Source organism: Phyllostomus hastatus, unplaced genomic scaffold (genome assembly GCF_019186645.2).
Source record: "Phyllostomus hastatus isolate PE091 unplaced genomic scaffold, TTU_PhHast_1.1 phas_contig_40, whole genome shotgun sequence".
In the NCBI taxonomy this organism is placed as follows: Eukaryota; Metazoa; Chordata; class Mammalia; order Chiroptera; family Phyllostomidae; genus Phyllostomus; species Phyllostomus hastatus.
Genome location: NW_025333872.1, coordinates 7,760,602 through 7,829,124, shown reverse-complemented (window position 1 = coordinate 7,829,124; position 68,523 = coordinate 7,760,602). Strand labels below are relative to the sequence as shown.

Here is a 68,523-nt window from a genome sequence, read left to right as displayed (position 1 = left end):
TGTTTCTGTTCTAGTTGTTTGCTTAGTTTGTTTTGGGGTTTTTTTTTTTTAGGTTCATTTATTGATAGTTGTGGGTTTGTTGTTATTTTACCGTTCATAAGTTTGATCATCTTCTTTTTCTTAGATAAGTCCCTTTAACATTTCATATAATAAGGGCTTGGTGATGATAAACTCCTTTAACTTGACCTTATCTGGGAAGTACTTCATCTGCCCTCTCACTCTAAATGATAGCTCTGCTGGATAGAGTGACCTTGGATGTAGGTCTTTCATAACTTTGAATACTTCTTTCTAGCCCCTTCTTGCCTGCAAGGTTTCTTTTGAGAAATCCCCCGATAGTCTAATGGGAACTCCTTTGTAGGTAACTATCTCCTTTTCTCTTGCTGTTTTTAAAATCCTCTCCTTATCTTTCATCTTAGGTAATATGATTATGAGGTGTGTGCCTCCTTGAGTCCAACTTCTTTGGGACTCTCTGGGCTTCCCGGGCTTCCTGAAAGTCTCTTTCTTTTGCCAGATCAGAGAAGTTTTCCTTCAATATTTTTTCAAGTAAGTTTTCCATTTTTCGCTCTTCCTCTTCTCCTTCTGGCACCCCCTATGATTCAGACGTTGGAACGTTTAAAGTTATCCCAGAGGTTCCTAAGCCTCTCCTCCTTTTTTCAAATTCTTATTTCTTTATTCTGTTCTGGATGAATATTTCTTTCTTCCTTGTGCTCCAAATCATCGATTTGAGTTCAGGTTTCCTTCCCTTCACTGTTGGTTCCCTGTACATTTTTCTTTATTTCTCTGTGTTTCACAGCCTTCACTTCTTCCTCTATCTTGCAACTACTCTCAACCATTTCTGTGAGCATCCTGATTACCAGTATTTCCAACTCTGCCTCTAATAGGTTGGCTATCTCTTCATTGCTTAGTTCTATTTTTGGAGCTTTGATCTGGTGTTTCATTTGGGCCACATTTCTTTGTCTGGGCAAGCCTGTTACATTTTAAGGGGCGGAGCCGTAGGTATTTGCCAAGGCAGGGGAACCCACCACGCTGTATGTGGGGGAGGGGTCAGAGAGGGAACAGTGCCAGTTGCTCAGCTCTCTGCCTGCTCAGCTCTCCGCCTGCTTTCAGTTACTTCCTCTGCTACCCACAAGCAAATTGTGTACTTCTGGTGGATTCCCAGGTGTGTGGGTTTGTGTACGTTCTCTCCAATGAACTCTCCTGTGAGGCTGGGAGTTTCTCCTGCTGCCGCAATTCCCACAGGTTTTTACAGTGAGAGATTTTGCGGCTTTATTTCCCTGTGCTGGAATCCTGTGTTGTGCCATCTGTCTCGCTCCCCAATTGTTCTTCCCAGATTATCTGCACGCAAATGTGGGACTGCCTGGTCCTCCAGCTGCCGCCTTGCCGTGCATCCCCTCTGCCCTGGCTGCCCGTCTCCGTCCCTCCTACGGGTCTGCATGAATGTTTCTTCTTAAACTCCTCTGTTGTTGGACTTCCATACAGTTTGATTTCCTGGCAGTTCTGGTTATTTTTTGTTTTTAAATTTGTTGTCCTTCTTTTGGTTGTGTGAGGAGGCAAGGTGTATCAACCTATGCCTCCATCTTAGCTGGAAGTCCTACTCGTTAAGTATTTTGACTAGTTAATACACCAACACTTCGGCAGATCCCGGCCTGTTGTGTGTGCATGTGTGTGTCTAGTCAGGGGCTCTGGTTCTAGCTTCATCCTTACTAGTGCCCATCCCTTTCGAGAATCTTTTCTCACCCCATAAACTGCCCTTTTGATGCCCTTTACCGTCCATTTCTTGATTTTTTTCCACAGGATCAGGAATTCCAGAAGCCCTAGCTTGCCAGAGCCATCTTTCTGCAGGGTGGTCAAGGATATCAGAGAGGGGAGTGAGGGGGCATCCTAGGGGCAGGGAAGCAGAGGGACTTATGGAGGGGGTGCTGTATGGGAACTATGGTAACGGCCAGAAGAACTGGAACCATTGGCTACCCCAGAGCCTACTCCCCATCAGGAAGGAGGACATGACTGGCCAGAGAGGGGCCACGTGGGGGCCGGGTGGAGGGCAGGGGCCAGGGGCAGGAGGGTGCTGGACAGGACTGCCCACTGGACAGGAAGATACATCCATGATGTTGATCATGCTGCGGCACACATCCACGCCGAAGCCCTTGGTCCTGAAGTTTCTGACTGTGAGGGGAAGGGGCAGGAAGAGAAGGAGTGAGCAGGGGGGTTTGGGGGACACAGACAGTGGTAAGTTGGGGCCATGCTCTGGGGGAAGGGCTGTGGGTGGGGGGTGTGGAAGACTCACGTTTGGAGACCACCTTGTTGAGCAGCCTTTGTAGCTCATACACGCCTATCTCCTTGTCCTAGGAAGATGGGCTGTAAGCCATCGCGCTGGCCCCTTCGGCCCCCAGCCCCCTCCTTCCAGCCCCAGCCCTCGGCTCTCACCTCTCCTCCTGCCACTATTTCAAATAAATGTTTGAAGTACTGGTCTATGTCAACCTCAGAGATGATCTCCTGGAGGGAAAGTTATGGGAAAGAGACGCAGTCCAGAAAGTCCCTTCACACCCCCCGGAGGCTTCTTCAGTCCTCCGACTCCAGAGCCCCCCTCACCTCTTGGAGTAGCTCTGCACAGTTGGCTTCATCCAGTTCCCTGGGCAAGAGTAAATGAAGCTCAGGGGTTACCAGGGGTCAGGGAGACAGGACTTCAGTGAGGGGCAGGGAGTCGGGCCATATGTCTGGAGCAATATGGAACAAGCTCATGGTATCTGGGTTCTAATTTGGCTTCTGCTACTCACTGGGACTTCCCCTTCTCATGCCTCTGTCTCCCTGACTGTAAAACAGGGACAAGGTTGGGGGGGGGTGGCGCGGGTACCAGAGGACTGCTCCCTGAGCCTGACACCTTACAGCCCCTGAGCAGGTGGTCTTGGAGCATCCAGCAGCGCCCCTCACCAGGACTCGCTGTGCTTCTCTGTGAAGACCCGAAGCAGGAAGTCGGCATCCTTGTGCGGCTCAAAGGTGGAGGGAATGACGATATATTCCCCTGGAGGCAGCTGCAGGTGGCTGCTCACCTCCCGTGTGTTGGTGAAGATCTCTGAGAAGCCATGGTCCTGATACTTCATGAAGAATTCCTTCTTCAAGTGGATATCCTGGATGTTCTGCAACTATATGCGCCCTGGAGGTGGGTACAGGGCTGACCTGCGAGGGCTGGGGCAGGGGCCTCCGAGGTGGAGCCTGGCTGGGCAGGGGTGCGGAGAGGCATCTCCACCACTGACTGGTGCTGGACACCACCCAGCTGGCAGGCACCCTGGTGTGAGCTCGCCTTTCCCTGACTTCCACCCAGGGCCCCTTGCCGAATTCCACCCTTTGCCCATCCACATGCATCCTGGCCAGGATCAAACCCCATGTCTTCTGTACCTCCTTTGGGACCTAGAAAGGGAAGAGAGAGGAGGGTCAGATCCCCAGAATGGTGAAGGGGCTCAGGTTTGTGGAATCCATGTGAGAGGCGTGCATAGTGTGTGTTGGGTAGGTGTGCGTAGCGGGCGTGTGTTGGCAGGGTGTGTTAATGGCACTGGGACACTGGTAATGGGGCAGGGGCATGGGCTCTGACAAAAGTCCTAGTGTTAATAATCCCTCAGCTCTGGCCAGCAAAGTACAGTTTACACAGTGTTTGGCCAGGGGGAGATTTTCACCACTACAGGTTAAGGACAGGACACAGAGTCCCCAGGAGGTGAGGTGACTTGCCCAGTTCCCACCACTAAACATGGAAAGAGCTGGGATGAAATCTAGAGAGCTTTGTCCTGACTGTGAGCATTTCCAGGGAACACTCCTATCTTCCGGGAGCTAATACTCGATTGTAAAGCCGATAAAGGATTGTGACACTGAGCGAGCGTTGAGCACCAATAAACTTGGGGAAAAGGTGAGCTAAACCAAGATAGATAGGGTGCTTTCCTTCAGGGATGACCAGAATCTTTAACATGCTGATGGCACTGTAGACTAGGGGGCGGGGGGCGGGGAACAGCCTTTCCTGGAAATAATGCATCTGACCTTGGAAATGTCTTGCCTTGGGGTGTGTCTGTGAATCTGGTAGACTCACAGCCTAGGAGGAGGGCCTGGCTTGTGTCTGTTTTTTTTTTTTTCCTCACTATTGAACCACTGAAGGCTGAACTGGGGCCTGGCGTGAGTTAGGTGTTCCATATACATTAGCTGTTATATCTAAGAGAATGAAAAAGTGGCCACCTAAAGGGTCTTGCAAAGCTCAGTTTGGGAAATACTCATCGGGGATTATTTCTCTTGGTCACCAGAGCCAATGCTCCCAGTGGGGCATCTGGGGGAGGCTTGGTGGGGGGCTTGTGCAGAGTTCTTAACGTGTCTGGGAATCAGGACGCAGGCTCTCCTGCTGACACTTGGTGTGTGAGTTTGGGCCAGTGACCTCACCTCTCTGGCTCTCAATTTCCTTCCTCTTCATAAAGGGCGTTACTATTCCTAAGGCCTGTGGTGGGATGCCTGGCACAAAGGAAGTGCCACCCAAGTGTTTTCAACGAAAAAATCTGTTAAAAGGAAACTGCTGGCCCTGCCTTGAAAGCACAAGGCACCAGGCCAAAAGAGCTAGGGCCGTGGAGTCTGTCGAAGAGGGTTCCACAGCTGGGTAGGCAGCGGCCCTGGGGAGAAGGCACGGAGAGGGAGCAAGAGTGGCTGGGGGACTGGCTGGGGCGCCCACCCTGTAGATGACAAAGCCAATGGTCTGCAGCTGGGTTCCTTGGGGCCGTGCCTGCCGCCAGTTCTTCTGCATCAGGGCTATCATGCAGGTGCAGACGACTTCGTCATCTTCTAGGTCATCATCCTTCTCGGGGAGAGAGATCTTGAACTGGGGGTTGGTCCAGAATGTGTCTGTGGAGGAAGCAGGTCAGGATGGCTCTGCCCTTCCCAGCCACGTGCCTGCCCCCTCAATAGGGCCAGCAGGATCTGACAGGGTCTGGGCTCCTGACCTGCTCGTGGACCCTCCTGACCCTGTGACCCGGGTCCCCAGGCAGGGTTGTATGGCAAGCTGGTGGCCCCTCCCTGAGTCCCTGCACCCACCGGGGTGGTTCCTGCAGCCCCCTGCAGTGCTGCCCCGCCGCCAGCTGCCCTCGTAGAAGGTGGTGTGCCAGCAGCTCCCCACATTCCCAGAGAGTGCATCAGGCATCAGGCTGCAGATCTCCAGGCATGTGAAATTCCTCAGGAAATCATGGTAGGACATCCTGTGGTGGAAGGCGTGGGTGCTACAGCCCATCAGTGGCACACCCATACCCACAAGGCCCCCTTTCCCAGGAACCGCCCCATCCACCACATGGTGGGGAGGGTGGGAGGAGATGCAGGGACAGGGCTTGGGGGGAGAAGGGAGCCCACCAAGCTGCACTGACCAGAACTCCCCATCCTCCATTTTGTTCAGCAGCTGCTTCTGGAGGTCTGGGGACACTTCTTCCCACTCTCCGGAGCTGGAGCAGAGACGGGCAGTGAGAGGGGGTAGGGAGCAGGAGGTACCTCCTTTTCCCCCGGGACATGCCCTTACCACTGAATGCTGCCTACTGGGGGTCCTGATTATATACAGAAACTAGGGGGGTGGGGTGTGCCTCGGTGTGCCTGTGGGTCCCTCTGCAGCATAGCCTTGCTCACAGGCCTGCTGTGTGCTCTGCCCCTTGCCTGAGAGCACCGATCAAGGGCACCTACTTGTCACTCCAGGCTCCGTTCCACTCAACTCGGCCCCAGGGATTCCGGACCCGAATCAGGGTTTCTGTCTTGCCTTGGTACCAGATCTGGGTGGGGAGTGGGTAAAGGTCATGGGCAGGGGGAAGTTCTCTTTCTTCGCATGCCCCTCGGGGTAGGGTGCTTGTGAGACTCACATCCTGAAGGTCAGTCACCGAGTAAGCATGTCCCTTCACCAGCATGGTCTGCGTCAAAGTTTCTAGTTCGCTGTCGCTGATGACCTATAGAACAGGGAAGAAAGAGAGGAATTTGGGGTCTGGTCAAAGGGATTGGGGCACTGAAGGCGGGGGCTATTTCTTTAAGATTAAACTTTGTATTTTCAAATAATTGAAGATTCCCATGCTGTTGTAAGACGTCGTACAGAGAGGTCTCATCACTGCAGCCTGTCGCCTGGTCGCGACGTCTCGCGGAACTGTAGCCCAGCATCGAAACCAGGGTGTTGGCGTGGGTGCGATTTGTCAGTTTCACACAGAGTCTTCTGCTTTTACTAGTTCTTGTGTGTGTGTTCTAACTAAATAGCTTTATTGCCTGTGTAGTGTCATGTATCCACCACCAGTCGGGACCCCGATTTCTATCATACTGAACTCCCCCGCACCATTGTCCTTTTGTGAATTCTTCTCACTGCCCTCCTCCCTAGCCTCTGACGACCACTGCTCTGTTCTCCATTTTCTCATTTTGTCGCTTCAAGACTGTCATATTAATAGGATCATATACTACAGAACCCTCTGGGACTGGCTTTCTAATTCAGCATAATTCCCTGGAGACTGGCCCAAGCTGTTGCATGTCACTGGCCCATTTCTTTTTATTGCTGAGTAGTGTTTCGTGGTGTGCACTCCACAGCCTAACTATCCGCCCTTTGAAGGGCATCTAGGTTGTTTCCAGTTTCTGGCTATATGACTACAGCTGCTACAAGCATTTGTGTTCAGGCATTTGTGTGGACATGTCTTTATTTCTCTGGATAAATGCACAAGAATGCAATTGTTGGGTCATACATAACACTCTAGGTCCATTTATTTATCTGAACAAGCGTTCGTTGGTTTGCTACTGTGTGCCAAGTGTCGTCCTAAGGCCCCGGATCGGGCAATGAACGAGACAAATAAGGGCACTGCCGTCACGGAATGTGAAACTGTCTGGAGAAGACAGACTATGAGTAAATACACAGTAAGTAAGAATTTCATATTGAAATTTCAAAGTACAGCATATATGGTGGTAGGAGCAGCTAATTTAGATTGGGAGTCAGGGAAGATTAACCTGAGGAAGGGACATTTGAACTGAAATGTGAATGAGAAGACGCTAGCTCTACAGGTATCTGGGGAAAGAACCTTGTAGGTAAAAGCAACAGCGGGTGCAAAGGTCAGGAGGCAGGACCAAGCGTGGCTTACTTCAATGGAGCAGCCCATGAGAGAAGATCGGTCTACGGCCTTCCTGAGCATTCTCAGCAGGTTCTTAGGGGGACTCTGGAGTTGGAAGCTCTGGGTGACGCCCCCGGTGAAGTCCTCAAAGCCCTCCACCGTGTTGCCCCCTGACAGTGCTTCATAGGACCCGCTCAGCCTGTGGGCACATAGAGGGCACTGTCTGGGCTTGGGAATAGAGATTGAGCTTGGACATCAGAGGGTGCAGTAAGGGAAGGGAAGGATGCCCTGCCACCCCTGCCTTTTTCCTTGATTCCAGCTGCCCCCATAGCAGCCAGCTGGTGGGGCAGGTTTGAAGGCAAACCCAGGTTCTTGACTCGGGGCACTCACTTGGCGTACGCCTTCTCCAGCAGGGCACTCCAGAACTCAGTGCGCTCACCTGAGTGCACGAACACCAGCTTGCCATTCTTTGTGGGTAGCCGGTCATCCACCACGACGTTCACCCACTGCCCATATTGCCAAATCTGTGGGCAGCAGAGTGGGCCTCAATGGACCATGAGGCATCTGGCATCTGTCTAACCCCCCTTCCGTCAAACACAAGCACTCACCCCCGCCCTTGAGTGAGAATGCTGTTATATGAGCGCCCCCTGGTGGCTAAGGCTGACACCCTCAGAATGGCTGAATAGTGAGTGAAAGACAATGAAAGGCATGAACTTCACTACCAGCCTCATCTCCAGGTCTTGCCATGGCTTCCAGGGGTACCCAACCTATATTTTGACCTTGGCTGAACTATAGGATTCCTAAGGTCTTAAAAACTCCCATTTCTAGTCCTGGCTGGTGTGGCTCAGTAGATTGAACGCCGACCTGTGAACCAAGAGATTGCTGTATCAATTCCTGGTTAGGGCACATGCCTGGATTGTGGGCCAGTTAGGGGTGTGTGAGAGGCAACTGATTCACGTTTCTCTCCTTCTCTTTCTTCCTCCCTTCCCCTCTCTCTAAAAGTAAATAAATAAAATCTTAAAAACGAAAACTTGTGATTCTCAGAAATACTTTATAACGTGGGGATTTTATCCACATGTTGCTAAATTTAAAGAACAGATTCCAAGCCCTGACTGGTGTAGCTCAGTGGATTGAGTGCGGGCTGGGAACCAAAGTGTCCCAGGTTTGATTCCCAGCCAGGGTGCATGCCTGGGTTGCAGGCCATAACCCTCAGCAGCCGCACATTGATGTTTCTCTCTCTCTCTATCTTCCTCCCTTCCCTCTCTAAAAATAAATAAATAAATCTTTTTTAAAAAGTCTGCCATTTCTAGTTTAAAAAAAAAAGAACAGATTCCAAAAATTATGTGACAGAGATTCCCAATAGCATGCACACATAAGAGCAGGGACCCCTCAAAAGCAGGAATTATCTTCTGGAGGGCGGGCCCCTTGTAGTACAGGCTTCCCCCACTAGGTGAGTGCTTTAGGAACCCATCTGTATCAGTGTGCCAGCTGGCACTGTTTTGAGAGGCTGTGTTCAGCTTCAGTGAAGTCTTTTGAAGAGTCAAAGTGTTTGCCCATTTCATGATGGGTGACTAATGAATGCACCTGCTCACAGGGTGCTGAGTGTTTGGCAGTTTTTGACCAAAAATGACATGACCCTCATGCCCCACCCTCCCTATTCACCTGATTTCTCCCCAAGCAACATTTTTCTTGTTTGTTTCCCTGGATGAGGGAAAGTCCTCAAAGGGAAATGTTTTGCCGATGTGGAAGAGGTGAAATAAAAAAGTTTTATCCCGAAAACTGTTTTGAGGAGAAAAAAATCTCAATAGGTGTATTCTATCAAATGGAGAGTACTTTGAAGGTGACTGAAGTTTAAACATGTAAAAATAAATGCATGTATAAATAAATATTTATAAATTTTTATAAATAAGTTTCAGTATTTGGGGGTCCCCCCTTGTATATGTATATGTATATGTATATGTATATGTATATGTATATGTATATATCTACAGAGAAAGGGAGAGAAAGGAGAAGGAGGAGGAGGAGGAGACCCATAAGTTGATAACAATTCTTTTTTTGTGGGGGGTAAATGTAAAAAGCTCCCATATAAAAGGGAGCTTACATAATTTCTTTTTTAAAAGAAGATTTTATTTATTTATTTTAGAGAGAGGAAGGAAGGGAGAAAAAGAGGGAGAGAAACATCAATCTGTGGTTGCCTCTCGAGTGCCCCCTACTGGACACCTGACCTGCCTTGCAACCTGCACATGTAGGCTGACTTGGAATTGAACCAGCGACCCTTTGATTTGCAGGCTGACACTTAATCCACTGAGCCACACCAGCTAGGGCAGCTTGCATAATTTTTTTTAGTGAGCAGATATTCCTCTGATAATTAAGCAAAACGCCATCCTAGTAAATGTCACTTTTCAAAAAGAAAATTAAAAAGATAAACCTCAAAGCATGTAGTAATTCTTTCCCCTCTCCCTCCATCCTCCCCACCCCACCACATACACACCCTACAAAGCAACTCTGACTTTCCAGTCACCCTTCACCTGAAAATGAAAGATGCCAGCATAGTTTTTCTTGAAGCTCTGCCCCTTGGGCACCACACGGTACAGCAGTTGGGGGCACGTGGTAAGGGAGCCGATGGCAGCCAGCAGCCAGCAGTCCCCTGGAAAGACAGGCAGAGGCTTTCCCCCGAGCACTTCCACGTGTGTGCGTCCCAAAATCCAAGGCACAGAGGAGCAGGAGCTGGCTGCCCCTCCCCAGTAAGCCCTCCTGCCAAGGAAGCCAGCAGGGAGCAGCAGGGCAGAAAGGACAGGCTCTGGGAGGCACAGTAAGCTTCTCTACCTTTTCTTTTAGGCAAGAGATTTAAAAATTAGAGCGAGGTGCTTTTGTTTGGGGATTTGGGGAGGAGGAATGTTTGGCCTCGGTGTTGCTCCTCATTCTGGGACCTGCTTCCTTTGGAAGAGGGCCAACCACCTTCCGTCCCTTGAAGAAATCCATCACCTTCCCCCATGGACCTCATGTCTTCCCCTGATTACACTGGTGTAGCAATCAGGGTGTCTCTCCCTGATGTCACCCACATAATACTGGAGACTCAGGGGGCTCAGTCTGTACTCCAGGATATCTGGGGCTAGGCACTGGCTACAGGGACGGAATGCCTGGTCTGAGGTCATCCATTGCCATCTCTTTCCTGGGGATCTCAGACCCCATGGGCTGGGGCTGGGGCTGGGGCTCTGGGGCTTGGGGATGGTGGGGGGGTGCCCCATGTGAATACTCTGGACCTGGTTGAGGCTGAGGGCACTGGGAAAGCTTCTGTGATTACCAGTGATCTCCTGGCTGTTGGAGGTACCCCCAGGAGGGAGGCAGAGGGTGGGAAAGGAAGGTTAAGGATGCTCATCCACCACTGTCTAAAGGGCAGCCATTTTCTTCTTGACAACATGGGGCTGCTTCAGCCCAGCGAGCCTCAGCATCAGCTGGGGCCTCTCCTTGGCCTCCACCCTGCCCACACCCAGCTTTCTCTCTGCCACAGATCAGATCAAATTCAGCCCAGAGGCAACCTGCCGTGGCTTTATCCCTGAAGATGCAACAAGGGGTTTGGAGGAAACCGTGGAATAGGACTGGGTTTAGGGAGGAAGATATCTCTTGGGACTGCCCATGGGAGCCTGTGGGAGAGGGGGCGGAGGGGGCCCAGGGCTTCTTTATGTGACGCCCCAGACTGAGGCAGCTCTGGCACTGCAGTGGCTTTAAGATGTGCCCAGTTCTTTGACTCTCCTCCCCTCAGGAGGTGGGGCCTCCTTCTCCTCCCCTTGAGTGTAGGCCAGGCTCCTTTCTTACTTCTGATTGTGGGGGAGGTTACCTTCCTGAGTGTGTGCGGTGTGTGCGCATGTGCGTCTGGGAGCAACTGTCTACCACGTCGTGAGGACACAGGTCTGTGGCCATGTGGGTGCACCATCTTGGAAGCGGACCCCCAGCTCCTGTCCATCTTTCAGATGGCCACAGCCCCGACTGGCATGTTGGCTGCAGCCTCGTGTGAGACCCTGAGCCAGACCCACCAGCTGTGCGGCTTCAGAATCCCTGCTCCACAGCAGCGGTTAGGGGGAACCACATTTGTTGTTGCTTTGAGTTGCTGAGGGTAGGGGTAATTTATTGTGCAGCGGCTGGCAGCTAACATGCTGCCCCAGCTCACTCCCAGACCCAGGCTGCAGCAGGTGGGGTGGAGTCCAGAGCAGGGGAGGAGCAGGAAGACCCACCTGGCACGTTCATTACCATCTTCTCAGAAAGGGAGTGACAGGGAAACAGAAGGCATCGTCTGAACCTAAAGGGTCCTAGTTCTCCAGCCTCAATCTAAGACACTCTGGCATGCCACCCCCTCCGCCCCCCTCCCTAATTCACCCCCGCCGCCAGTGGACACCAGCTTTCCTGCTTCCCACTCACCGAGCACTCCCTGGCAGATGTCCGTGGGGCTGACGCCATTCACAAAGAAGTGAGGAGTGTTGGTGATTTCCTGCAGTGAAGAAACACAGGTGTCAGGGGGCCCAGGACACCCCTCTCCCCATCTCCCTCCTGCCTCTCCTGAGGAATGACACCCACCTCCAAGTTCTAGGGGAAAATATGGATGGGGAGGGGGAGGGGACCGGACCAGCTTGGCACAGTTGTAGGCTGTGGTAGCAAAGATTGGTGAGTAACTTTCCTAGGGATTATCAGAGATTTTGCTTAAGCACGTCCAGAGCGGTTCCCAGCCACAGGGGAGGCAGAGCCTAGTGCCAGGGCCCCATGCGGCCGTGGGGGACCACAGATGATCAAAGTGACGGGGGCACCACTACACTCCTCCCCTTCCCCCAGGAGTCCGAGCGTCCCCTCCCAGTGCCCACACTGGGCCGCTGCCAGCAGACATTCTGCACATGTTTGGAGTTGGGGCCCAGCTCCTTGAAGCCCAGTGAAGTGGGTTCTGCAGGGAATATGGGGTCCTCGAACAGTTCCCTCTTCCTCAGACACAGTGCTCGCAGCTCCTCGAAGCTCTGGTTGCTGTAGTTCTGGGCATTGTTGTGTTGGCCCACACCCTTGGCCTTGAGTCGCCTGTGGCTTATATGAGCCGCCATTCCCTTATTGATGGAATCCACTTAATAATAAAAAGAGAAATAACCCCATTAAAAAATGAACAAAGGGCCCTGGCTGGTGTGGCTCAGTTGATTGAGACCCAGTCTGTGAACCAAATGGTCGAGGGTTCAATTCCCAGTCAGGGCATATGCCTGGGTTGTGGGCCAGGCCCCCAGTAGGGGGTGCATGAGAGGCAACCACACACTGATGTTCCTCCCCTTCTCTCCTTCCCTTCCCCTCTCTCTAGAAATAAATAAATATTTTTAAAAATAAAAAATGGACAAAGGATCTGAATAGATACTTCTCTGAACAAGATATATAAATGACCAATAATCACATGAAAAAATGCTCAACATCTTTGATCACCAGGCAAATGCAACCATTTGCAAATATGCAAATGCAAATGATATATCACTGCACAACCACTAGGATGGCTGTAATCAAAGACTGATACTAGACCTGGCTTACGTGGCTCAGTGGATTGAGTGAGAGCCTGAGAGCCAAAGAGTCACTGGTTTAATTCCCAGTCAGGACACATGCCTGGTTGTGGGCTAGGTCCCCAGTTGGGGGTGTATGAGAGGCAACCAATTGACATATCTCTTTGACTTAGATGTTTCTCTCTCTCCCTCCCTTCCCCTTTGAAAAACAGTCTGGTGGCTCCTAGAACAGTTAAACATAGAATAACCATATGATCCAGCAATTCCACCCTTAGGTATATATATACTCAAGATAAATGAAAATATGTCCATTTAAAACACTCCCCAGCTGTTCATAGGAGCATTATTTACAATAGCCCAAAGTGGGAAAACCCCCAAAAGCCCATCAGCTGATGAATGGACAAATAAAATAAGGAATATACAGGCAATGGAATATTTTTCAATAATAAAAGTGAATGAAGCCTTGAAAACATGATGCTAGGTGAAGAGGCATTCACAAAGTGCCTTGTGCATTGTATGATTCCAGTGATATAAAGTGCCGCGAACAGGCCAGTCTATACAGAAACGAAGTAGATTCGGAGTTGCCGAAGGCTTGGGGAATGGGTGTGGGGTTTCTTGGGGGGGGGGATGAAATGTTCCGAAATTGATTGTAGCGATGGTGGAACAACTCTGTGCGTGTACGAAAAGCCTTGAAAGGTGTGCACTGTATGGTATGTGAATCAGATTTCAGTAAAGCTGATTAAAAAATGACCCCCAGACCTGCACCAGACACTGCCGTGTCTGATATGTAAGTGTGGAGGGCAGAAGAGCAGGAGGGCAGACCACAGGGGCTGCTCAGTGCGGGGGCGCAGCCAGCGGGGGGCGCAGCGGCTGAGTCTTTGAAGGGAAAGGTCATGCTGACTGAGGGGGTCCCAAGGCAGCAGGGCAGGACGCCCTGCCCACGCATCCTCCTGCAGAGGGACTGCAAGCTGCTTCCGTCCCTTACGGAGGGCAGCCCCACAGCTGCAATACATGGGACAGGCTCCCCTCTGTCACCAGCAGAGCACCTGGGGGAAGAACGTGGTGGAGGAGGAGGGGTGAGACCACAGACCCTAGGTCAAGTCTGAATCCGCAGTCCTACCCTGTATGACTCTGGGACCATCCTCCCTCAGTCTCCCCACATTCTCAGCTGGCTCTGGAATAAGGAGGAGCCTAGGGGGACGGGAGGAAGGATTGGTCTAAATTAAACAGAGCCCAGCATGGGCCAGTGTGTGGGAGGCATCGGAATGAGGGAAGGGGGACAGCTACAGGGAGGGGCTGTCCGAAGGTGAAACTGGGCCCACAGAGGGCTGATGTCTCTGAGGCAAGAGCAGGGGTCTCCCTTTTCTTCCCCTCTCTCAAGCTGACAGACAAGAAGAGTCACAACAGCAGGACTGAGTCCTGAGGCCCCGCGCTGTGCCCAGCGCTTGGGCCCTGGGATAGGGCGGTGCAATACCAGCACTCTGCTCTCTGGGGAGGGCGATGGACAGAGGTACTGGCCACAGCACGGGGGCCTCTCTTGGGTCCCCTTGGGGCACCTGGGGCTTGGAGGTGCCCAGCCCCACTGAGGAGAGTTCAGTGGCCATAATGATTAGGGTAAATTTGCTGAAGAAAGACCTGGGGTCCTGTCCTTTGCCTCTTCCACAGAACCTATGGCTTGTGATGACAATATATTATTAGTAATCCTCCTTCAGTTAGAAAAGTAATGAGCATTTATGTAGCATTGTAAGAATAATAGTAAACAGTGTTTGAGGACTTGTGTTTGATTATAAACATTTTATATGCATTAATTCATTGAATCCTCATGATACCCTTTTGGTTAGGTTTATCATTGTCTCCCCGCTACAGAGGGAGAAACCAAGGCACAGAGGCTGATTTTCCTCGAGGCCACACCCCCCGCACACCCCTCCTTCAGGACTTACTGGTGGTGAGGAGAGCAGCAAGCACACTCCATGTGTCGGGAGCACCTGTGTGCTTACCCTCCTCTGCCCCTGGGCTGGAGTTCCTTGAGCCAACCGGCCCTCATCCCAGCCCCCCTTGGGAGTATCTACTCTGCTAATCTGTGCTGGCCACTGAGGAGTCAGAAGTGAGCGGTCCCCAATGTGGGACTCTGAGAAAAGACACTCACTGGGCTGTCCCTCCTCAGAGTCTGCTTTGTGGGCCATAGAGACAGGGGGAAGGTGCCGGGGAAAGAGGCCACTCAGGCTGGGGATGATCAGGGAGGTTCTGGGGGAGTGACTGCCTCCTTTTACCTGCTCTATGCTCCCCCACTCCCCTGAGCGGGGAGTGCGCCGTGAGGTCCTGGCTCTGGGAGAGCCAGGGTTGGGGAACAGGCAAGTGGGTGTCTGGAGCCAGAATCTGGGAGCTCTTTGCTCTGCCCTTTCCCTCCATTGTGCCTCTTCCAACCCAAGCGCTCGGGGCTTCTCTTAGAAACTCCTTCCCACTCCCTCGGACTGGAGGAAAAGGAATAGGGTGTGTGTGTGTGTATAATATTTGTGTCTATGGAATGTGTGTGTGTATTTGTGAAGTGCGTGTGTCTGGAATGTGTGTGTATGTGTCTGTGCAGTGTGTGTGTGAAGTGTGAGTGTGTCTGTGAGGTGGGTGTGAGTGTGTGGGAGAAGTGTGTGTGTTTAGAATATGTGTGTGTGTCTGTGAAGTGCAAGAGTTTGTGTCTGTGAAGTGTGAGTGTGTGAGTGTGTGTGGAGGTGTACATTGCTCATTTCTTTGCCTACAGAGCCAGGGGAAAGGTCGTGGAGGGGGCCTGTGGGGTCAGCAGTGGCGCCTCCTTCTGATGAAGAGGGTCCAGAGGGGAGGACGCGGAACATCTCGGAGAGGGGTGAGAAGCGACAACTGGTGTGTCTCATTGCTTGGTCCTTCCCAGCTTGGCTGTCAGGGCAGGAACGACTGTTTCATCTGACCCAGGAGCAACCCAGGGCCCAGAGGAGTTAGGTCAGTGTTTATCAACTGGGGAGGGTCATGCCCTGAGGGAATGCTTGGGCACCTCTAAATACATTTTTGGTTGTCATAGCTGGGGAGTGGGGCTGGGGTGCTACTGGTGTCCCATGGGTAGAGGCCACAGCTGCTGCTAAACATCCTACAGGGCGCAGGACGACTCCCACGTCCTGCGCCCTGAGGTTAGCCTACCTCAGGTGTGGAATGTCGAAGTCCAGAAACCTGGGTTAAGTAAATGCCAAGGACACCCACAGGGTGAGGTGAACTGCTCTGTTCCCTGGGCTCTCCCCAGGAGTGGGTGTGCAGAGCTCTCCTGGGGGTCTGGAGGGACCACAGAAGGTACTGGTGCCAAGAGAACATCAGGGGCAGACAAGGTGACGAAGGTTAAATCTCACTTGCCTCCTCTCCCTGGAGCCCTCCACCCCCTGGTCCTCAGCCAGCTCGAGAAGCCATTGCTCACCTTCCTGACTGCAGACCTTGTTTGGATCCCGTATATCTAGTCCCCCAGTCTGAGTTCCTTACTCAGCAACCAGCAAGGCAGTCTCTCTCTCTCTCTCCCTCTCTCTCTCTCTCTCTCTCTCTCTCTCTCTCTCTCTCTCACACACACACACACACACACACACACACACACACACACAGTAGTTATCCAAATGTCTCCAGAGAAAGTGACAGGCCCCAGCTCTGTGGGATAAGCAGGGGCATGGGCAAACTGGGAGAGACTGACAGACAGACAGAGACAGACGAGGCAGGCTGCGGGAAGGACAGAGATGGCCCGAGCACGAATGGGTAGGAAGCTTTCTGTCCTGGCGTTTGTCTTCTCTCCCTCATCAGACTGGGGGTCGGCTGGGAGCCTGGGGGCTGCGGCTGGGCCCACCCCTGCTGCCCAGACAGGACCGGCAGCTCTGTGGACAGCAGAGCCCCCAAAGCTGAGAGGACATGACGATGTGTCTGGACTTCTCGGGCGGGGAGCCCCTGAAGGGCTAGGGCCTGGGTGGGGTCCTCTCCTGGGGCAAGGCCTGCACTTCCGGGGCTCAGGCCAATGTGAGGGCCTGAAAAGCCCGGGGGCTGGGGTGCCCTGTGGCCACTGGCCTCCCACCCTCAGAACCACTCTGCTCTTTCTGCTCCCTCCCTCCCCCAGTGCTGCCCCCAAACGCCTGGCGCCCCAGTCCTGAGGTCTGGCCCCCGTCTTCCTACATAAGCCTACTCCTGAGACCTCCTTAGGATCCAGACTTTTTGTGCCGAGGGCCTGCTTTTCTAGGCTGGGGAGAGGGTCTCTCTGTTCCCTGAGGTTTATTTCTTTGTTGTTGGGGCTTCCCTCATGTGAGCTATTTGTTCCCCCAAACGGCATAGTGGGTGACGGTCCCTCTTCTCTCTCCAACCAGGAGAAAGGGGTCCTGTGGTCCCAGCAGCGGCGGCCTGTGTTTCCCCAAACTGTCTGAGAGAGAGGCTCAGCCCCTGCTCCTCGGGGCATCCAGCCTGATGGCGAGTCACCCTCCAGGGGACACAGCTCCTTTCCTGGGGGAGGCCACAGCCTGCATGAGTCAGACAAGCCCCCACCAGCGCCTACCTGAGGAGGACAGCATTTTGGTGGCTAGTATGGTGCTTGACAGTTGAAGGTTCTGGGGGGAGGGAAGGAGGACCCCCACCCCCACTCCTACCCAGAATTCTCCAATTGCAGTGGGGTTCCAGGTCGGTGGCGCATTTTAACAGCTGCCTTTCTCTTCTCTACTCCTTCCCACTGGTCCCCCACTGGCTGGCGCTGTCAGGAGTGCAACCCCTTTCAATCTTCTCGGTTCCCACCCACAGCCTGAGGGCCATTTTCCTGCAAGGATGGGAGACTCAGTACCTCCAGCCCAGGTGGCCTCTGCCCGGCAGCCTGTCCTCATTGTACAGGGTGGGGCAAAAGTAGGTTTACAGTTGTTTGTGTGGAAAATAATACAATAATTAATAAATACAATACAAGAATAAACTGTGTTTTGTGTACTCACAACTGTAAACCTACTTTTGCCCCATCCTGTATATCCAGTCAGGACCAGTCCTAGTCTCTCTACTTCCACCCAAGCCTTCCAAGAAGAGGTTGTCCCTGATCCCCCAACCTGACTTTTTTTTTTTAAGATTTTATTTATTTATTTTTAGAGAAGGAAGGGAGGGAGATAGAGATAGAGAGAGAGAAACATCAATGTGCGGTTGCTGGGGGGTTATGGCCTACAACCCAGGCATGTACCCTGGCTGGGAATTGAACCTGCGACACTTTGGTTCGCAGCCCACGCTCAATCCACTGAGCTATGCCAGCCAGGGCTCCAACCTGACTTTTTGTCCTGAAAGCCTCCTCATCTCCAGGAGCCACTTTTCTACTGACACAGCGTTCTCCGTGTCTCTAGGTCTTCACATGGGGTTCTCTGCATCTCTCCTCCTCCGCTTCCTCTTCCTCTCCTCCTCCTTCTTCTTTTCTTCTCCTTCTTTTCTTCCTCCTCCTCCTCCTTTCTTAGAGGAAGAGAGGGAGAGGGACATCCATGTGAGAGAAAAACATCAATCCATTGCCTCCCGTATGTGTCTGTACCAGGGATTGAACCCACACCTGAGGTACATGCCCTGACTGTAATTGAGCCCGCAACCCTTCGGCCATGGGATGACACTCCAACCAACTGAGCCACACCAGCCAGGGCTCTCTCTTCTTACAAAGACACCAGTTGTATTGGTTTAGAGACCTACCCTAATCCAGTATGACCTCATCTTAACTCATTACTTCTGCAATGACCCTATTTCCAAATAAAGTCACCTGCTGAGGTATGGGGTGTTAGGACTTTAATATCTTTCTTGAAAGACACATTCCACTCATAATACTCTCCCTGGCATGGTTACGTCACTGGCCTGACTGTCAAGCCTCTCCATGGGAAACAGTGAACTCTGAGCTGGAAGTTCTGCACTGTAACACTGTTTTTAAAAAATACATTTTATAGATTGTGCTATTACAGTTGTCTCACTTTCTCTCCCCCTTTATTCCCCTTCTCCCTGTACCACCCCTCCTGCCAGCATGCCCCCCCAACACTTAGTTGATGTCCATGGGCCGTACGTATAAGTTCTTTGGCTTCTCCATTTCCTATACTATTCTTAACCGCCCCCCCATCTATGTTGTGACTACGAATTACGCTTCTTATTCCTTGCGCCTTTCCCCCATTCTTCCCCCACCCCCTCCCTGCTTAGAACCCTCCATGTGATCTCCATTTCTGTGATTCTGTTCCTGTTCTAGTTGTTTGCTTGCTTTTTTTTTTAGGTTCATTTGTTGATAGTTGCGGTTTGTTGCCATTTTACTGTTCATATTTTTGACCATCTCCTTTTTCTTAGATAAGTCCCTTTAACATTTCACATAATAAGGGCTTGGTGATGATGAACTCCTTTAACTTGACCTTATCTGGGAAGCACTTTATCCACTCTTCTATTCTAAATGATAGCTTTGTTGGATAGAGTAATCTTGGATGTAGGTCCTTGCCTTTCATGACTTGGAATACATCTTTCTAGCCCCTTCTTGCCTGCAAGATTTCTTTTGAGAAATTAACTGATAGTCTTATGGGAAATCCTTTGTAGGTAACTATCTCCTTGTCTCTTGCTGCTTTTAAAATTCTCTCCTTATCTTTCATCTTAGGTAATATGATTATGAGGTGTGTGCCTCCTTGGGTCCAACTTCTTTGGGACTCCCCGGGCTTCCTGGGCTTCCTGGAAGTCTATTTCCTTTGCCAGATTGGGGAAGTTCTCCTTCATTATTTTTTTAAGTAAGTTTTCCATTTCTTGCTCTTCCTCTTCTCTTCTGGCACCCCTATGATTCAGATGTTGGAACATTTAAAGTTATCCCAGAGGTTCCTAAGTCTCTCCTCCTTTTTTCGATTCCTTGTTTCTTCATTCTGTTCTGGTTAAATGTTTATTTCTTCCTTGTGCTCCAAATTGTTGATTTGAGTCCCAGTTTCCTTCCCTTCACTGTTGGTTCCCTGTACATTTTCCTTTAATTCACTTTTCATAGCCTTCACCCTTTCCTCTGTTTTGGGATTATACTCAGTCATTTCTGTGAGCATCCTGATTACCCATGTTTTGAACTCTGCATCTGATAGGTTGGCTATCTCTTCATCACTTAGTTCTCTTTTTGGAACTTTGATCTGGTCTTTCAGATCACCAGACATTTCTTTGTCTGGGTGGGCCTGTTACATTTCTTTGTCTGGGTGAGCCTATGTTACATACATAGGGCAGAGCCTTATGTATTTGCCAGGACAGGACAACTCACGTTGCTGCGTTGTGGTGCTGTATGTGGGGGAAGGGTCAGAGAGGGAACAGTGCCTCTTGTTCCGCTCTTGGCTGGCTTCCAGTCACTTCCTCCACTGCCCACAAGCTAATTGGGCCCTTCTGGTGCTGATTCCTAGGTGGGTGAGTTTGTGTACATTCTAGGACCCTGTGGGTCTCTTCAACGAACTCTCCTGTGAGGCTGGGAGTTTCTCCTGCCACCACAATTCCCAAGGGTTTTTACAGTCAGAGGTTTTGAGGCTTTATTTTCCTGCTCTGGAACCCTGGGTTGCACAGTCTGTCTCACTCCCCAGTTGTTCCTCCTTGTTTATCAGCACGTGACTGTAGGACCACCTGGTCCACCAGCTGCTGCCTCACTCAATCCAGTCCTCCAGCCTTCCCCTTGCCACAAGTCCTCTCCTCCTGGCTGCCCATCTCCACCCCTCCTACCAGTCTGAATGAATGTTTCTTCTTTAACTCCTTGGTTGTTGGACTTCCATACAGATAAATTTTCTGGCAGTTCTGGTTACTTTTTGTTTTTAAATTTGTTGTTGTCCTTGTTTTGGTGGTGTGAGGAGGCAAAGTGTATCTTCTCATGCCTCCATCTTGGCCGGAAGGAAGTCTGTAGTACAGTTTTATAGTACAGAATGCAGGGCTGTTGAGGACAGACATTGTCAAAGTTGTCCCAGTGCCCCTCAGCCCTGCTGGGCAGTGCATCCAGTATAGGAAAGATGCTCAGACAACTGATTGGAATCCCACAGCCCTGTTCCAAGTGGACCTTGGGCAGTCCTCCCTTCCCCACTCTGTGGGTCTCAATTTCCTTGTCTGTGAGAATATAAATTAGTTTATTATGTGCCAAACACAACTAAGATGTATTTTCACTTCTTATACCTTAAAACAGCTCAAGTACATGGTATCATTATTTCCATTTTATAAGTGAGTAAAGTGAGGTCCAGATGTGATGTAATAGAAAATATGTATTTAGTGTCTGCCCTGGTTCCTGATACAGAGCTCCTAAATCCTTTAGAACTTCCTGAATGATAGGAACAGCTTTTTTTTCCTCTAATGTGGTGCCTCTTGGAGGCCTTCTGGATAACCTCAGGATGGGGGCTGGTCACCAGAAAGACCAACCCATGATTAAAAGTTTAGAATTTTCAGCCCCAATCTCCATCCTCCAGGGAAAGTGAGTGGGGCTGGAGATTGAGTTAACAATCTATCATACCTAAACACCAGATGGGAGGAAAAATAAGCATCAAATGACAGTCCCTGGCCAGGTAGCTCAGTTGGTTCGAGTATTGTCTGATATGGCAAGGCTGTAGGTTCAATCCTCAGTCAGGGCACATACAGCAAGCAACCAATGGATGCATAAATAAATGGAACAACAAATCAATCTTTCTCTGTCTCTGTCAAATCAATAAGTAAAACATTAAAAAAAAAGAAAAGAAAAGCAGTTACACACAGAAAGAAGAGTGAAGAGGAATAGCGGCAACAGAGATGGAAGCTAAATCCAGGACCTGAATCATCCCTATCATGTAGGCTGGCGTTTTTCAACCAATGTGCCACAAGAATTTTTAAAACCTGCAATGCCTGATGATTTAGTCAGGGGCACTGATCTCCTTTCCCTCAGACTGTCAAATAAAAACAATGACAACAGACAATACAACAATAGCCATCTAGTGTGAATAAATCAAAATTGTACGTGTTTTTTTGTTAGGTTGGCAAAAATATTTTTTGGTGTGCCACAGAATTTTAGTAATTCGTTTACACATGCCATGAGATGAAAAAAGTTGAAAATTGCTGGTGTAGGTGCTAATGATGCCTGTTAATCACTTAGTAAGCATCCCAGTCATCAGGGAGAGACAGAGAGACTACATTTACATGGCTTTTAAAAAAATATTTTATTAATTTTTTTAGAGGGAAAAGGAAGGAGAAAGAGAGGTAAAGAAACATCAGTGTGTGGTTGCCTCTCACACGCCCCCTACTGGGGACCTGGCCTGCAACCAAGGCATGTGCCCTGACTGGGACTTGAACCTGCGGCCCTTTGGTTCTCAGGACCCACTCAATCCACTGAGCCACACCAGGCAGGGCTACATAACTTTTTAAAAAATCCTCACTGGAGGATATGTTTATTGATTTTTAGAGACAGAGGGGGAGAGAGAGAGAGAGAGAGAGAGAGAGAGAGAGAGAGAGAGAGAGAGAGAAACATTGATGTGACAGAGAAACATTGATTGGTTGCCTCCCATACATGCTCCTGACCTGCAATCTAGGTATGTGCCCTGACTGGGAATTGAACCCAAAATGTACATGATGATGCTCCAACCAACTGAGCAACCCAGCCAGGGTTACATTTACATAACTTTTATTACAGTATATTGTTACTTGTTCTATTTTATTTTCAGTTATTGTTGTTAAGTTTTTACTGTGCCTAATTTATAAATTGACCTTTATAGTGTATAGGAAAAACCAGAATACATAGGGTTCAGTACCATCTGCAGTTTCAGGCATCGACTCACTGGGGTCTGGGAACACATTCCCCGTGGACAAGGGGGACAACTGGTGTAGAATACGGTAAGTTACAATGCTCTTGTCACCAGGAACCAATAGTTTCTTTCTGTTTTATTTTAAAGATGTTATTTATTTATTTTTAGAGAGAGGGGAAAGGAGGGAGAGAAGCATCAGTTGGTTGCCTCTTGCACGCCCCCAACCGGGGACCTGGCACATGACCCGGGCATGTGCCCTGACCGGGAATCAAACTAGTGACCTTTCAGTTTGCAGAACGATGCCCAACCCACTGGGCCGCACTGGTCAGGGCCAATATTTTCCTTGGAAGAGTAAAAGACATGAAATCAAAGGAGTAAAAAGAGAAATCTATCATGCTTCCATGGTGAAACCTCCATGAAAAGCCCTAAAATGTCAGGTGCAGAGAGCTTCTGGGTTGGAGACACACCGTGTGCTGGGAGGGTGGGGCGTCCCGGCTCCACAGGGACAGAAGCTCTGCAGTCCCTGCTGGACCTCGCCTCTGCACTTCGTCTGGCTCGTCACCTGCACCCTTTATCACACCCTTATGTAGGTTAAGTGTAGGTAAGTGTGTCCCTGAGTTCTGTGAGGCATTGTAGCAAATGACTGAACTTGAGGAGGGGATTGTGGGAAGCTCTGTTCATAGCCGGTCAGGCAGAGTACAGGACTTGTGATTTGTGTGAAGTGAGGTCAGGCTGGTGGGACTGAGCCCTCAGCCCACTGGATCTGATGCTGTCCTCGGGTTGACAGTGTCAGGATTGAACTGGACACCCTGCTGGTGCCTGGAGAGTTGGAGAATTGGCCGGTGTGGGAAACGTGCCCATACATTTGGTGTCAGGCGTGCTTTGTGTATAAAGGGTCCTTCTTTTTGAGAGGTATGAGACACCTGGTAAGTGGCTGAGCCAGGATTTGAACCTCAAGTCTCATCTCCTATCCAAGATCTTCTGCTGGCCCCAGTTGTAAAGAGAGGGAGTGAGGTGGACTTTGGGGCCCCCTGTGGCCTCCGTCTTCCTTCAGTGATCCCACCACTGCGCCCCTCCGCTCCTCTGCAGCACCCAGCACGGAGCTGGGCGCTCAGTCCCCGCTCAGGGAATGTTTGCCAAATATCTGTGTTGTGATTCCACCTCTTGACCTGGGTTCTGCCCATGAAGAGGTGCCTGGAGCAGGTGTGGGCGAGAGCCGGCGTTCTCCTCCATCCCGCCCTGGGGCAGGGCTCTCTGGGGACCTTTGCTCTATCTGCTGCTTGGGCACCACCTGGAATTTCACATCTGAAAACACTTGAACTTGGCTTTCAACTCAGGTCTTTCTAGAAGGACCTGAGTTACGGGAGACCCTCCCTTGAGGGAAGGGGGTCATGTGGGCAGTGAGGAACCAAGAGGTCCAGGCTGACCAGAGGCCCAGGCTGAGGTCTGCCCAGGCCATGCACCAGGTAGACGGTGGGGCCTGCCACGCAAGTGACAGTGATGTCTCCATGAGCCGGGGTGCTTGGTTCAAATCAGTCCTGTTTATTTTTTTTCTCTTCCCCGAAATGTTTTATTTACTTATTTTTAGAGAGAGGGGGCGAGGGAGAGAAACATCGATGTGAGAAACATCAGTTGGTTGCTTCCTGTATGCACCGTGATCCGGGACTGAACCCACAACCCAGGCATGTGCCCCTGACTGGGGATCGAACCGGCGACCCTTTGCTTTGCTGGATTATGCCCAACTAGCTGAGCCACACCAGACAGGACTCCTGGCTGCTTCTTAAAGCCTGACCCTGGTCCCCCACCCTTGGTCAGTGGCTCCTGCAGCCTTGGGACTTGATCTGATCTACTTGTGAAGGCAGAGGCCAGGACCACCCAGCCTTCACCTCAGCTGTATTGCCCCCCACCCCCCCACCCCCAGCCAGCAGCAAACACTGGCCTTCTGAGCTGTTTGCTGTGCAGGGGCACCTCTCCCCACAGGCACTGTGAGCTTCCCACCCCTCACTGGCACCTGGGCAATTGTCATCGGGCTTTTTACCTCATTTGCTGTCCCCACTGTTTGTTGTTCCCAGACCGTGTCCAGGCCTTTATGACACCTGTCTCCCCCTCTCTGAGCTCTCTTCTCCCCACTGGGAGTTCCTTAACTCACTTTTTTTTTGGAGGGGGGGGTGATCCTGCTGGTAGGTGGTGGGTAGATGAGAGGACGTTCCAGGGATTTAGGGGTTACCTGGCCACACCTCCAGAGTATATCTATGAGGGAACAGGTCCAGGGAGGAGAGTTGGCTCCAGTGGGGTCACACGGTGAGTTCGTGAGGGACCAGAGCCAGGGCCTGCTCTCCTGGCTCCTGCTGCAGTGTGCTCCCCCGTGTGTGCTACGGGGGGAGGCCCTGTGGGACTCTGGAGGGAGGCTGCACGGTCACAGGGAGCTTCTTAGAGAAGGTGGGTTTGAGCTGGGTCTTAGAGGATGAAGACAACTTGATGGGGGGGGGGCTTTTTGAGGAGGGCTCTGGACACTCCTGAGGGGTGAGGGACGATGTGCTGGGGCCAGCGCAGAGATGCTCGGCAGGACCAGTGAGACTGCTCCCAGGCCAGCCGCCTTGGGCAAAGCCCAAACTCTCCCTGGGACTGTGTCCTCATCCACAAAAAGAGCAAAACCACACCTACTGTGTAGGTGCTATTAATGATCATAGTATGAATAATGGTTGATGTTTACCGGGTGTGTATCATGTGCCTGGCGCTGGGCCCAGTGAGCACTCGACACGTCTTGTGTAACCTCATGGCACACCTGCCCCCACTCAAGCAAGCTCTCTGCGGAAACGCTCGGGAGCATGTGACAGCCATTTAGCATAGTCCCAGACACGTATCACTTGATAAAATGTAGTAATGTCGACAGCAAATGACAGAATTTGGCTGACTACAGTGGCCTCATTTTCTTGCCCCTTCCCCTCCAGAACAGGTGCTGAGCCCCTTCCTGGAAGCGGCTGTCCTGGGGCCTCCCTCCTCCAGGAAGCCTTCTGGGACCAGTGTAGAACGTGTGGCTTTTCATGGCCCCTCTCCACTGAGTCTGTTTTATTTGTGTGGCTCTCAGGATTCAGAATGTTGGCCTGTGTCCCTGTCCCTCAGTCTGCGTGGCCCCACAACTGCCTCGGGGCAGGGGGTGGAGGCAGAGCTGGCTGGTGCAGGGAGAGGGGCAGCACCATCCCCGCAGGCCCTGCCCTGAGGTCCTCCTGGAGGGTCTGGCCCAGGGTCACGTGGGGACTCCAGACAGCTTCTCCAGCCCCACAGAATGGTGGCAGGACCCCCGCCAGGTGTCCAGGGCAGAGGCATAAACCAGACACCTGCCTCAGAGCTTTTCTTTCCATTTTTATTTTAAAGGAAATAAAGAAAAAAAAAAACCAGTGCAAAAACCCATTTTCCAGTGTCAGCTATGCCCACCCCCCACCCAAGGTAGCCCCCCCTGGCTCGGGCCTGACTCTTCCTCCCACTCAGCACCCCCCGCCCCCATGCAGCCCTGAGGGGCTGGAGGCTCCACTTCCCTGGAGCGCCAGGTCCCAGGGGTCCTTGGGGGAGGAAGGAACCGGGGACTGCCCTGATCCACCTGCACGCCCCCCCAGGTCTCCAGCCATGGCACCAGGTACCCATCTTGGCTCTCATTAACCCTTTCCTGACCACACTACTAGCCTGGGGGGGCACTGATCTTGGGGAACTGTGTCCACACCCCTCTGCCCCGGGACCGGCTCGGGGCGCTCCTCACTGAGGTCGGGGTCTCCTCTCCCACTCTGTGATGGGGGAGAGCAGCAAAACCCCCAGGTTTAAATACCTTAATGAAAGCAAGGGATGGGGGAGGAAGGAGCTTTAGATCTAATAAATTATTAGTGTTTCATTTTTTTAGTGTCCGTGGGGGTGGGGTGGGGGGGCAGGGCGTGGCCTCCAGGGCCCCTCCCTCCCCTTACTGGTGAATCTCATTCTCTATGAGGCTGTCCTCGCACGACTGGAAGTCTGTGTCTGTGAGGCCATCGGGTGGCATCAGCAGCTCCTCATCTTGGGACGAGGTTGATGGGGGCTCGTCCCCAGAGCTTCCAGGACCCCCATCCCCGTCCCCGTCCCCCTCGGAGTCCTGCAGCACCTGAGCGATGTATTTCTGAAGGGGGAAAAGAATGAGGCACGTGGGTGGGTGGCTGCCCCTTGTGGGTGGGTGGGGCGGTGACGGGGAGTCGCAGGGCCTACAGGGGAAGGCGCGTATCCTCTGCCCAGGGGAGGCGGGCAGCCCTGTGAAGCCAGGTCTCTCCCTGCCCTGTTCCCCACAGCAGCGGGACAGGGGACAGGCTTTCCTTTCTGGAGGATAATGGGATACCCGGCTTTGGGGCTGAGTCTCAGAGGCTGAGTCCACACTTGGCTGCAGGAGTGGGGCACTTACCGCAGATTTGGGGACAGCGGCAGCAGTAGGGGGCCGTCCGTTGCTCCTGGAGTCCACGGCATCTGTCTCGGTGTGCTCAATCTTGAGGGGCCCAGAATGAGTCAGGGGTTGGCAGGAATGCCCCCTCCCTCAGCCGCAGTCATGGCCTCACACTCTTTTGGCACCCACTGCCCCTGCCCTCAGCTCCCCACCATCCATCCCCTCACCCCCTACACACCCTTGAGATTCCGCCATCCCCTGCCCCCCTCGCCCCACACCTTGTAGTTGTGGGCACTGAGGTATTTGAAGTGTCCGAAGCAGACGTGGCAGAGACAGATGACAATGGTGATGACCAGGACGACGAACGTGAACATGGACGTGGGGGCTAGGAACCCTGTTAGGGGGGAGCAAAGAATGAGGCTGCTACCTCTCCCCTGGGCCCCCCTCCCAGGGGCCTCAACCCCATTTCGCTACCGTCTGAATGTAGTCCCGTGCTCCCACGTGCTGCAGCCTCTCCCGGGCCCCTTGCCTGCAGCCTCTCGCTATCATGGCCCTTCCTGGGGCCTGCTCTGCCTTGACTCTGGAGGGAGGCCCCTCTGCCCCCACCCACCCCAGCTCCCCGAGGGGAGGGGCCCTCACCCGTGCGCATGGTGGAGAAGAAGAGCAGCCAGAAGAGGCAGAGGATGGGTGCGGCCACCACCTGGTTCACAGCCCCCGAGTGGATCTTCTTGTCCAGCTTGGCCGGCAGGTAGGCGTAGTAGAGATTGTACCTGTCTACCAGGTGCTTCAGCAGCATGTACATGAGCCCTGGGAGAAGCCACATGGGCCCTGACCTTGGAACCAGTGCCGACAGCCCACTGCGTGTCCAGCACAGGCTGTCCTGGTCCTTCCAAGGCTGCTGAAGGGCTGGCCTCCCTTCTCCTGCCCCAGCCCCACACAGGATAGTGCCCCAAGCCCCCGGCAGGACCAGACCTCCGCTTCCTCTGCTTCAACCCCTCGATCTGCAGCCCCTCAGTAGCAATTCTACTATTAGAAATCCATTCATTTGGATCAACAAGCATCCTGTTATCATCCACAGTTTTTTCCTCCCCCTGTCCCTAAACAGATGAGCATAAATTAGGTGGTAAGTTCTACTTTCCAGGAGACTGAGGGAATGGAACTTCTGGAGGAAAACAAGGTTAGTTTGGGAGTTTGGAGCCTTCAGCAACCAGGGAGGGTGGTTAAGGGGCTAGGGTGTTATCGAGGGGAAAGCAGGGGCCACCAGTGGGGGCACTAGTTGAAGAGAGATGCTAAATTTCGGAGGAAGAGGGACTTCCCTAACTGCGCTGCTCGGCCGGGCAGCGGGCACCTCCATGAGTGGCACGGGCCCTTCCCCACCCTGGGGCCCGAGCATCTCTCCCGAGTGTACAGGGCTGTGTACAAATGTGTGCACGGACCCCGTGTGGGCGTGTGTGTGTGTGTGAGCACCTTAGAGGGTATGTGGCATGTGTCCCAGTATATACGGTTGAGTGAAAGCTTTGGTGTGGGCGAGTATGGTCGTGTTGGGATGACTGTGCCCAGGGGTCCAGCACAGCAGGTGGATCCAGCTTGAGCAGAGACGGCTTTCCCCTCCTCCCCCCAGGCCGGGTCCCAGACTGAGCCAGGAACCGGGCGGGAGGCCCAAGGGGCCGGTCTCCCAGCCGGGGCCCTGTCCACTCAGGGTGGCCTGCCTTACTAGAGTGGAGCGGGCAAGGCCCCGGGTCCCCCCGAGCAGGGCCCAGGTCCCGGCGCGGCGGTGCCTACCGAAGGGCACGATGATGGGGCAGGTGATACTGTAGGTCATGACCACCGTGAAGACGCACATCATCCAGGCGTAGGCTGCGCCAAACTGGAACTCGTAGGCCTGATGCTGGGGGGGAGATGGGCAGGAGGGTGGCTCAGGGAGAGGAGGGGCGGACTGGAGGGGCACAGGGCAGGTGGGAAAGGAGAAGGGCCAGGGAAGAAGCAGTAGGGAAAAGGAACCCCATGTCCAGGGTAGGGCAGGGCAAAGCAGGCAGAGAGAGGAGCTGTGGCTGAGAAGGAGGTCAGGGTGGGTAGTGACAGGGCATGGGGGGTGGAGCCTTCAAGGGGTCAGGGGCCAGCAGAGAGGTGGGCTTGGGAATGGGACGCGCAGAGCCCTCGTGTGGGGTTAGGGCCCGGGGACCCTATGTGTTGGGACCTGGATCTCCTCCAACTCCCATCACAGAACTCTAGACTGTCAGAGCTGGCCAGGGCCTTCAGGGTAATCTGTGTCGACCCATCGCTGTACATATGGGAAAACTGAGGCCCAGATGGGAAGGGGATAGCCCAGGGCCACAGAGCTGCGCTATCTCAGCACCCACAAGCCCCACACCCTAGCACGCTGCTGCTGTTCCTGGTTGGGCCCACCAGGGGGCGCTGTGCGAACCGAGGCGGCTCCGAGGCCGTTACCCGCTTCACGTTGCGCCTTTCCGCGGCCGAGCGCGCCAGGCAGAGCCGGATCATGTACATGAGCAGGCCCGGAATGCGCAGCAGGTCCATGGCGTTGCCGATAAAGGCTGAGGCAATGACGTAGTTCACGAAGAAGGCGCCGTTGTCGGGCAGGAACACGCACCTACGGGCACCAGGTGCTCCAGCACTGTACCCTTGGGTGGCTGCCCACCCGCTACCAGCATGACAGGCACCACACTTTCATCCCCAACGTGCCTTGTGAACAGCCATTTGTCCCCAGCCCACCCTTGGGCATCTGGGAGCCCCAGTCACCCCAGAGTGTTGACACCTCCCACACCCTCACTGTTCGTGCACACGACCTCAGAGTTCGTGCACACGACCTGAGAGTGAGCTCAGAGGCGCCCTAAGAACTTGTGTCCCATAAGGACCCATGGAGAGAGTGCTCGAGACCCCTACGGCCAGCAGTATTCAGGGCATCTGCCCTAGATCTCCACAGACAACCCTTTGAAACCCCCAAACATTCCTGAGGGTGTGAGCCCCAGGAACTCCAAGAAGGCTCTCTGCTTTAGGTCTTAACCCAAAGTCACCTCTAGAACACAAGCTCCAGAGACCCTCCCCTGGAGATCTTCAGAGCGAAGGGCCCAGGATGCTCGTGACTGTAAGTGTGAGCCCAAGGTTACTACAGATGGCCCAGAGCAAGACCCCTGGAGCTTGCACCCACATTATGGCTATGGTATGTGCGCCCTAAGACACCCTCACAGGGTTCCCCAGAGAAGGGGTCTCAGAAAGAAGCAGTCACAGCCCTGAACAGGAGCCTGACAGTTGACAGGTGTGCCCTGAACTCATGCTCTGTAAGTGCTCCAGAGTCCCCCACAGACCTCAACAATGTGGGCTCCAGAGACCCTCAGGGATACCTCTAGGAACCCCCAGGTCACTCCCACAGCATGACCAAGATCCAAGCCTCCAGACTCCTGGAGTTCATCCCAGAACCCTCACAGAAACCCCCTGTGTGGGGGCCTCAAATGCACCTTCAGGGTGACCTGGGAGTGAGCCCCAACACAGCCCCAGGGAAACCCCCAGGTATGCACCTGAGACACCCTGTGAGCCCCCTGGGATGACCCTGCCAGCCCGTGGGGCAAGCCCCTCTCCCTCCCCACCGCAGGGGCAGGGAGCTGTACTGCGCCCATCCACGGGGAAGAAAGTGCCTCTCAGACATACCCACCCTCCATGCAGTCTCCTTCCCTGGGGGCCCTGGTCACTCACTCAAACCGAATAGCTGCCTCAGCCAAGAATTTCTTGTCAAAGAGCCAGCGGAAGAAGAGGTCCAGGCTGGAGAGGAGGAGAAGGGTGGTGGGGGCTGGAATAGGGACGGGAGTCCCCGCCAAGAAGGCACTTGGCTTGGTAGGGGACCCGGGAGCCTGAACTGCCCCGTCTCCCCATCCCGAGACTCCCCACCCCGACCCCAGCTCCCATCCCTTCTCTTTGAACCCACCTGCTCAGTCCCAGCGAGGGCAGGAGCAGCACCATGAAGATGAGGAAGGTGTAGCACTTGTGCATGGTGGTCCTGTTCTCTCCGGAGCTAGGGCAGGGGTGCAGGGGCAGAGGTCAGGCGGGCCAGCCCCCGTGCTATTCTCCAGCCAATACAGTGTCCCAGGAGGGTCCCCTGGGAAGGGGGTTGCTTCTCAACGTGAGGATGCTGACACCATGCCTTTCCTGCCAGCTCTAGGACTCCCAGGGCAGGGAGCCGAGATGGCAAAGGGCTGCCCAATGGCATGGGTGTACTTCTGGGGCGCCAAAGCAAGGCACCATGTATGTGGAGGTATCTCACCGCGTCCAGTGGGCTTCAAAGAAGGCAGAGTAGTAGACGATGGTAGGGAGCAGGGCTGAGAAGCACCACAGCAGCAGGGTGGGGAAGAACTGGGTGATGATGGGGTTCTGTGGTGGGATACGGGGCGGGGATGAGTCAGGTGAGGGCAGTCCAGTAGGCCCAGCTTGCTTTGCTTGCCTGCCCCTCCCCCACTGAGCCCTGGGCTCCACGGCTCCACGGCTCCACGGCCCCACGGCCTTCAGACCCCTAGGTTAGAAGTCCAGGGCATCTGGAGGCTAAGGGTTGAGGGTGGGGGCCAGGGCCATATTTACAACCCCAGGGTGAAACATGTTAGTTAGCCATTTGTTGGTCCCTACTATGTGCCAAGCATTGATCATGTACATGACATGTATTCCTCACAACATTATCCCATTTCACAGATGAACAAACTGAGGCTTACTAGATTACCCAGCTAGTAAGTAGAGGCGTGGGGATTTGAACCCAGAAATTCTACATCTTATCTATTGTGCTATTATCATTAAGTGATTTTCAAACTACCTTCCTTTGAACTGAGTGGCAGGAGGGGTGAAGGGAGACCAGGTGAAGTGGCCCCCCTACCTTACTGCCATCTGTGCAGCCTTGCTTTTCCACACCGGGTTTCAGGTAAGACTCCTTTTGATAAAGGCTTTAAGTTTGGAAGCCCAGTACCTAGTCTGAACCTTCCCTTCTTCTGCTGGGGAGAATGAGGAATGAGAAGGGAACTATCCGAGGTCACATGGTCAGTTAGTACTGGGCCTGGGCTCTCTTTCCTGGGGTCTCTCTTGGTGTTTGCACCTGAGAAGGTGGCCTCTCCTGGGGGAAAGTGGCCAGGAACCCACGGGAAGAACACAGTGGGATCTGCAGCCCACAGTTGCGTGGGAGCTTTTTGGTGGGGCAGGGTTGCAGTGGGATATGGACTCACGTTGAGGTACTCCACGGGCTTGGTGACGTTGAACTTGTCCATGGTGGTAATGATGATGGCCGGGGTGGTGAGGAAGAAGAGGAGGATGAAGAGGACGACATTGATGACTAGGCAGCGCAGCCACCAGATGAAGCCTCGTATGGAGAGGTGCTCCCTGGGAAGGCCGAGGAGGCAGTCATTCCAGGGACTAGATGCCCTACTGGTGGCACCTAGGACCCTCCCCTCCTACCCACCGGAGCCCAGCCAGGCCCACGAAGCCTGCCCTTTGCTCACCAATAGATGTTCTGGGGGTCTGGGGCGTAGGACACGGTCCAGTTGGAAATGTGCAGGGACTCGCTGCAGGACGAGGAGCGTGGCTCCCCACGGCAGGTGCAGCCCTGGCATTTACACACGTTGAAATCCTTCAGGATACTGTGGGGATGGACACCAGTTATCGCAACACCAGTCGACGGGGACCCGACTGCCGACCGCTGGCCATGAGTGCAGGGACCTGGGAGCCCCGGACTAGTCACGGGGGCTGGGGCCGGGGTGGGCAGGCCAGAGGGAGGCTCACATGGCGGTGATGGTCTCATTGTGGAAGGTGACAAAGGCCATGCCAAGAGGCTTCTCGTTCACCTTCTCCTTCTCCCGCTTGTAGTCCTCCTTCAGCTTCTGCTCCAGCTTCGTGTAGTACTCGATGGCCTCCACCTGCAAGGAGGACGAAGCAGGTTCTGGGCAGAGAGCTGGGCCAGTGCCCGCGGACCAGCCGCACTCACCCGGACCTTCCTACAGGCCAAGCGCTGCTTTCAGCTCTGTCTCTCATAGCAAACCTATGACGTAGGCACAATTAACCCCATCTTACAGATGAGGAAATGGAGGCACAGAACCATCAAAAAACTTGCCTAAAGCCACAGAGCCAGTACATACAGCACAATGCTGTCCTTTTGGCCGACCTCTTCTGATTCAGGGTTTGAAACTTTGGTCAGTGTAGGGGCAGGGGACAACCCAACCGTGGGAACGGGGCTTCAAGGGCTGCAGGGACAGCAGGCGGAGAGCCACTGAGAGAGGGGCTGCACCCTGTGCCTGGCCCCGGCTCCAGCTCCAGCCTTAACTCCTCTGGGAGTCAGCTTGCCTTTGGGTGCTTATGTGCAGGGCCTCTGTGTGTGTGTGTGTGTGTGTGTGTGTGTGTGTGTGTGTATGCCTGTGTGCACCGACAGGGTGGGGGACATGTGCCACGGAGAACATCCGTCTCTGCTGCGACCTGTCTCCTCAGGACCTTCCAACTCCTCCCCATGCCATCAGGAGCTCTGGGGCCCTGAGGTGTGCGTGGAGGCCGGGCACGCCCCTTGGCCAGCCCACCTCGTACCTGCTCACAGCCTCGAACCACACAGCAGCAGAGGTGACCACAGGGCTTGGGGTTGATCATAGTGGGGACATTCTCTTTGCTTTGGAGGTTTGTGAAGTACTGCTTTCCCCGCTCAGCCTTCTTCCTGTGGAAGCCAAGCGCCCAGTCACGTACTGCCTGGCTGGGAGGGCCAGTGGGGAGGCCAGCCCAGGGGTCATTCGTTCGCTCCCCAAGCTCCGGGGCATCTTGCTCTTGGGTTTGTTTAGGATGCGTGGTTCAAATATGTCCCCATTCCAGGGCCCCAGGGTCTCCCCACCCATCCCTTGAAGACCAGAAATTCTTCCTACAGCCTGGCCTCAATTTCCTATACTGCAGTTGAAGAAGGGTCTGTCCTCAGATGAGGTGGGGATGGTAAGCCCCTTTACTTCTGTGACAGCTCTAACCTCCAGGCCCTGCTCTCTGCAGAGCTGAACTGATAAGCACTCCAGGGGCCAAATTAAAGTCAAATGCCCTTGGGAACACCCAGAAAGGGAGCCAGCCTCCTGTTTGGCAGCCATGACGCCCTCCACAATGGGCAGGGGGCCCTCAGGTGTCGCCCCCCACCTCCAGTCCCTGTCCCCATTACCTCTCTGCATCGAGGAACATAAGACGAGCCACGTTGTAACATGGGCGGGCTTCCAGAACCGTGCAGTTGGGGTAGGCCTCCCTGAAATACAGTCCACCATCATCTTCTGCGGGGACCCTCCCCCTGCCCCCAACTTCCATGCGTGACCCCATCACCTTCAAGATACCACCCCCCAATTCAAGCTCCCTCATTCTTCATCTATAAAAATGAGAGTTCCTCAAGAATAAAACATTGAAATTCCTCCTCGAGCTTATCTGAGCGGAGGCAGTGTGCACGCAGAGGCGGGGGGGCCGTGTGAGCACAGCGTGGGCGGATGGCCCAGGACATGAGTGCACACTGCGTGGTGCCAGGGCGGCCACAGCTGTGGTCTGATTCTCGTCCAAGGCTGTGAGCTTTAAGTGAGGAGAACCTGTTTTTGCTCATGAGTTGTTCCTTTACCTTGTTCCCAGGAGATCTGGGTACAGGCTAACACTTAGCCTTGACTATGAACTGACCCTAACCAAGCCACAGTCTACAGAATCATCTCTGCCCCAAGACCAACCAGAGATTGATCTTGAACCCTGACCTGATATTGAACTCTAACCCCAGAGACTGATCCTTTACTCTGACCCAAACTGATCCATAACTCAGTCCAAAGACTGACCCTCTAACCCTGACTGAAGATAGACCCCAACCTTGACTTGAGACTGACCAGAGAGGCCATTCCTGACTCCCAGTACCTGGTCCCTGGCAGGGCTCGAGGGATACCTACGGAGTGTGGGAGCAGTTCCTTTTACATTCTGATCACACCCTGCTCCTTGATCTTAATCCCTAATGTAGGCTGAGCCCCATTAAAAAAAAAATGCAGTGGATTGAGCACTGGCCTGAGAACCAAAGGGTCACTGGTTTGATTCCCAGGCAGGGCATATGCCTGGGTTATGGGCCAGGTTCCCCAGTAGGGGGCGCTTGAGAGGCAACCACACATTGAGGTTTCTCTCCTTCCCTTCCCCTCTCTAAAGATAAAATCTTAAAAAAAAATTATGAAGCACCACTAAGTGTTAAAGATGCATTAGATACTACATTAAAGTAACAAGATAAACTGCACAAAACCATGGAAATTTGGAAACTGAAACCTGATGGGCTTCCTGAAAAGCACTTCCCAGACCTTTTCTGGGAAGATGTTGTTTTCAAACCACTGTAGGGATCCTCTTTGGAAGGGCCTCACCACCCTGCGGCAGGGTGAGCCCTCATTCTCACTCAGCTGATCTCTAGTCCCTTAACCCCCAGCACACAGGCTCCCTGACTTTGCACTCAGGACATTCCCTAACTCTGCTGGGTCAGTCCTCCAATCCAGATAGTCCCACAGATAGACTCCAATCCAGGCCTGGACCACAAGCCTTGCCAAATGCGGTCAGCTAGCCCCGGAGCTCCGTGATGACAAGGCTGCCTCTTGTATTTTACCATATTCCCACAACTGGGCCCACAGCGTGCACATAGTAGGTGCTTAATAAACATGTATGTGCCGAATGATTTGATCAATGAAATGGCTATTCCATAATATTCATTCCAGTGATCCCCAAAACTCCCATTGGGAACAGTCCCCCATCCCTGCTTATAGGCTAACTACCAATTTTACTGTAATCACAGACCACTTCCTAAACAGAGCCACAGAAGACCGGTCTCTGAAAGACAACTTGGACTGTGCGCTCCCCACAGATAGCCACCATGTCTGGTTCTTCCTTGTCTCCCTGGTGTGACGCACACAGTAGGTGCATAACAAAGGTGTGCTGCATGAAGGAAGGCTTGGCTAGTGGGGTTCACTCCCCCCGAGCATGCATGTCTCTGCTAAATGGTGACCCTGTCCGAAACCCCACCCCGGCCCGCCGTCCACACACCCTTCCTGACTCCTTCGCTCTGCCCTTCTTCCTGCTTTGGTTTTCTTCTCAGCACCTACCCTGCTCCACACGGTGCCTGTCACTAGTTCACGTGTTTACTGTCCTCCTCGGCCCACTCGAACGTGAGAAGATGAGGGCAGGGGCTTTTTCTTTTCCACTGACTGTTACTTCCCCGCTCTGACTCCAGTGCAGCCGCGGGGCAGCGCAATGGACGCTCGTGACCAGGAGACTGGTCGGTGCAAGCTAACAGCTGATTCTAACTGGACAGTAATATTACGGTGTCACCTAATTCTGAGCATACACCATCCTTAATCCCACACTGCCCCTAATGCTGATCACAGCTTGAGCTCCAGACAGGACCTCAAATTGTTCTCTCAGACTGCCTGAGTTTGAGTCGCTGTTGATCTGTGACTTGTATGAGGGCAGGGCCTCTCTCACTTATTTCTGCCTGGTGCGTAGATGGTGACTAATAAATGCCTGCTGAATGAGCCGGGTGTTTATCTACCGATGCTGATCGCAAACCCGTCATTTTCCTGCAACACGGAGGTGTGGAATCTGACCCTGACCAGGTGCCGACTCCCGATGCTGTCCTGATCCGGGGCAGCACCTGACCTCTGGTCCCGGCCAGTTGGCAGCGAATCCAGATCTCACTGAATCCCGATCCTGACTGGAGACGCCATGACTCGGACCGTATGTGTCTCTTATCAAGACCACTGGCCAACTCCTAATTCTGACCACAGACTGACCCCATCTTTGATCGCACCCTGGACTGGCTGCTAAAGCTGACCTCTGTACTGTGAACCCCTGAGAGTTTGATAGCCTTTTACTCATTTGTATAGTCCCAAGGCCCACCACAGGGACTTAGGCCTTAGTGCCTGAGAAAGTCTGCTGGATGGACAGATGAGTGTATGCTAGGGCCCCAACCCTGTTCACGGACTGCTCTGGCCGCCTGGGACCCCTTCCCATGGAGACAGACGTCTTGAGTTGAAAAGAACCTGAGGGGTCACGGACCAGGTGCTCCAGGGCTTCCTGATGGCCCACTGGGAGTCAAGGAGCTTCTCCCCGCCAGTCCACGCACAAACTCCAGAATGTCACATATCACTTTGAAGAAGCCATACACTATGGACCCTTGGGCAACAACCCATGAACCAGTTCGAGCTGGAGAAGGCAGTGGGGGTTGGGCAGGGAGGGGGGCACTGTGTGGGAGAGTGGACTCACTTCTCAAGTATTCCAAGCATTTCTCTTGTGTTCCTAGAGATGCCTATCGCCCAGCCCAAGTGTTGGGCTGCCCTAGAGTCAGAGGATTCTTTAGCCTAACCTCCACCCTCACTATGGCCCAGACCTCCGAGTGAGAGGAGTGAGAGGCATGTGAGGGGGGTCTTGGGAGCTGAAAGGCAAAGAAGGGTCTGCAGGGCCTGAGGTTGTGGGGGGTAGGGGAGGGTAGGCGTGGCTACTCACTCAAAATGCTTCTTGATCTTTTCTGACTCTGCGTATTTGGAGATTCCGTTAATAAAGAGAGTCCGCTTCACCTGGAGTGAGAGGCAAGTGAGAGGGGCCAGAAGATGTAGGGAGGGGGTGGGGAATGGGGGAGCAGAGAGGAGCAGACAGGGGTGGCAGAGGCCGTGGTGAATTTCTGATAGTAATCAGGCAGTGAGCCTAACGAAAGAGCCATCTGGCCCCTGGCCCCTCGAGGAGTTGGGGGAGGAGAGTGGGGGAAGACCCAGAGCAGCGGCTGGCATGGAGTGTGGGCATTCACCACTAGTGTAGTGGGTAAGTTTTACTTTATCCGCTACCATAGGGAATTTTGCCGCCACATCACCAACCACAGCTACCTCCCTAGTGCCAGGCACAGCACGGGGGCTTTCCACGTGTCGCCTTACTCCACCTTCCCTCCAACCTCGGGAGAGGCACTGTTGCAACGTTTGTCAGAAGAAGAAACCAAGGCTTGAGGAGGCGACAGACTTAGAGTATGGGAGCTCCTGAGCCATTGAGCCAGGATTCAAACCCAGCTGGCCTGACTCTGGGGCTGGCATACCTCAGAGCCAAGGCAACAGGGGCCTGGGGGGGGAGGGAAAGGGCTGGGCACAGGGCAGACAGGGCTCTGCCGCACTCACCAGGTCGTCCTCCTTGTAGCGCATCTTGGATGTGTGTCTGCGCATGCTGTAGACGGTGAGCAGCAGGTACAGGAAGGCGAAGGAGGTGTGCAGCCATAGCAGGTTGTTCCTGGGCAGAGCAGAGGGTATGGAAGCCTCAGGGGCTAGGAACACACTCAGACGCCCCCAACCTCCTGACGTATGGGGCCCCTCTGCTGCCACCAGTCTTCCAGAACTGACAACCCACAGGGTGGGCCCCACACCCCACATCCCCTAGACCCAAAGACTGTTCCATTCCAACAGTCTTTGAAATGCCCCAGAGGTCACCTCTTCATGCCCTACCCACTGGCTACATCACCTGCCTCCGGCCCCTAGTCAGCCGTGCCAGCGCAAGGCCACACCCTCTTCTTCTTCATCTGGTCATCCCTGGCGATCCACACAGGGTTCTGCCTCTTCTGTTTCCCACCCCAGCTCTCGGGGCACCACAGCCTCAACCTCAGCCGCCGGTCCCCCGAACGCTCCCCCTTTCCTCCCCTCTGTTAGGGCCCAGCTCCTTAAAATTACCCTGATTTCAAGTTGGCAATGGTGGTTCTCCCAAAGCTGTAGGCATTGTTCTCTGGGGGTGGGAAAAGGGAAAGGCCGATGGTGGGGTCAGGGCCTGTCCCCTCTTGCCCCTCCTCTCTCCACCCTACCACCCTGGCCCTCACTGACCCAGCAGGTCCCCTGAGAAGTTGACAGGCAGCACGATGCCTACGGAGAGAACGCCCACGACAACCAGCAGCCCGATGATGTGCCGCTGGAAGGACAGGTAGTGCACAGCATCACCCCCGCACTTGTCCCGGATCTCGTCGTCCCTGCGGTGCAGCCGGACGAAGGAGTCAGGTGAGGACCAGGGCCACAGAGGGGCCACGACTTGCCTGCCCTTACCTACCCCTACCCACATCCACCACAGCCCCTGCCAATCGGGCAGCAGTGTGGGGTAGAAATGGGGTCTCTGAGTCCCACATCTTCTAGGAAGGGAGAGGAAAAGGAGGGGAGGGGGAAGGAGAAAAGAAAGATGCAGGAGAAAGGGAGGGAAAGGGGATGAATAGAGAGAAGAGGAATAGCAGAGGGGAACAGGAAGGTGAGAGGGAGGAGTAAAAGGAGGAGGAAGACTGCAGAGAGAAGGAGAAATGAGGAAAGAGAAAGATGGAAAAAGGGAAGCGGGAGCAGGAGGCTGGATGGAGGTTTGGGAAGCAGCGGCACCTTATGGGCGCTGGTGCAACACAGTACACGGTACACTTGGGGGGGCTCTGGGGGCCGGGTGCGGGGGCAGTGCTGACCTGTCCAGCTTCCTGCCTCTCTCAGCGCTCACTGCCTGCCTGCTGCACTCTGGCTTGACCTCCTGACTTCTGCCTGCCGGACACTGGCTCTTGTCTGCTGCTGGCTGGCTGCTCCCAGCCTGCCCGCTGCCCCTACCCGCTGGCTGCATGGACGCTCTGAGGCGGGGGCTCCAGCCCCTGCCCTCGGGGCGGCAGGGAGAGCTGTGGATAGAGCAGGGCCTCTCAGGCAGCGGGGCACTAGGAGACCACAGCAGGGGTGGGGGTCAAGTGAAGCCAGCTCAGGGGCAGCAGAGTCCAGGACCCCAGGGCCTGGCCTCCTGGAGTGGGGAGGGAGGAGGGTGCTGGGCTGGCTAGGAGCCCTAAGGCCCTCCAAGCTGCTGGGCTTTGGATTTTGTTGGGAGATGACAGGTTCTGAAGTTTCTCTGTTTCTTTCTTTACAGCCTGAAGACCATTCACTTACTTTATCCTGAAGATGGCTGTCAGCCAGGAACAGAAACCCTGGGGGGACAGAGGGCTGTCAGCTGCGGCCCCAGCCTCCCGCCCTGAAGCTCCCCTTGCCCCTCAGGTCCCGCTCACCCTGGTGCAGCTCCCACAACCCCTCAGTTCACCCCAGAAAACAGTTCACCCCAGAGAGGGAGACAGGGAAGGCGTCAGCCTTCGGAGAAGAAAAGGACCGAGGCTAAAGTCCACACTCCTATGCCCAGGGCTACGGGCCCACACAGGGCAGGATCGGGCTGGGTCCTGCAGTTGTGCGGGCCAAGGCACAGATGGCTGGGATTCGGGGCTCTAAAAGAAGAGTTTGCAACATGGCTGCCAAGAGCAGAGGCCTGAGCCACACTGCCTGAGACCCTGACACTTATCTCCTAGCACACCTCAGCGGACGAAACCCCAGGTCGCCATGAGCCACAAGCTCCCACCTGCGAGCCCCCAGGCCTGTCTTCAGGCAAAGCCCCACTCAGAGGAGGGGAAATGTGGGGGAGGGATGGCAGGGAGAACCCACCCCCACCTTCCTACCAGGTAAAGACCCAGGCTCAACACAGGATGGGGGAGAGAGGTACCCGGCCAGGACACAGGACTATGCCACCTGCTGCCAACATCACCTGAGTCTGGGGACCATCCGGACGCCTCCAGCTGGCACGGGCAATATTTTTGTTTAGCCACTTACCAGGATGAGTCCAATTCAGGAAGCTGACAGGCCCCCAGCTTGAGCTGGACTGACCAGAGCCATCCTGGGGCCTGAAGATTGGAGTTCTGACCAGGACACTTACCCTGGCAGAATGACGGGGGCCAGGGGGTAGCGCCAGAGTGCGGGGCGTGACGTGAAAGGGGCCTGGGGACTGCTGTGAGTCACCAGGCACAATCCTTATCTTCAGGGGCCACTGCAGCTCAGCCCCAATCCACAAGCAGGTCAACTGGCCCTACCTGCCCAGCCAGGGGCTGCCAGCCTGCAACCTCTGAGCAACACAAAGATTCTGTATGCTTTGCTAGGCAGTATGAAAAACTCATGATTACTTCTAAGACCATGTCTAAGGAAAAATGGGTCCTTAGGATTAATCGACAGAGGCGGGCACAGAACTCTCCTGTGGTACGAGTTTGAAATCTTGGAGTAGGCTTATGCGAGTCTGGAGGCTGACATCGGGGAGAGCCAGGAGTTCTGGGTCTGGGTGGTTCTCCTGCGGCTCTTAGGGGAGCACTGCCTTGCTGAGCAGGCCATACTCCATAGGTGCCCGACTCTGCTCTCTGGAAGCTGGAGCATGCTCAGCCCACACACCCTGAGGAGGAGGGGGTGGCTAAGAAGTCTGGGGAGGGCACTCACGTTGTCTCTTTGGTCAAAGTCGACGGAGCTGGAGACAGACGTGAGACGTTCATACCGGTCGTGACTGTCCCCGTGCATAGCTGAGGCCACACTGGGGGTGAGGAGATGGGAGATGAGAAAGCCTGGTGAGTCTGAGCCCCTGGGGAGCCAGGGGAGAAGTGGTGGGCTCCCTCTGCAGAGTTCCAGGGGTTAGACAAGGCACAGAAAGCGCAGTGGCTGAAGCAGGAGGAAGTGCACTCTCCCTGCCTCCCTCAAATTGCCTCTTCCCTTCAGTGGCGTCTGGGGGAATAGACCCAGGCAGTGGGGGAAGGGAAGAGAGTACCTTCATCATCGCCCCTTGGAGACTAAAGTGAGAATAAGTGAGAGTGTGACCTGGCCCTGCAGTTTCAGAGCAGACAAAGCCAGTGTTATGCACAGAGCAATGGGAGCTGAGGAAAGGATGGACTAGGAGGGCCCCAGAAGGTGGGGCTCAGGGAGTTTTGGGAAGTCTCCCAGGTGGGCCCTACTCGCCCTCTTCCGTGACCCCAGCAGCTGCCGAAACTCCAACATCAATCCTACAGAGACCATGATGTGACACAAAGGGCCGGACTCGGGGCTCCTTGAGCAGCCCCCCTCCCAGGCCTCCAGAAGAAGTGAGCAGGGAACCCTGGAACATGAAGAACTAGCTGTCAGGGAAGCCACTGGTGACCCCCAATCTTGTCTCTGTGACCAACAGGGTGAGTGTGCTGTGAATTTCCAGGAGGGTGGCCCCTGCACTCCAACCAGCCGTGGCGGGGACGGCCGGGTGCACGGGGAGGAGCTCCTCCCAGGCAGAGAGCCAGATGGAGCGGTGGGGGAACGAGACAGAGACAAGTTAGGGAGCCCCCTGCTCTGCAAAGCACACCGCCTGCGTTAATCTGAAAATGAGCCTGCAGAGGAGAAAACTGCAAAGAGAAACCAACAACTTGGCCAGAGGAGAAGAGAAGCATGAGAGAAGAAAAGAGAAAGCTTGTTTAGTGGGGATGAGGGGGCTGGTGCCCCACATACTATTCCTGTTCCACTCGGTCCCTCTCCTGTCGCCGAAGCCTGGGGACAGAGAACAGACAAAGTTAAGCCGGGGGGGGGGGGGTGGTGCAGGAGGGTGCCTGGGGACTGGTAAGGGACAAAGGCCCAACTGGGGACCTCATGGTCCCCATGCCTGCTCTGGGACTGGTCCCTCCTTATCCCCCGACAAAGGGGGATGACAGAGGGCTGGCTCTTTCTTATACCTGAGGAGTGTGGAACAAGTGTGTGTGCATGTATAAGGGTGGGTAAGAGTTTCTCAGCTTTACCTGTCTGCATCTGTCACCAAGGCCAGCCGCCCATAGTCCCAGGCCACCTTGCGGAGGATGGAGAACACGAACAGCAATACCTGAGGGAAGAGGAAGTAGTTGGCAGGTGGAGAGGTCACCTGCCCACTGGATTAGCCTGAAGAGCAGGGGGAGAGGGGCCAGAATCTTGTTTTGGAAGGGGGTGGCCCTGGCTTGGGTGCATGGTCAGAGGCTAGGCTTGGGCTGTGTGACAGGGATACCTCCTGTAGTGAAATTAAGCCTGGGGAGTCGGGGTCAGGTGGGAGAGCAGTTAGAGCTGCAGGTGTCAGCAAACTGTACAGAGAGTGGGTGCCGAGGGTGTGGGTGGCATGTGGGCACTCACGAGGAAGCACATGAAGTCGAGAGCCAGGACGGTGGGGACGCCCCCGAAGGGCAGGCCCTGCAGGACGGTGCTGCGGATGCGGGCGCTGTAGCAATAGTCCTTGGGGTTGCTGTTGTTGAGGGCCGTGGTGCCCAGTGTGGCCAGCAGGAAGGGCAGCATGGCTGCTACTGCCGCATGGTCCTCCTGGGCAGAGGGCAGAGGGCAGAGTGGTCAGCTGGGCTCAGCCCCTGTCCCTCTCAGAGCTCTGGCAGGGTGGGTGTGGGGAGGGGGAAGTGAGGGCAGATCACCGGGATGCCTGGGGGGGTGGAAGCTCTGGCCTCTAGAGATAAGGGAGGGCCTGGAAAAGGGAGGGTTAAGTCACATAGATTTACCTTCACTGGCTCTCAGGCTGTGGCCCCACTCTGGGCCAGGGGAACTTGGCCCAGATCCGGCCTGGGTGGTTTTTCTAAGCGGGAAGCTATCTGTGAGCCTAATATCTATCACCCACCCCTACACACACACACACACACACACACACACACACACACACGCACGCACACACGTGCGTATGGACACACGTGCATACACGCTCCAAATGCATCTCAGTCTCTCCTTGTCTCAGGCAGGGGGCTGAGCTGAGCCTGAGGAAAGATGAGGAAGGGTCCTAGGCCTGAGGATCCAAGGATAAAGGGAGGGGTCTCTAGGCCAAGGGAGGATGGGTCAGAAGCCAGCACCCCACTCTAAGCTTCTCTTTTCGTCCCTAATAGAAAAATGGCATGTTTTCATATTCTTAGAGTTTTCAACTCTGTTAATCATCTTCCCAATACAATTGGCTTCAAAATAAGATGTTTAGTTTCCGAGCTGCCCACTCTGTCCCCAGAGTAGGGGTCTGAGAACAGGTTCAGAGTGGGAAGTCAGTTAAAAGGTAGGACTTCTGGATCTGCGTTACTTGCCTGGCTCCAGTCCCTGCTGCTTACTGTCATTCCTTTCTCCCTGCCTAGGCAGCAGCTACAGCTCTCTCCCCTCCGACTTCCTCACCTGTCTCCAATGATCTCTGCACAGAAGTCACCTGAGAGCTGTGAGGACTATAACTCCCAGAGTGCCCCACTCCTCTGACTCCGGAGCAGGGCAGGCTGGGAATGCCGTGCCTCCAGCGAGCTTTTCCATTGGCAGAGGGAGGAGGAGTGGGCGGGGGCCTCTTAGGTCGCCCAAATCCCCTGCTGCTAGGGTGGTGCCCTCCAGTCCAGGTTCCTGCCACTGCCAGGCTGTTCAGCCCTAGATGGTCCGAGGGTTCGAGGGAATGGAGCGGGGAAGAGGAAGGAAGGGGCAGGGAGCCCAGACGCCTGGATTTTGGAAGTGCCTGGGGACGGGCGAAGCAGGGCTCTGGGGAGGCTCCCACGGCGCCGAAGTGCGGCCGTGGCATCACTGCCCCACCTCCGTCTTAATGGAGGGCCCCTGGGGACCCCTTCTGCTGGCAACACTGAAGCTCTGCCTTTGGGGTGGAGGGTCTCCAGGGAAGAAAAGAAAGCAGACAAAGAGAAAGAACAACAAACCCAGAATCGGTGACTGCAACTCTGGGAGCAAGTGTCTCCCAGCCCCCCCGGGGTGACTCACAGAGTTTTTCCTTGCCCACCAATCGCTGCCTCCCTCCAACATTTCAACTGCAGGGCAAGAGGCACCAGATCTTAGATGGGGGGAGGGGAGCTGGCGTTGTTTATGCCTTCCACTTGGTCCCAGGGAGTCTCTGAAAAGCCTGTTAGGAAGACTAAGAAAGTAACTGCCTTGTGTTTTATGCCTCCCTCTTCCTTCCCAGCCCAAGTTGCCTTAAAAAATAAACGAACCCTCACCCCCCACTAACTTAGTAATTACAGCAAGTGCCATTTATCAAGTATCACTGTTTCAAGAATACATACATGATTTCATTTAAGTCTTAACAATCCTGAGTTGGATGTCACTGGCATTTTAAGATGAGAGCACAAAGGCTCAAAAAGGTTAAGCAACTCCTAAAGTCACACTACTAATAAAATGACGGACCCGGGACTCAAACCTAGGTGGACTTTCTAAGGCTAGAATACTTTTCAGGGCACTGCAGTGCTTTTCTGATGTGCCTGGAACAGGACTCTACAGACCCTGGAAGCTTTGTATGTGCTCATGAAATGTTCTCTGGCCAGAGAGTACTGGAGTGCTGTGGGCACGCGTGTGTTTCAGTTTGTGAGTGCATGCTGTGTGTATTGGTGTGTGTGGGAAGCTAAGTGACTGCATGGCAGTCTACAGAAATGCAGTGAGTGTTCACTTCTAAGTGGGGGTGTGTGTGTGGGTTTGTCTGGGAGACTGGGTGTGTGAACACAAGGTGCTCAGAACTCTAGGGTACCAGGGGAAGGTAAAGGTAGGTATAGGTATCTTGGTTTTGTGGTAGTTGAGGGGCATGTACATTAGTTTCCCCCTTAACTCCCAATGCCAACGCACTCCAGAAATCAATAGAGCCCATTCTCACTCCTTGCCCATTTTTCTCCCCAACTCCAAGGCTCCACCAGGCCAGAATGTAATGGGTACAAACACCCGGAGCACCAGCCCCTTTTGCATCCTCTCCTCCTGGAGGGAAGGTGTGGAATATTCTCGGAGTTTCTATATTAAGGGAACCTGGTAGTGTGGGTGGGGGAGTCCAGGCAGATGCTCAGTAACTGAAATCACCATGTTCATCTGGGGACTCCTTTTCAGTCACAAAGCACTCTTCCCTCCAAAATGGCATGGATCTTCCACCTACACCTGAGGAAAGCCAGGCAGTCTCAATCAGATCATTACTCCCATTTTCAGGGACCCAGGGAAGAGAAGCCACTTGCAGGAGGTCACATGGCAGGTAAGGGGTGGAGCCAGGGCTGGTGGCTCTGCTGGCTGACAGAGTTGCTCCAAGCTCTTAATTGTGGGGGTGGGGCTGCTGGGCTGAGTTTCACCTAGGGCGGCTGTTCCTTTACTGAGAGCAGCTGAGAAGGAAAAGAATGAGGCAGAATTTGGGGTGGGGGGCGGTAGGTAATAGGGGAGGAGGGCATTTCCTCCATTCCACAGGGCTGCTGGAGCCAGCTGTATCCCAGAATTTCTCTAGCCTGACACAGGCTTTTAGCCGGAAGTTTGTAGAGAGAGCGATGGAAGATTTTATTTCTAGCTAACTGAAGGTTGTTATTTTACCGTTAAGAAGCGTGTACATTGTAGGGGTGGGGGAGTTTTAAGTTACAAGTTCTTTCCTAGAGTTACTTGGGAAGATTTAATTTAGGCTTGGGCTCACAAGAAGGCAGTATGTCTATTGGGAGGAGACGGAGACAGAGGCTAGCTCTGTTACTATGCAACCTGGGCCTCAGTCTTCTAATCTGTAACAGAATTATATCCTTGCTCTGCCCCTATTAACTTCAGAGGGATGGGCAAAGTGTATCCACGAATGAGGATAAAATTAGTAGGAAAAGAATGTACTAATCAAATACTTCTTTAACTCTTATTCTGTGCCAGGCACTGTTCTAAGCGCTTTACAAATATTAACTCATCTACTCCGCATCACGACTCTAGGAGGGCAGTGAGGTATGGGGGGTGGGGGGTGCATAACCTGCTCACGCAGCCAGTCTCTGGTAGATCCCGATATGGACCCAGGCAACCTGGTCAGAGGCTATGCTCTTAACCACTGCACTTTGCTGCCTGGGCCAACCTCAGAGCCACTTCCAACAGAGAGCTGAGGACTGCCCCACAACTCTGGAGAAATGCCACACCCTATTTTCTGCCTGTTTGCTTTCCCTCTTGCTTGTAGCTTCCAGACTTTCCACTCAGGCCCTAGGTTTGTGATTTTAGGGTCTGAGGCAGGTGTAGGGAGCAAGGCACAAAGCCGGGTGGTTAGGAGCACAAGCTCCAGGTTAAGACAGACCTGGCCTGACCTTGGCAAATTACTTCACCATCCTGTGCCTTGGTTCCTTCATCTGCAAATTGGGATAATAATTCAGATGTGGTGGTTTGAGGATGAAAACAGATAACTTATATAAGGCTTTTAATACAGCTCCAGGTACATAATGGGTTCTAAAAAATTAACTACTGTTAATAATACAGTGTGGAATTAAAAGAAATTGGTTTAGTGGAGGAAAACTGTTAAAAAATCAAAATAAAAGAAAACATAGAATTTAATAGGATAGAGCCCCTCAGCCAGGATGGGCTTCTTGTTTTGACGTAAGGGCTTATATCCCACTTGGGACTCTGCCACTGACAGGCAGGGTACGTTCCTAAACTTTTCAATTATATCCGCTCCATCCGTAGCAGGCCGGGGCGGTGGGAGCATGGGAGGGTGGTGCTACGCGAGAAGGGGTCAGAAGGGGTCAGAAGTTCGGAGGACAGAACTCGTTATTGATCAACTACCAGGCAGGATGCCAGATTCTACCTGTGCGGTCTAGTTTGATCCCCATGATAAATCTTGAAAGGAAGTGATGGTAAACACACTTTTTAATGGAAACTAAGGTTCAGACAGGTTAGGTAACTTGTCAAGGTCACACAGCTAAAGAATGGCAGAGTTGGGATTTGAACCGAGGTCTCCAAGGCTGTTATAATTGGAGGAAACTTGTAGGATGTCCAAAAGGGGGTTCTCAGCTACCCACCACCTGCCTTCTGCCTTGCTACCTCCCCACCCACCCACCGTGATTGAGTTGGGTGAGCCAACAGCAGGCCTCGGCATGTGCCACTTGGGCATGCCAGGGCTTGGACCCTCTGATGCTCTCGAGGACAGTCAAGCTGCCAGCACACCACCACTGGAACCTGGTAGATACTCCCATTCCCCTACTCACAAGGAGGTAGGACTGGGGGGTCCCTCCTCAGGAGAGGTTGGGCACAGCCTCATTTTTCCTAGGCTGCAGACCCAGGGCGAGGATAGAGAATGGTATTAGGCAAAAACCCTAGCCGCCCCCACCCTCCACCCTTCTCTCCGGGGGAAGCGTAGTACTCAGCGGCCAGATCTCCACCTAGGGGACCCAGGAAGGTGGCAGCACAGAGCCCCAAGGGCAGCCGGCCCCTCTGACCTCTCCTCTTCACTTCCCAAGCGTCCTTCTCTTCTGGGACACAAGGCGCCGAAGCTTTGGGACTATCCTCTCTAGGTGGTCAAGAAGGCCAGGAGGGACAAAACGCGCCCCCTCCCCCAAACTGGGCCTTTGCCCCACTCCGGGTTCCGCGCGGAATCCTTTCCCCACCGCACCCTCCAACGCAGGCCCGGGCGCCTCATGAATGAACTGCACTGTGTGGGGCGCAAGGAGAGGACACGACAAGCTCCTGGGGCTCGCCGCCTCCCCAGCCCGCCGATCAGTCCCCAGACCGGCTGGGGGCAGCGGCCAGCCTCGTGCCAGCCAGCACCCGCGAAATATGTCCTTGCCCGAGCTCGAAACACTGCCCCGGGGTCGGCTTCGGGGGTACTCGGCCCCAGGAGCACGAGAAAATAAAAAGAAACCGAGGCCAGCGGACTTGGCGACCCTGGAATCCAAAACTCGGGGGCGGGGGCGGCAGGTTCCCCACAGCGGCGGCAGGTTGACGGGGCACAGCTGGAACCCCGGAGGGCCGCGGAGGGGAGGCGCACCTGGACCCGGCAGGTGGGATAAGAGTGGCTCTAGGGTGGCGGGGGTCTCACCCCTCGGGATCTCCGGAGGGGTGGGGACAGAAGGCGTTGCACCTCTGGACCCCTAGCAAGGGTCGGAAGACTCACATTTGGCTCAAGATGGTGTGGGGCTGGGGACAGCGCGCGACACCAGTAGGTCCCGCGGGCCCGGGCACCTCTGGGTCCCGCAGGAGACAGAAGGGAGGGGACGCGCAGCTGAGTCTGGGGTTTTGTTTTGGGTGGCAGTGGGATCCTCAAAGAAGAGAGAGGGGGTTGGGGAAGGGTCGCATACTCACCCCCAGGCGCAGACTCAGCTCCGGCACCGAGCCCCGGCTTGGGGCGGGGCGGGGCGGGGGGAGGGGGAGGGGGAGTCGCTGGGCGGCTCGAGCGCCAGGCTCCTGCGGCGGCCGCGGCAGTGTCGGGGGCGGGGGAGCAGGAGGAGGGAGGAGGGAGGAGGGAGGAGGGAGGGGGAGGAGGGGGCGGGGCAGCTCAGGCCCCACCCCCACGCCAGCACACGTACAGCGCTCGCGCGCACTCTCCTGTCACGCCCTCCCAGCTGGGGCTGGCGCGCAGGCGCAGGGAAGGAGGCCGCGTGGGGTGCTGGGGGCGGGGGGAGGCGGTGCTGGGCCCGTAGGGCCGTCAGCGGGATATTCCGGAGCGGCGAGAGCGGTATGGAGCGGAGGTGGGGGTGGGGGTATCCCGCTCCCGACTCTTTACTTCCCCTCGTTTCTTGCCGGCAGCAGGGGGGCCCACTTCCCGAGTGGGCGGATAGGGGCACTTCGGGGCACAGGGGCTTGCGGGAGGGGTCCTGACGGAGAGGGGAGGCCTCGGACCGGGACGCTCTTCTCTCCCGCCCGCAAGAGCTGCGGGGCTCATCTGACCCCTGCACCCGGCGCCCCCTGCGGGTGCTCACCTGCCTTCCCTGGGTTTGGGGCCGGCCTGGGCAGCCGCGGGCCGTGGTCAGGCCTTCACTAGGTGCCTCGGTCCGTCGCTCGAGCGCGGCTTCTCGAGTTCGTTGTCTCCTCCTGCCCTCTCCCCCTCCCAGCTTGGGTCTGGAGGTGACTTTGTGACTTGGGAGGCACTTCTGTGGTGTGGAGAGTCCGTCCGCTGCTTTGACTGTCTGGGGATGAGTGCTTCCCCGGCTCCAGGGGGTTCCCTGGTTTCTAATTTCACCCGAGGCTGCGCCTGCCAGGGATTAAGACGGGATAGACAGATAAGATAGAGATAGATAGGTGTGCGCGCGCGTGCGTGAGCATGCACTGTACAGGAGTATATCGACCACACAAATAGGCACAGAGTACCAACTTAGTCATTTAATTTGGGCTTCCTGGAAGGTTCTCTTTCCTTCAAGTTTGAAGTGGGTCGCTTTGGGACAAAAAGTGAAATACTACTTTTCACAGAGGGCAGTAAATGAACTTTGCTAGCCTAAGAGATTGAATGGACTGAATTTAAAAAGAAGTTAACAGAAGGGCCTATGACAGTCATTTTGAGTTACTGAGAAAAGCTGGGAAGTTGGGTGAGGCTAAAACCTGGGCTGCTGGACAGGGGAAGGGTCCTGCCCACCTCAGTGTGCCTGGTGGTGTGGGCTGCTGGCTTTTTAAAGGGTTCATTAGTGGCTTGTGGAATGAAGCTGTAAGTTTTGATTTATTGTAGTTCAAACTGAACTCTCTCCAACTGAGTCCCATTGGTTCGTGGGATATCAGTTTAGTGGATCACAGCCATCATTAAAAGAAAGAACATAGAAGATATCAGATTGCATTGTCCTTGGTAAGGACAGGGCAGGTATTATTTCTTGACACTTGCTTCAGGTATACACACACTTGTGAGTGAATTAAGAGATGTTAGAAAATATTGCTTTCTGTGTGTCACAGAAAAGTTTGCAACATACTGGGTCTTTCTGTATCCTCCTGTTAGTCCTCCTGCCTTCCTCAGCCTGAGGATGCAGGTAGTACACCAGGAATGTACAGTAAAGGACAGAGTGGGGCTCTTTCTTCCGGCCGGAGACTGTCCCAGGAGAAAGTTCACTCTTCACTCATTGGAAATGTGTCCGGTTGAAGAACAGTGTTTCATCGGGGTAGGAAGTAGGCTGGCCTACCTAGGAAGAACAGGAAGGAAGACTGCGTGAAGCTGTCTTTGGTAGACTGCCTGGTGGGAGCTGTCTTTGTAGGTTTGGGTTCTTGGAGTTGTTTTGTTTTGGGTAGGAGTAAACAGTTTAGATGAAAAAGCATCTACTCTAGTTGTTTTTCATTTTTGGATGGAATTGTCCATTTTACCCTCAGAGCTGCTTAGATATCTTAGATATCTATCATATTTCCAATGAAACTTTTTACATATTGAGTTGATTTTATGGTTGTAAAGCTGCTGTGATTCATTGCCAAATAGCACTTGTGATGCGTATCTGGAAAATGGAACTGGAGGCCATAGTTACCTGGTTTTTGGACCTCTGAGGATCACTGAAGGCATTTATATGTTACTATTATTTTTAAAATGCAGTTATGAATCGGAACATGTGGTGGATTCCTGATCTTTTCTCCCAGTGCCCAGTTATGGTCACCACATGTTAACAGGCGGAGAGAAGAAACATTTCAGAGAGCCTGAGTTAAGTGCATTGTGGAATTCATGAAGGAACAGTGGCCAAAATGTTTTATTGTTGCCCTTGAATACAAAAGGGAAAAGTCTTTTCTGGAGTCCATTTTTCAGCAGATATACTCATGGACAATGAACATGATTATCTGGGCTCTCCTCAGCAATTAGAATCTTAGATGATTCAAGAGTTCTTAAAGCCTGTCTTGCCCCACTCCTGTCTGGGGGTTATGACATCTGGACCCACATTAGATGGATTTTCCTATTGTTTAGTTTTTATGGCTCTGTGAGAGCTTATAGGGTCTCAAAAACCAGATTATGATTTAGCTTTTCTTCTAAAGGCTGGTGGTTTGTTCTGGATTGTAGCCCACCCTGGTGCAGTTTTACATGTATGTTAACAATAACAACTAGCATGTAAGAGAGAACTATGGCTCAGATTCCTGAAGTGTTGCTCTGGGTCATGCAATATGCTGTCTTATTAAGAAACGTGTGAGGTTACTTATCACTAGTGGAACAACTCAGAGTGGGAAAGTCTCCCTGTTAGAAACGTAAAAAAAAAAAAAAAAATCATCTGCAGCCCTAGGAAAGAGAGGGAAGCACTTTTCCATGTCTACTTTAAGCTGAAAAGCACTTTTAGGACTGAGTGATCTTAAAGTGAGAACTATAGTGCTGCCCTGAAAAGCAGGGAGTGAGGCCATTCTCCCTGCTGGAGATTTGGGAAACAGACTTACCCTGCAGACCTGGTCCCTACTGGTTAATTCAGACAGGGATTCCCCACTTATGTGAGTGAGGCTAAAGCACATTCTCTTCCACGCCTCTTTGCTCCTTCCAATTACCCTTGCTTGGCAGGAAGTCATTGAGGCCTGGAGAAGTTGATTTCAAGGCCACAGACTAAGCAGTAGAGGGGAGCATGGAGTGGAGGAGATGTGGTTTCTATCAGCAGCATTTCCTGTTTGAGCCCAGGGACAACTCTAGGCTCCAGGGACAATCTAGGCTCCTTTCCTCCACTACCCATCTGCCTGACAGCACCATAAACCTGGCTCTTGCCACTGGCCCACTAGAGGTGGTAACAGGAAGGAAAAATGTACATGATTGAGTAGAACAGGACTTTGCTTTGTGCGCTTTCTCTGAGTTTGACTATACCAATTCCTACAAACTTATTTCTGGACTATAGAGGTCTGCGAATCTGTGAAGTGGGGCTCAAGAGGGACAAAAGCCAGAATAGATACAATCTACACATTGAAAAACCAGTTTGAATAATTGGGAATTGCCAGATATACTTAAGAAAAACAGCTTTAACTACTTTTGTGGCAAGGTAGGGAGAGGTGAATAGACAAACAAATACAGGACAAGAGCCCTGGAAACATTTTTCTTTTGTGAATCAAAAGGAGGAATGGAGCCCTTGTGGCAGGCCTGGCAGAAACAGCTCATCATGCTATTGAGGGGCACTTTGCTCATTGATCGTGACACTGTGAAGATGCTTTGGCATGTGAATCAGGTCAGCTTCAGCATTTGCCCTAGCCTGTGCTGAGTGAGTGCAGATATTTATTGAAAATTTATTGAAAAGACGGTTCTCTAATTCCTGAGTTTTTAAAGACTACGTGATAGCCTTGATAGAGAAAACAAAGTCCTTGCCCTGTGTGTGGGGTGTGTTTTTCCGTGTAATTTATTAGTGGTTGAAGCAGCATCTTAGCTGTGCAGGTATTGTGTGGGTTGTAATAGAAACAGCCTTCTAACCTTGGACAGGTCAACAAGTCGCTTAGTATTTCAGGCTTCATTTCTAGTCTGCAAAATGGTGCTTATACTGTTGAGCCCCCTGAAACCTTCAAAATCCTTAGCTGATTCAATCCCCTGCAGACTCTTGCTCTTTATTATTTGTCTTTTTGTTTTCATGGGAGCTGGGGAATAAAATCATCCAAGAAAGTGATCTGTGTGAAGGTACTTGAGAACTGGAACATGTTACATTTGTGTGAGGTTAAAAAAGATTCCTGAAAGAGGATCATTGGACAACAAAAACAGTCATGGGTTTTTAAGCAACGAATAACAACATGTGCTGGTCCAGAATGATTGGGGTGAAAACTGCAGGAGATGTCAGGGTCCTGGGGTTTCCTTTTCCTGATTCCTTGAAGCTTCTGAGCACCTGCCTTTTCCTGCTGTGACTAAGAATGACATTTACATCCTCAGGCTTGTGGAGTTTGTCCTTTTTGTGGCTGCTTGTTGCATTTGATTTCTCTTAGTGTTTCTTTTCCATACTGTTACTTAGTAGCAGAATCTCCTTTAAGCACTCCTTTGTGATTGTGGACCTTTTTATTTGTTTAGTCTCTTCTACAGAGCCCATTCCTTTTGAAAGGACTTTGAAATTTATGTAACATGCCTTACCTAAAGATGTAAATTGTTCGTATGGAAACAATGTATAATTATATATGGGTCCGTGATACTAAGTACATTTCCGTAAACCTCAGCTCATGTAATGGAACTTCCCCGTTTTCCACAAAGCATCAGAGGTGTAGGCAATTTGTGTTTTCTTCAGCTCAGTCTCTGTGTATTGAAATTAGTTAAAAATGAGCTCTGGATGTGTATGTAGGAGGCTCCCTCAAGTCACTGGGAGCCTGGGAGTTGGGCACAAGAAAGATCACCAGTCCCCCAGCATGGAGCCTTCTGGAGCTGGAGGATGAATTGCAGTTGCAGATTAATTTTATTCGTTTAACAGATACTGAGCTGCATTTGTGTGCCAGGCACTGTTCTGGGTCCTGCAGCACCGTACAGGGCAGGCAGGCAGGCAGGCACAGCCCCTGCCTGCACTGAGCATCATTCCAATGGGACCTGTGGGGTGATGCCAAGTGAAAAACTCACCTATATGTACCTGAAGTGTACGATCTTCCCTGGCCTCCACAATTGAAGGGAGATGTTAAAGTTAAACCAGGGTAGAAAATGAGCATGGCTCTTGGATTGTATGGTAAGTAGTTTATCTCCCTTCTCTTCCCTATCTTTCTCCTTTCTCCCTTCCCCCTTCCCCCTCCTCCCTTCTCCCTTTCCTCCTCTCTCTTCCTTTCCTTCCACCCTTCTTCCCTCTCTCCTTCCCTTCCTTTCTTCCCCTCTCCTCCTTTTACCCAACCCCCTCTCCTCCCCTTCCCTCTTCTGGGGAGGTTGTGATTCATAGTCTAAACCTGGAGGGCAGTACTCAGTGCTGACCGGAAAGTGCCATCAAAAGCCATCCCTGGCACTGGAGTCTTCTGAACACCTGGCCCTGCCTGAGTGAGAGTGTTGTAGAGGAGGAAGTATCACTGGGTTTACTTTTTATGACAACATAAAATTCAGTGTTGAAACAAAATATCATATATAGACTACATCTGAAGTGAATCAGGGCCTGTGTCTGTGGATGGATTTATGTTGGGAAATAACATCAGGGCCAAAGTTGCTTTGAAGTAAATTGCTGCTTCCATTATTCCTCCCTGATTCAAACCAGTTATTTAGTTGTGGGATGAGGTGTTTCCACAGTGGGCTGTGCAGGCACCAGGCTGGGGAGATGGTTCCGGGACGGCAAACACAGCATGGGCTGCCCCTCCCACGACCGGCACCTGGTTCCCGGTAAACGGATAAGCGCTCTGCATTGTGCCTGGAGCATGAGTGGGGTTGTTTTGTTGTTGTAGGTCTTGGCTACTTCATTTATTTAATTCAGCAAGTGTTTATTGCACTACTATTCCATGAGGACCTGCTGCAGTCTTTTGCTGGGGTGGTAGTGGTGGGGACAGACTTTTGTTATGAGTAAGGGCTCGATGATGCAGTAAGTGAATCTATTTGGTTCTTGTATGCCTTCAGGTCCATGGGAAAGCTTACTGTTGTCCATTTGACATCTTTTGGGTCTGAAACTCACCTTTAGGCCTGCCAAGAGCTTGGGAAAAGTCTTCGAAATCAGGCCCTTTCTTGTGAAAACGCAAGTGCTCCCTGGAGATGGGAATGTGTTACTCTTGTGTTTGAGGACAGTACCAACAATCCTCGCCCTTTGAGTCTGTGCTTCCTGAATTCCTGCAAGGAGTTTGCTTGCCAGATGATCAGGATTCCTGTTTTTTGTTTTTTGGGGGGTTTTTTCTTTCTGAGTTTGAGATAGTGAGTACCAAGAACTAGAATGTTAAGGGATATCAGCTTTATTTCAAAAAAAGTATATAAATTTATTCAGTGTTTGCGTTTGGATTGTGGAAGTTGGAGCAGTGAGAGTTCCTGCGGCACGGGATAGCCCAGATGTCCTCGGTGCCAGCGGGGAGGGTAGCATCTGGTGCTGCACTTTTACACAAGGCTTCATAGAGGAGCTGCGCTCACAGCCTGCCGACCTGGCTGGGCAGAGGTGGGCGCAGGCCCGGGGGCTGGTAAGCGTGGCATGGGGAGGGGCCTGGGCCTGGGCCTGGGCCTGGGCGTGTGCTCAGACTGCCCCGAAGAGTTTAGGGAGGTGCCTCGGATGGCGGGGTTTGTTATACCCAAGTTGGGAAAGTTCTGGGAAGCCCCCAGGCGCTTCTGCAGTTCTTGAACAAACAGAAGTGTAATTGAAGAAGCCAGTGGAGAGGTGGGTTGTCTCCTTCTCAGGAGAGGAGGTGTGGTGGTGCTGGGCTCACCTTGAGGGTTCTGTGGAGCTGAGGAGCCCCCTGTCTCTGGGGGGCAGAGCAAGGGCCCGCTGGTATCGGATGGAAACGCTTGGCTGAGACTGCAGGTAACTGCGGCCTGGACCAGAAGGACTGCTTTTCAGAGCTGTGGTTTTTGTCTGTTTTGTTTTGTTTTGTTTTTAAAGCCGATGTCTAATTATTGCTCAGAGGATGGAGCTCTTCTTGTCACAGACACTATAGATTGTCTTCAATACTTGAATTGGGTTAAAGTGAATCATTTTCACCCGATGTTTGTCTACATCTCAGTTGATTCTGTAGGCATTGAGTTGGGTATGAGTAAAATGTGCCTGTGATGTCACTATTCTTGTTGGAATGAGGATGATTTAACAGTTGGAAAAGTATTAATATTTAAGTTGAAGTTACCATGTTAACTCTGTTAAGAGCATAGGTTCAGGAAGCTGTTGCTTGGGTTCACGTTGCAGCTTTGTTACTCCTGGCTGTGTGACCCTGGACACGTGATCTAACATCTCAGAGCCTCATTTCTTCATGTACAAACTGGGGCGAATGATAGTGCCCATCGCAGAGGGTTTGTGAGGGTTAATTGAGATGATAATGTAAAGCATTTAGTCTGGTGCCTGATACATTATAACTACTCAATAACTGTTCATAAAGGAAACAGAAAAAAGACCAGATTACCCTTATCTGGGTTCTTACCTGGAGCTCCCTGTGTGACATGAGTTTTGGATGGCATAGTGAGGCTGGAGGGTGTGGTAAAAAGGAGCTTGGACAGAAGCTGGGTCCGCTTCTGGTTCTGGTTCTGCTTTTGGCTACTTGTGGGACTTTATGTAAGTCACTTCATGTCTCTGGATGTCAGTTTCCTAATCGGTGAAGTGAGATGTGACTAGTGCCGATGTGACAGTGGTGATGACGAAGAAGAAGAAGACAGCTAACAGGTACTGAGTTCCGGGCACCATGCCCTGTGCTTTGCATGGCTTATCTCCTCATCGTGTTGTGAGGGAGTCTTGCAGTATGTGTCACAGAGTTCCTTTGCCGGGGGTGCCTTGCTGTACAGGTGAGGCTTGCCTCACCTGACAGTCCTCAGCCCTGTGTGTCAGGTGTTAGTAGTTCTGTGTTTGCTGACTTCTTTTGCAGTGAATTTTCTAATCGTAACTACATTTTGGCCAATGCTTACTGTGTTGTCATAAAGAAAACACTGGAAAGTAAACTTCTGATTTGAGGCTAAATTACAGTTAAAAGGCATTTCTGAAGTGTGTTTCTAGATATTCCTGTGGAAGTAAATAGTGAGTTTTCCCCCCCTCTTGTGAAATAAAACCTTATCTGAGGTGCTGTGAACTTGGACAAGGCACAGCTACATGTAAACACCGTGGTGGTAGAGAGAGGCCTTTCTCGGCAGAGCTCCTGAATGAGGCCCTCTGCGGCCAGGCGGTCTGAGGGAAGAGCAGGCGTGTTTTGCAGCAGGAAATAGTAGTTGTTTGAAGGTTTTTCTTAAACAGGCCCCTAGCTGATGCCCAGGTGTTGCAGGAAACTGAGGATTCTTATGTTTGTTGGTTCTAGGGAGCCACCGGGTTGAGGTTCTGCAAGCTGGAGTCATCAGTGTTGGGTTGGTGTTTGCTTTTATATCTCTGACCTGCCCTCCCGACCCCCCTTTTTAGCTGCAGTACGGGGTGGTAGTTTGGGAAACTGACCCAAATAGAAGCCTTGGTCAGGGACTTGGCAGGGCACCCTTTGGCTCTACTCTGCTAGCCTTGAGCTGTCCAGGTGTTCTGGACACCTGGGCAGCTCTGGTTTTTACATTTGGGAGAAAGGTGATGTGGTGACAGACAGCCTGGGCAGGTGCTCAGATAATCTGCTTTCAGGGAGTAAAAGTGCTAGTCTCAGGAGGCCATGGGGGTCAGCAAGGGCAATGGTGTGCAGATTTTCTCTGCGAAGGACTTGGAAGGCGGTCCCTGCTGTGGACTGTACCAGAGGATCGGTGCTTCCCCTCTGCCTGTGGAGGTGATGTGATGATGACAGCATTCTCTGAGCTGTTGTATTCCGTATAGCGAGACCTGCTGTGGGTCATTCCAGTTCTTTGACCCCAGTTAGAATATGAATCAGCAGCCCTGGCCAGCATGGCTCAGTGGATTGCAGGTTCAATTCCTGGTCAGGGCACACGCCTGGGTTGTCGGTTTAGTCTCCAGTTGGGGAGTGCATGCGAGAGGCTACCAGTTAATGTTTCTCTCTCACATTGATGTTTCTCTCCCTCTTTTTCTCCCACCTTTACCCTCTCTCTAAAAATCAATAAGTATGTCCTCAGATGAGGATTTGAAAAAAAAGAATATGGATCAGCAAAATTGTAGCTGGAGTTCCAGCTAATCGTCTTCATGTCTTTTAACCACTGAGATTCGTACTTAGTGACTAACGGTCTTGTGCCAGAAATGCCGTCTCCCACACAAGTCCGCAGCAGTGTTTTATTTAAGAAACAGCAACAACGACAACAAAAACTGGCTCTGAGTAAGGACACTGACTCAGAAATAAATCCTTTTCCCTTTCTTTTTCTGCAGGATTTTCCCTCTTGGTACCCAATGGCTTTCTTTACTGGGCTCTGGGGTCCTGTCGCCCATGTAAGCAGAGCACTCAGCCAGCGCTGTTTCAGGTAACTTTTCCCATTAAGTTCTTTGAGCTGCATCTTTTGAGTAAGTCTCCAGTTGGGTCTGGGTATTATGGCAACTAGAACAGAAGTGGAAACTCCGGGAGGTGGGCTTGGGGTCAAGGAAGCTGGAAGAATCCGACTGGGCTGGGGCTTGGTCGGTCAGGTGAGGGGCATGGACAAGGACGTGCCGATGCTGTTAGCGGGAGAGGCAACAGCATGGGGTAAAAGATGAAACTTTTCAGTCCTTGCCAGACTTAGAGAGAATCTGGTATCTGTTGACCTTATCATTCCTCCAGTGCATAGAACCTTCCCTTTTAGAAATGGAGTCATTTTGTAAAAGTTACATGCTTATTATCAACAACTCAAGCATGATGGAAATGTGGCAGCCTCCCCTCCTGTTAGACGCCGGGCCAGGGGGAGGACACAGGCTGCGTTCCCGTTGGCGAACGTGCCTTTTGGCCCCATTCATGCGCTCATTTCGCAAGTGTTCGCTGAGCACTGTGCCTGGGTTGCCCATAGAGAGATGAATAAGAATTGCTTCCTGCCCTGAAAGACTTCTCACAGTTGGCCATGGGGGCAAACTTGGGAACAAATAACTCTAAGAAAATGTGACAAGTGTAAGAATAGAAGTTTGTGTGTTACTGTGGAAGGCCTGAGGCCAGAGCTGCTAAGGGAGCCGGAGGAGGAAAGGAGAGTGGAGGTGGCCTTCCCAGAAGGGAAGGGGAGCAGGCCTGTCCAGGCCTCCAGGGAGGGCAGAGAGGCACGGTGCTTGGAGAGCTCCAGGGCTTCATGGCCACTGGGTCACGGAGTGGGTGTGTAGTGGTAGGAGATGGTGGACCTCAGAAGGCAGGTGACTTGGGGCCAGGCTGTTGGCAGTATAGACAACGGGGAGCCATTGAACAGTTCTGAGCAGGGGAGTGGCTTCAGTTTTATATTCTATTAAGAGCTTTTGGTTGGCAGAGTGAAATGTACTTGTTACCAGTTAGGACACAAATGTAATAATCTTGGTGTAAGAGAGTGAGTTGCCAAATTCAGGAAGTGTTGGTGGGGTGGAGGGAGAGGACAGAGATGCTTAGGAGGTAGTATCAGCAGGACTTGACGGCAGTGGATGTCGATGGAGAGAGAGGAGAATGGCTTGGGTGCTGGAGTTTCTGGAGAAGCCATGGTCTTGATGGGAAATGTAGCCGCAGGAGGAGGATTGCAAGGGGAGGCGACAGGTCAGTGTGGGACCTCCTGAGTTTGCAGTATCTGTAGGACACGTGAGTTCAGAGTGGAAATACAGGACTAGAATACAGGAGACAAATGGGCAAGGCGATGGAACTGACTAGTTGGAAGCAATAGGAACAGATAAAACTGCCCAGAGCAGGCACGTGGAGTGAAAGAAGAGGGCCTGGGGTCACCCTGGAGAACATTCAGTGCTTAAGGTGCTACCAGCAGAAACTAGAAATCCCACTGTCACCGGATTGCTTAATAATAGCCTGTCTGCCTTTAATAGGTGCCCATTAAAAAAAAAATCCTTTCTAGTGGGGAAAAATGCATTAAAACAAAAGATTGTTACCTTGACTTATTTACAGTTTCTGCTGTGTTGTGTCAAGGGACTCCCTTAGCAAACCTGCTCACTCATACCTTCTGGTTCCCAGCAACACATAGATGAGAAAATTTGGGAATCAGTATATCTGGGGGAGCAGGTTTTGCAGGTTAGGCAGTGGGTGAGGCCTGGCCCATAAGGTATTTCCTTAATCCTCAGAGTCCTTTTGGAAGTCAGAGCCTTTAAGTTAAGGCTTCCCTGAAGTGTGTTGTAACAGAAGATTGGGCTCTCTTTAATGCCCGTCCAAGTCCAGACCTTGTCTGTGTGGAAACTTTCTTGGGCACAGAGAAGGCCTCAAGCCCCTGACTCTCTGTTGGAGCCCCGGGTGGTTCTCCGTTCAGCGCCGAGGCTAACGTGCGCACTCTCCCGAGCCTTGCCCTCCCAGAGGCTCTGCACCCTGACCGGGGGAGGTGCAGACCTCAGACGTTTTTCTTTCCCATCAGCACCACGGGGACCCGCAGTGCCATTCAGAAGATGACTCGCGTGCGTGTGGTGGACAACAGTGCCCTGGGGAACACCCCGTACCATCGCCCTCCTCGGTGCATCCACGTGTACAACAAGAGTGGGGTGGGCAAGGTGGGCGACCAGATACTGCTGGCCATCAAGGGACAGAAGAAAAAGGCGCTCATCGTGGGGCATCGCATGCCCGGTCCTCGGATGACCCCCAGGTTTGACTCCAACAACGTGGTCCTCATCGAGGACAATGGGAACCCTGTGGGCACCCGAATTAAGACACCCATCCCCACCAGCCTACGCCAGAGGGAAGGCGAGTTTTCCAAGGTGTTGGCCATTGCTCAGAACTTTGTGTGAACAGAGCCCAGGTCGCTGGCGGCAGTGGGGCTCACGAATGGAGCAGTTCCAAAAACCGCGCTGTTGCTGATGGGGAGCTTGGGACCCGTGGCTGGGGAACAGTGTCCTGTGAGAAATAAACATTTTCATGTATGTTTTCTTCCCTGAGCTTTCGGAAATGTGGTTGCGAGGTAAATGGCACTGAAGCAGTCAGAAGGGGGCTGACCCATGTCTGGCCGCATAAGGCAGCAGTGTGTGCACGGAGCAGCCTGGGCTCCTCCAGGAGTCTCAGGCTCAGGAACACGGAGGCACAGACCGAAAGCCCACTTACGGACGCACGGTGGAATCTGTCACTTCTACCCAGGCATCCTCCTTTTTTTCCCATTCAGAGTGTCCTCTCCGTGTGTCAGAGGGCTTGAGGTGTGAAATGGTTGTGAAGATTATTGGGTTGGCATGAATAGGAGCAGAGTGACTTGTTAAATTAGTGGGACGTTGCCTCTAGGCTCTGGCAGAACCCAGAGGGTAGTCCTTTCTGTGTCCGCAACCAAAGCGCTGCTCCATGCCCACAGCAGACAACTTCTTCCCTCACTGCTGGGGCGGTGGGCCAGCCCTTGCGTTTTGCAGATGACTCAGTCTGGGACCTGTGCAGGTGATTCAGTGACAATTTATCTTTCATTTTTGTGTTGGTCTCCTTGGGGAGGTCTGGGGTTCCCCTTGGTTCCTTTGATAGAACCTCATCAACTCATTTATGAGTTCATTCATTTGTTTATTCAAAACATCTTGGGCACTTACTCATTAAATATTACTCATTAAATATCCAGTGGCCTCTGAGAGGCGGGGTGGCCTGATGACTAAGAACACGTGCTCTGTAGCCAGGCTGCCTGGGTGTTTATCCTGACTCCACCACTCACCCCTCAGTGGCTTTGGGAGAGTTATCTAACTTTCCCGTCCTCCAGTTTTCTCACCTGTAAAATGGGGATATGATAATGCACATACTTGAGAGGGCTGACGTGAGAATTGAGTTAGTATCTGTAAGTGCCTGGCAATAATAAGCACTTGACAGGTATTAGCTATTTTCTATTAGCATTACTGAGCATGTGCCAGCACTGGGAAACAGGTGAGTGGAAGCAGATACTGTCCTTGTTCTGGAGCTTACAGTGTCCTGGGGGATGGGCACAAGTCACAGTTACTTAAACAAATGCAAATCCCTAAGTGTAACAAGTGCCTATGGAGGAGGGATTAGACTTTTTCCGTGGGATTGGTGGCAGCCTCCTGAGAAAGCGTTGCATCAGCTGCGTTCTGAAGAATGAACAGGCGTTGCGATAGGAGTCGGAACCGTGGTTCCCCGGTGGTAGGCAGGAGTGCAGACTGAATAAGGGGCAAGAGGGGACCTTGTGGGTGCTGAAGTGTTCAAAATCTAGGTCTGGGTGGGAGTTAGGTGAGTGTATACATCTGTAACTAATTATGAAACTGTATACTTTATACCTTAGTAAAAATAAATGGATAGGCATTAGCTAGGTGAGAGATGAGGGGAGAAATATTCCAGGCAGAGGGAAGAGCATGTGCAAAAACCCTGTGGTAGGAGGGAATGGGGTAACTACCAGGGAGCGAGGAAAACGCCACTGTGGCTGGAGCAGGGGGAGCCAGAGGGAGCATGGTGTGGGGCGAGGCTGGAGGAGGAGCAGGCCTGACCGTGCACGGCCTCATAAGCCCCTGGGAAGGAGGTTTCCTTATCTGGAGGGCACTGGAATACTGTTGTATTAAACAGCATATTTAGCAAGCAGAGTGTGGGTGGTGGGCGGGGAGACATGGTTAGATTTGCTCTGTGGAGAGGGGCTGAGGGAGGCCAGAATGTATGGACAGAGGCTTTGTTGGAGACTGGGCGAGATATGTTGGACTGAGATGGTGGTGATGGAGGGGAGCAGAAGCCTTTAGGAGGCAGAGTTGACTGGGCTTGGTAATGTGTTAACTGTGGCAGGGGAGGGCTGAGCATGAGTCCTAGGTTTCTGGCTTCCGTGCCTGCACGGTTGATCCTGCTGCACTCTGAGCTGGGGTGCCCTGGGAGAGGCCTGAGAGTGTGGGAGGAAGTGCGGGGAGTGTCAGGGGGCGGCTCTGAATGGAGGTGCCTTTGAGAAATCCAACAGATGTCAAGTAGGTAGCTGGATATAAATAATCGCTTAGAATAGCACTTAGTTTCTATTTTGAAAGCATTTATGTGTTTGTGCATATTCTTGGTGTTCTTCATTCCTTAGGTTTGGCAGGCACTGGTCCCGTTTTTTAGATGAGGACACTGAGTTTCAGAGGTCAGATGATTTCTCAGGGTCTTACAACTAAGAGGTGGCAAGGCTGGTCTTAAAGCCTGATCCTGCAACTTCCAACTCAGGTCTTCCCACAACGAGTGGGGTCGTTTGCCATTGATGAAGCCTCTCCGGCTTGAGTTGATTCTCACTAGCTGTGGTCCTAGCGGAGGATGATCCAGTTGGAGCCTCTTGCCCATTAAGCCTTGAGTGCAGGGAAGCAAACACAGGCTTTTAGTGTTCGACTTCCTGGTAGAGGAGTGAGTGCACTGCTCCCCAGGGCTCCTTCGACTAAGCTGCATTTAAAGCACCTCTGGGTTTTTCAGGAGCTAATGTCCCTCTCCATCTGGCCTCTGGAAGGACCAGCAGAATCTGCGACCTGGTCTGCTGCAGTGCTGGCTGGCCACGGAGGAGGACTCACACCCAGACCAGGCCTGCTTTGCCAGTGGTGAGTGTCTCTTCAGCTGCAGCAGCTGGTACTCAGCAAGCTCTTAATTTTCCTGTTTTCTGGGCTGCTTCCCAAAGGCTTCAGGGGGAAGAGACCCCTGTCCTGAGGTAAAGGAAAGGTGGAATTGATATTCTTGGCCCAGCACTACCTGCTGGGGGCTGGGCCTTCGCCCTGAATGGGGCGGCTTGATCTGAGTTGCTGTCTAGCTTTGCAGGTCACTTGTGTTTTGGGGTCAGGCTCACTTCTTGCCCCACCCTTAGTCAGCAGAAAATGTGTTCATCCTTGCATCATCGAGTCTGCGGGGAACTGGCCGCTCAGCTGCATCCCCTCACCCGCCTCCCAGGTGCTGAGGTTTACCCAAGTCATTCAAATGACTGTCCTTGCTGTCCTCTCTTCTGGTCTTCCACGGGCTCAACCACTCCTCCCAAGGTGTTCTTGCTGACCGCTGGAAGGCTATGGTTTCCACAAAGCCGCTGGCCAGGGCCCACACTGCGTGGGTGACGCAGGCCCTCGCAGCACACAGCCCAGAATAGCCTCGGCTTTACTGCTTTTCCAGCCGCCCTATCACTTTGCAAACTGGGATCTAATTTGCTGTCCACCCTCCACACCCCAGTCTCTCAGCCAGTACTGCTTTCTTTGCTCATAAAATATTTATAATCACAGATTATGTTTCCCTCTGAGTATAAACTTGCTTTTGTTTTTTTCCCTTCTGTGCCCTTAAGAAGCTGCCCCTGACAGGTCAAAGGCCTCACTCCTCTGGGTTCATGGACTTGACTGCAGTGTCCATCAGTGTCTGCCGCAGTGCCTGGCTCCATCCAGGGTTTGATTTCCTCCACTACGCCGCTGCCAAGGAAACTCGGGGGAAGGGGCTGGAGGTGGGTGGTTGTAGTTGGGACACCTGGGCTCCAGTTGGGCCTGTGCTGCTAGCTAGATGTGTCACTTTGGATAAGCCACAGCTTCGGGGGGTTGTATGGGGGCTTGGTGCTCAGGGGACCCAACAGCAGGGTACCTCCGGACTCGATCAGGCGTGGCTCTGACTGCAGCCCTTGCTCCAGCCACCTTGAAGGGCATTCCCTTGGCTGCAGATGGGGACCCAGCCAAAGAATGTGCAGAGATCATCCTGTCACCGTCAACACTACTGGAAAAACTGAGAAGCCAGCCACCTCTGGCAGGGGTGGCCTGGCCAGGCCACTTCCTGGATGACAGGCATTTCCCTCTTGAAATTCTCAAGCTCGGCCTCGCTTTAGTGAGGGCAGCTGAGGGCGGTGAGAGAGCTCCTGTCAGGCAGAGTTGATCTGAGTTATGCCGTCTCCTGCGTCCGTGTGAGGAGGGGAGCCCCTCCCTCAGCGGGGGGTGAGTCCCTGGCGGGGGCCAGTGGGGTTCCTCTGGCCTCACCTCAGCGTAGCCTCCTTAGCTTCCTGCTCCATCCACCCTTTCACGGCCTTCTGTGGCTTCTCGTGTCCTCTTGTGTTTTTTGGGAATTCTTGTTTTTGATGAAAATTGCACGGTATTAGAATACTTAACTGAAATTCAAATCTGCCTCAGCAGCTGCATTTCTTTCCTTCCTCTAATTTGGTAATTCAATCTTTAACAAAAAGTTTGGGGGTTTTGTTTTATTCTTTCCTACCTGGAGGATGGCCATAGATTGTAGTTCAGTTCCCCTCAGCGTTTTAGACAATTGCTGAATTGTTTTGCCAAATATTAGTAATTTTCCAACTAATTTGGGCTTCTGGATTCAAAGTGGTCATAAGTTTCTTCTCAACTTTCAGCAGCAAGCCAGCTTCTTTATGTCGAAGCCAGTGGCCGCCAGCTAGACCCGGGCACAGGGGTACTCTGTTGTCAGTGGCTTGATACTGTGACAGGCTCCCTCATAGGACATACCAGGTGTCAAGCATTACCTTTAAAAATGAAAGTGAATTTAAGCTATTTTATTTTGAGAATTCCAGAGGAGCTCTTGAATAATTGGGATGCCCTTGGATGTTATGAAAGCTTGACTGGCAGTTGATTTTAGGCCAAATGCTTTTATGAGAAGTGGAGTCAACTCCTGGTCAGTTGGGACTCACCAGAGCCATCTGTCCTGCTTCCTGCTGTTTCGGATCACTTCCTGAGGGCAGGATGGGGGGTGGGGGGGCAGTGAAGAGAGACCTTGAGAGAAGGCTCTCCCATGAGCTGGCCTTTTCAAGGGGCGCTGGGCCTGGCCTAGGAGTCGGCCATGCCACCCAGCCCCGAGGGCTCACCCAGTGCCCTTGCTGGCTGGCACACATGGTCAGGGAGTGGAGCTTTCATCTGTCCACTTACCTCCCTGGCACTGTCCTTAGCCGGGTGAGTTAACTCAATAATTCTGCTGCCAGCTCTGGTTAAAGGTTCGCTGGTGAAGAAGAATGGAGCCTGTGCTTGAAATGAGGTTCTAGGGTTGTCTGTGAATCTGGGGAGCCAGGCTGGTCCCCGCAGTGTACAAATACTTGAGAAGTAGTTATATAGTTCTCCACTCATTTTGACAGCCTTTGCTGATCTTCTTTCCCATAGGCTTCTCTTTGTACTTAATTTCTTTCTGGTAGAAAACTGCTTGCCAAGGGACAGTTTGTGTATCTATATTTTTTCTTTCTTTCATTATGTATAAAAATTAATCTTAGTCTTACCTATTCCCTTTATAAAATCATGTGTTTATGTCTTTAAAAGCCTGATGCTGAAATACTTAAAAGTGAGCTGTCATGATATCTGCAAAAAATTATCAGTCGATGAATCTAAATGACTATATGGTGATTGTACTATTCTTTCCACTTTTTAAAAGTTTAACATTTTCAAAGTAATGGTAGGGATAAAAGAAAGAAAAAGGAATTAGCACTTTTTAAAAAATTCTAATGATGAAACCAAACCTGTGTTTGAAATGTGTGCCCCCTGGCCGGGGCCCAGGCGGCCCGCCGAGCCTGTAGCTCTGCACTGACCAGTGGGGATGGGGTTGGGGCCGCTCAGAGAGCAGGAGCTGGGGCTGCCCGCACAGCAGCTTCTGGCCCCTCCGTCCGCACCACCCCTGCCCTTTCCTCGTGGCCTGGGCTTGGCTTGTACTCTTTCCTTCTTCCAGGCTAGGAACGTGACTATCGTATTTCTTTTAAATCCGAGTTCCAAACATCTGGCACATAGTAGGTATGTGGTAAATAAGTTAATAAATTACTTCTGTTCCAGTGTGTGGTGAGTTTTCAAGGGAAAGGAGAACTTTGTGCTCCCTGAGTAACCACGGTTAGTGGTGTGTACTTTTAGTTTTCCCTTTGGTGACATGGGGTTGGGAACGCATCGGGAGCCGTTCTTACCAAGGGCAAGGGCTTGTCAGAGCTCACCCAGCTGTGGCTTAAGTTTATTTCAACACACAAGGGGTGTGGTTTAGGCCTTCGCCACCACCACGTAGACTTGGGGGCTGAGGAGGCCCCCGATTTCACAGATGAAGTCAGAGATTTGGGGTGAGAAACTCAAGTCTCCTGGTCCCCGGCCCAGTTCTTAGCAGTGCACCTCCCAGCATCACTGAGCACTGTGGGATTTTTTTTTTTTTATCATATTTTAAAATATGATGAGCTTCTTGAAAAACGCATTGGATGGGGTCATACCTACCCAGCCCACAGGCCTGGAAAGCAGTGTTGCTTTTGAGGGGCTGGGAGAATCTCGGCTGCCCCGATGAGCCTGCGGTTCCTGAGGTGCGGTGACATCGGGGCCTGTGTGTGCAGTGGTGCAGGACGTTCGTGCTGCTGTGGTCTGGAGCCTCCCCTCTGACCTCTTCGCCCCCCGCTGGCTCCCAGAGCTTCAGAGCCGGCCTCACTCTTTCCTCTTCCTTCCGAGCAGCAGGGTGCTTCCTCACCGGGGTCCTCGAGGCTGCTGGGGAACCTCTGCCTCTGCGGGGCATTTTCATTCTGCACAGTGGTCTCACCTCTGTGATCTCATCTCCCGCCCCCTGCTAGGGTTCCTCCAGCTTTGGTGGCAATTGTGGGTGGCAAGTAGGCCTGATGTCCTTGTTTTATAGATAGAAAACTGAGTAAGCACGCAGTGGAGTTGGGCCCAGTGGTCTTTTCATTGCTGCGCGGGGCCCCTGCTGTGCCGGCATCCTTCAGCATGGCACTTCCACACCTCTGTGACTGGTCAGGCTCTGTTGGCTCTGGAGCAGTGTCTGTCTTGTTTGCTGCTCTCCCGAGCTCTATCAGTAGGTGAACAAAACATACGGAAGCTCAAAAGTTAAAATTTGGGAGAACTGTGGCAGCGTTTGCAGTGGACACAAAAATTCAATGGCCTCAGGGAGCCAGGCCTCTGATACAGCAATTTTTATGGTGTGATGGTGAACGCCACCCCCACCCACCCTGCCACCAAAAGGCTCAGGATGCTCTCTCCATACTTAAAAAGTAAGAAGGCTGGGGAACTTGTGCTGGTGATTGGAAGAGGCATCAGTGCTGCAGTTGCACTTGAGAGGTCAGCCCTGAGCTCCTGGAAGGAGATAATTCAGGCGTTACTGAATGCTGCCTATGATTTTGACGATCTAGGAGAAGAGGAGAGGAAAATATTTGAGACACGTCTCCAGGAAAATGAGGATCTTGTTCAAGTTGCCCAGGAATTTTTTCAGAGGCTCTTATGTAATAATGAGCATGACATGTAATCAAGAACCCTTTATATGCAGTATTCCATGGCTTGGTGTCAAAGATCAAAGACTCTGGAAAAGAGCTACTTCAGTTAGTTCTCCACCTGATGGAAAATGGAGCCCTGGTTTTGGCTAAAAAACTCTACAGCCTCCTGGAACTGTATGCAGCAGGTCAGGGAGATCAGCTAGAATCCCTTGACTTCACTGGTGCAGAAAGGCCGTGGAGTGGGAGCAAGAGGGGCAGAAGTGGGTGCGTAACATGTCCGTGGGGCCTGCACCAACCCTAGAGGCACTGCCGTTGGCCCAGACGGGTACTGGGGAGTGCCCGAGTACACTCACGCTCTGGGAAAGCTTCGTGGGCCCCATCAGAACAAGTCGTCTGTTTTCCTGGGTTGTGGCTGGACTGTGAACAACACCACTTTCCAAGCCCTTTTTCCTGGAGGCTGCCGAGCTGAGATCTGATGCACATTTCATGCTGGCTAGGAAAAGAAGTGCAGCTGAGTTCAGGACTCTTTGAGAAGACATGGGGCCATCAGGATTAGGGTTCTCTGTTACGGAGATGGGTGTTCTCATCTTGGAGAATATTTCAGGCGACTGACCTATGAGGTCTCTTTGAACGGTAGATCAGCCACGATGGTGAAATATCAGCCACCTGGTCCGTCCACAGCACACAGTCACGTAAGAGGCTGCAGTCGTAAGGGGCTGTAGCAGCCCCCGCCGTCAGAC

At 52.7% G+C, this 68,523-nt stretch overlaps 3 protein-coding genes across 7 annotated transcripts in view; 1 reads left to right on the top strand and 2 right to left on the bottom strand.

Moving 5' to 3' along the window:
* Positions 1-12,154, bottom strand: part of CAPN11 (calpain 11) — a 13,695-nt gene extending 1,541 nt beyond the window's left edge. Inside the window, exons 1-17 of the mRNA XM_045843894.1 lie at positions 11,927-12,154; positions 11,490-11,559; positions 9,602-9,720; positions 7,464-7,597; positions 7,104-7,272; positions 5,859-5,942; positions 5,686-5,771; positions 5,379-5,453; positions 5,056-5,216; positions 4,697-4,866; positions 3,394-3,405; positions 2,929-3,140; positions 2,590-2,629; positions 2,425-2,493; positions 2,285-2,342; positions 2,099-2,163; positions 1,768-1,836 (exon numbers count right to left, since the gene is read on the bottom strand). Coding sequence (XP_045699850.1) covers positions 1,768-1,836; positions 2,099-2,163; positions 2,285-2,342; positions 2,425-2,493; positions 2,590-2,629; positions 2,929-3,140; positions 3,394-3,405; positions 4,697-4,866; positions 5,056-5,216; positions 5,379-5,453; positions 5,686-5,771; positions 5,859-5,942; positions 7,104-7,272; positions 7,464-7,597; positions 9,602-9,720; positions 11,490-11,559; positions 11,927-12,154 — 1,821 coding nt within the window. The remainder of the gene's footprint in view (positions 1-1,767; positions 1,837-2,098; positions 2,164-2,284; positions 2,343-2,424; positions 2,494-2,589; positions 2,630-2,928; positions 3,141-3,393; positions 3,406-4,696; positions 4,867-5,055; positions 5,217-5,378; positions 5,454-5,685; positions 5,772-5,858; positions 5,943-7,103; positions 7,273-7,463; positions 7,598-9,601; positions 9,721-11,489; positions 11,560-11,926) is intronic.
* Positions 12,155-25,658: 13,504 nt separating this feature from the next.
* On the bottom strand, positions 25,659-49,293 carry TMEM63B (transmembrane protein 63B). 5 transcript variants are annotated; one of them, XM_045842638.1, is made up of 24 exons: positions 49,143-49,293; positions 42,646-42,828; positions 42,285-42,364; positions 42,001-42,039; positions 40,975-41,065; positions 39,619-39,656; positions 38,548-38,690; positions 38,401-38,452; positions 37,858-37,966; positions 37,202-37,272; positions 33,870-33,950; positions 33,266-33,389; positions 32,474-32,607; positions 32,194-32,331; positions 31,921-32,074; positions 30,981-31,087; positions 30,645-30,731; positions 30,416-30,481; positions 29,153-29,315; positions 28,487-28,592; positions 27,344-27,511; positions 26,983-27,098; positions 26,726-26,806; positions 25,659-26,449 (listed from the first exon to the last, which is right to left on the bottom strand). In XM_045842638.1, exons 2-24 carry the CDS (start codon positions 42,802-42,804, stop codon positions 26,258-26,260), a joined length of 2,499 nt encoding a protein of 832 aa, XP_045698594.1. In that variant the 5' UTR covers positions 42,805-42,828; positions 49,143-49,293; the 3' UTR covers positions 25,659-26,257. The 5 variants fall into 5 exon arrangements, with proteins under 5 accessions (XP_045698594.1, XP_045698593.1, XP_045698591.1 ...); XM_045842637.1 differs by lacking the exon at positions 49,143-49,293 and adding an exon at positions 48,526-48,643; XM_045842635.1 differs by lacking the exon at positions 49,143-49,293 and adding an exon at positions 45,316-45,356.
* Positions 48,781-60,590, top strand: MRPL14 (mitochondrial ribosomal protein L14). The gene is made up of 3 exons (XM_045842640.1): positions 48,781-48,898; positions 57,972-58,063; positions 60,092-60,590. The coding sequence occupies exons 2-3, from the start codon at positions 57,993-57,995 to the stop codon at positions 60,456-60,458; spliced, it is 438 nt and encodes a 145-aa protein (XP_045698596.1). The 5' UTR covers positions 48,781-48,898; positions 57,972-57,992; the 3' UTR covers positions 60,459-60,590.
* Positions 60,591-68,523: the final 7,933 nt, after the last annotated feature.

Bases quoted from the DNA above. Each gene is read 5' to 3' on its own strand.
- MRPL14 (XM_045842640.1), top strand. From the start codon at position 57,993: ATGGCTTTCTTTACTGGGCTCTGGGGTCCTGTCGCCCATGTAAGCAGA. The intron at 58,064-60,091 runs GTAACTTTTCCC...CTTTCCCATCAG, and splicing joins CTCAGCCAGCGCTGTTTCAG to CACCACGGGGACCCGCAGTG.
- TMEM63B (XM_045842634.1), bottom strand. From the start codon at position 44,280: ATGTTGGAGGGAGGCAGCGATTGGTGGGCAAGGAAAAACTCT. The intron at 33,951-37,201 runs GTGAGTAGCCAC...ACTGTATTTCAG, and splicing joins AAGATCAAGAAGCATTTTGA to GGAGGCCTACCCCAACTGCA. The intron at 30,482-30,644 runs GTGGGTTCAAAG...CCTCCTCTCCAG, and splicing joins CCCTCGCTGGGACTGAGCAG to CCTGGACCTCTTCTTCCGCT.